General features: G+C 42.0%; 1 protein-coding gene and 1 long non-coding RNA gene across 3 annotated transcripts in view; one reads left to right on the top strand and one right to left on the bottom strand.

The window, feature by feature from the left end:
* Positions 1 to 20613: 20613 nt before the first annotated feature.
* LOC117522551 lies at positions 20614 to 52223 on the bottom strand. The gene is made up of 2 exons (XR_004564241.1): positions 52184 to 52223; positions 20614 to 20837 (listed from the first exon to the last, which is right to left on the bottom strand). It is a non-coding gene; the product is annotated as an uncharacterized LOC117522551 (long non-coding RNA).
* Positions 52224 to 65179: 12956 nt separating this feature from the next.
* The window catches only part of LOC117522500 (gastrula zinc finger protein XlCGF57.1-like), a 20087-nt gene continuing 13177 nt past the window's right edge, over positions 65180 to 72089 (top strand). For both annotated transcript variants that reach the window (XM_034183930.1, XM_034183929.1), the window contains exons 1-2: positions 65180 to 65216; positions 68096 to 68182. The gene's annotated coding sequence lies outside the window, so the exon portion shown is untranslated. The remainder of the gene's footprint in view (positions 65217 to 68095; positions 68183 to 72089) is intronic.

Below are 72089 nucleotides of genomic sequence, written 5' to 3'. Positions count from 1 at the left end.
GTTCAACACGCTTACTGGTCTAAAATTACCACAATATCTGTACTGTAAGGTCTAGGGTTGGGTATCAAGAACCGGTTCTTTTCGGGTATTGTTAAGAAATGATTCAATCCACCGATATCAATTGTCTTTTTGCTTAACGAGTCCCTTATTGGTCCTTCAGAGCGGCCGTTGTTTTTAAGGGTGTTTGTTGGGAAAATGATCATTTCTCTACGTTGACTGCAGACCCTGCAGCAGCTCTGTAATCAACCGCTTCTGCAGAGCAACTCCACTTTGAAGCATGAACCAATGAAGCAGTGCTTCGATCCGCTGACTCGTTGGTTCTTTGTTTTACAACCCCAATTCCAATGAAGTTGGGTCGTTGTGTAAAATGTAAATAAAAACAGAATACAATGATTTGCAAATCCTTTTCAACCTATACGAGGGCTGTTAGAAAAGTGTCCGACCTTTATATTTTTTTCAAAAACCTGATGGATTTTAATCACCTTTTGGAAGATTCAGACAGCTTTCGGTGGCTTTTCAGTCGTGTGACTATCCGACAAATTGCGGAAGAGGTGAGCATGTCACAACATGTCCTGTAAGGCTTCAACACAGTGGCGCTTTTGCTGCGCCATCAGCTTCGTGCCAAAGCCATCGGCATGAATTTCGCTGCAACTCTTTTCATGCCAAAATCTTCTGTCACAGTGGAATGTGCCAAAAAAGTGCTGATGTCCACCTCTTCAACAATTTCTCGGATAGTCACACGATGGTCCTGCATCACCAGAGAGTTCACTTTGGAAATGATCTGGTCATTTCAGCATGTTGATGGCCGCCCGGAGCGTGGCTCGCTCTCCACCGCTGTGCGGCTGTCTTTAAACCGGTTGTACCGCTCCTTAATCTGTGTGATGCCCATAGGATCGTCACCGAAAGCCGTCTGAATAATCCGAATGGTTTCCACCTGGCTGTCGCCCAGTTTCTGGCAAAATTTGATGCAGTCGCGCCGCTCCAGTCGTTCCGCCATTTCCTTGCAAAGAAAAAACAACGAGAGACTCCACCCATCCTCACACAAAGGCTGCTTACCAGTAAATGACGCAATCAACAGGTGTGAAAAAACTCATGCATGCGCACAAAGGTTCAAGGTTGGCTCATGCAAGCACACGTGATTCAAATCCATCAGGTTTTGAAAAAAATCATTCTCTCTCTTTGCTCAGAGCTCCAGGGTCTTCTTAGGTTTGGCGTACACAGAGGCAGTAGACATGGGTCACTGGGTGTGACCATGGCCCAGCTGGCTGTGGGAGAACCTCTGTATCCAGGAGATCATCCGTACGATGTGGTAAGTCTTTTGTGTCCAGAATGTAAATGTCCTGGATTTGTCATTAATCCTGAGCACTTAAAAACATAAACATCTCCTCCTGAACCACAAAGCAATTTTGGAAAGAAAATTCAATGTTTGCATCATGTAATTTGATTTGATGTCTTTTTATGTGTCCAGGTGAAGTTCATTGTTGAAACACAGGGTCTGCCCCCAGACTGCCTCCTTTGGTTGGGACCAAACACCAACCGCTATTTTAACAGGAGAGAGATAGACGGCCAGGACACCTGGACATTGAAGGTACCATCACCTACTTACATTCCTATACACATACATCCACCCATTTCTTCTGAGCACTAACTCAAACACTGACTGTTTGCAGACTCCTGAACTGATTAAAAGGCAGTATGGGCACGAGTTCCAGGAATCCAGAGAAGTGATTTTAAGCTCTCTGGATGACATCATGGAGGTAGGTGCTTCCTTATGATCTCTCAGTTATTCCTTCAGCAACCATCAACAGATTCATGCCTTAAATGTCTAATTGACTGACTGTATCACTACTTGCCATCTGAATTTTGTGACATGTTTTTGTGACTTCTCTCACCAGAAGATGGACATAAGTAAGTCAAAGAAGGAGGGTTCTGACTTTGTGGACCTTGTGAAGCGCATGATGTGTCTCCACATGGATGAGCGAATCAGACCTGCTGATACTCAATCATCCTTTCCTGGTGGACTACAAACCTCATGACGTGGCAGATGACCTTCCAGTCTTAGAAGAAAACTCTGACTCGGCTGAGGATGACATCGCCACGAGCCAGGAAGATGCTGAAACAACAGCTGTCCTTCCTGGTCAGTCCGATGTTCTATAGTGTTGACAGTTTAAATGACTTCATCATTTGATTCAAACTAACACAAATATTTCTGTGATGACCTTTCAGTCATTGCTGATGAAAATCCAGACTTGGCTGAGGAACTCATCTCCATGAACCAGGAAGATGTTCAAACAGCAGCCATCCATCCTGGTCAGTCAGATGTTCAACAGTGCTGACAGATTACATGACTATCATTTGATTCAAACTAACAAAAATGTTTCTGTGTGATTTACAGAGGTGCCAACAGAGGAGAACCTGGAAGAATCATCTGATACGGTTCTTCCAGAGGGTCTTCGGCCTGTGTTGTTCCAGAGTCTGCGTGCCCCAGCTGTTGTTGTTTTTAAGTTATTTTCAAAATTTACATTTTATTGTCATTTACAAATAAATAGTTTAGAAATAGTTTTGCGGATGATGTGCTTCTGTTAGCTTCATCAGACATTGACCTCTGATACACACTGGGCAGGTTTGAGGCAGAGTGTGAAGCGACTTGGATGCAAACCAGCATCTCCAAGTCTGAGACTATGATCCTCTGTTGGAAAAAGGTGAATTGTCCCCCTCTGGGTCAGGGGAGCGTTATTGCCCCAACTGGAGGAGTTAAGTATCTCTGGGTCTTGATCCCCTGTGAGAGTAAGCCGGAGCATGAGACCATTAGACTGATTGGGGTTGGATCTGATGTTTTACAGACACTCTACCGGATCATCATGGTGAAGAAAGTACAGAGCATGAAGGCGAGATTCTCGATTTACCAGTTGATTTGCTGCTCTCCTCCCTATAGTCATGAATTTTGGGTAATGACCGAAAGTACAAGGTCGTGGATACAAGTAGAGGAAATTATATTCCTCCATGGATATCTGGTTTTACACTCCGGGACATGGTGAGGAATTTGTCTTTCTGTGAGAGGCTCAGAGTACAGCCCTGCTTCTTTGCAACAGGAGCTAGTTGAAGTGGTTTGGACATCTGATGAGGATGGCCCTGGTTTTCTCCCCAGGGAGGTCTTCCAACTGGACGGAGGCCGTGGAGAAGACCCAGGACACACTGGACTATATTTCCCAGATGTATTGGTTAATGCTCAGGAGCTCCCAAGAGGAGTCTGAGGACTTGACCAAGGAACAGAGAATTGTGGAATGAGCTGCTTAGTTCTTGAAACTGCCACTACAGAAATGAATTAATTGTAAGCCTTTATTTTTAAAAAGGCAGGCAGGTCCCTCTCACCGATCTTCACAAAACTTTCTTAAAATAATCAGTCTAATCAAGAGAAAGAACTCAGTCACTTTATGTGTTGATCAGAATCCAGATACGGAGCCTCAAACTTTCTTTTATGTAGAGAGAAGGTATTTTCACCATTTCAGTTTCTCAAACCTGATTCACTGAACCTTATGAAGCATGTCAATCAAACATGCTGTATTGACAGACAAACATCAGGCAAAGCTGCCAACTAAGTTGCAGTGAAGTACACAAATACAAAACTGATATGACACAATTATGCTGAAAATCCAAACAGCCTCGGTGGACTCCTCATCTGTGGTCAGGGGAGCAGAAAGAGGCCGACCTGAAGTGTTAATCATGGTGCAGCTCATGATTGATGTGATTGTCAGGTCTGGAGTAAACACTGGTTGATTCACAGCATTGTGAATGACACCAGAAATTTTATTCAATGAAACCTCTTGGTAACATAATGATGTTGTTTATTAATGGATAAGTCCACCTTTTCAACAATAATACCAGCCGAAACCACCGAAACAATAACAGATTACATTAAATTTTGTGTAGACAGTGTTATGAGCAAGAAAGAAGTTACAGTGTATCCAAATAATAAGCCGTATATAACTAAACAGGTGAAAGAGTGTATCAACAGGAAAAAAATAGCATTTAAGAACAAAGACAGAATGAGTGTGAAAGCGGTACAAAGAGAACTTAATACATTGCTGGAAAGGCCAGGATACACAGGGAAACTATTGAGAAGAACTTTAGCGAATCAGACACTAAAGGCTGTAGACAATAGCAAACATGAACCCAGCTAAAAAGGACACTTGGAACAAATGATGACCAAGGAAAAGCAAATGAGCTAAATGACTTTTTTGAGGTTTGAAATACAAGATTTTTCGGATGATTGTAAGAATACTTTGGAAAACCTTCCTGCTGACCAAAATACCAGGATTGTAATTGACCCATGGAGAGTCCGATCAATCTTTAAGAAGGTGTCCACAAAAAAAATCCACCAGTCCAGACGGTATCTCTGCAATGCTCATAAAAGCATGTGCAGAAGAACTGGCCCCTGCTTGGTGTCCTGTCTTCCAGCAGTCTGTAGACCTTCATACTGTACCAACTCTCTGGAAAGATCCATTATTGTTCCAACTGCCAAAAAATCATGTTCATCTGAAAACAACAACTATAGGCCAATAGCTTTAACATCTGTTGTAAGCAAGTGCTTCGAAAAGATTATGCTATCTTTTCTCAAGACGGACGTCAATCCTGTACTCGACCCATTCCAATTTGCTTATAGGCAGGGTAGAGGCACTGACGATGCCATCAACAGCTTAACCCACCTTTCACTTAAGCACTTGGAAGATCCTACTGCATATGCACGGATTTTACTGGTTGATTTCAGTTCAGCCTTTGTTACATTACAACCATACCTGTTGCTGTCTAAGCTAAAAGAAATGAATGTCAACCCATTTTTAATTAGATGGTACCATTCTTTTTTAACTAATAGACTACAACAAGTCAGAGTTAACCGAGGTCTTTCAGTACTCATCAAGCACAGGTGTACCACAAGGCTGTGTTAGTTCTCCTGTCCTCTTCACTCTCTATACCAATAACTGTACAAATAACTACTGTAATAACTTGTTTTTAAATTTTCTGATTGACACAGCCATTTTGAGCCTACTGCACAAAGACTCAAGTCCAACAAAGTATTTCTCTGAAGTGAAACACTTTGTGCAGTGGTGTGATGACAACCACTTGGTTTTAAATGCTAACAAACCAAGGAAATGGTTCTGGATCCAAGGACTGTTGGGGACCATACTCCTGTGGTCATACATTGTACTCCTATTGACCAGGTTAGCTCATACAAGTACTTGGGGCTGCACATAGACAACACTCTCAGCTGGACTGTACATGTGGACAGTCTGTGTTCTCGACTCCATCAGAGACTCTACTTCCTCCGCAGACTTCGTTTGTATGGAGTCAATCAAAAAATAATGTTGTTTTACCAGGCAGTTCTAGAGAGCCTAGTCAGATATGGCATGACTGCCTGGTACGGCAACATCTCTGTACAACTTAAACAAAACTTAACAGACAAATTGACAATGCAATGAAGATAATTGTAAAGAAACAATATCAGTCCCTCAGTTCACTCTATGAAGAGTCTGTCCTGAAAGCAGCTCAGAGGATACTGACGGATACAGCTCATGTCCTCCAGACAGAGTACACTCTCCTTCCCTCTGGGAGAAGGTATAGAGTCCCTCGGAGCAGACTGAATAGACTCAAAAACTCATTCATCCCCATGTCTATCAAATTGCTAAACAATAATGTCTAAAACCGGAATTGTGCAACACTTATGGTGTTTCTCTTGATTTCCTGTCATGTTTATTTGTTATAGATGTGGCTGTGTTTCTACTTGTACAACCCCTGGCAAAAATTATGGAATCACCGGCCTCAGATGATGTTCATCAGTTGTTTAATTTTGTAGAAAAAAAAGCAGATCACAGACATGACACAAAACTAATGTCATTTCAAATGGCAACTTTCTGGCTTTAAGAAACACTGTAAGAAATCAAGAAAAAAAGATTTGTGGCAGTCAGTAACGGTTACTTTTTTAGACCAAGCAGAGGAAAAAAATATGAAATCACTCAATTCTGAGGAATAAATTATGGAATCACCCTGTAAATTTTCATCCCCAAAACTAACACCTGCATCAAATCAGATCTGCTCGTTAGTCTGCATCTAAAAAGGAGTGATCACACCTTGGAGAGCTGTTGCACCAAGTGGACTGACATGAATCATGGCTCCAACACGAGAGATGTCAATTGAAACAAAGGAGAGGATTATCAAACTCTTAAAAGAGGGTAAATCATCACGCAATGTTGCAAAAGATGTTGGTTGTTCAGTCAGCTGTGTCTAAACTCTGGACCAAATACAAACAACATGGGAAGGTTGTTAAAGGCAAACATACTGGTAGACCAAGGAAGACATCAAAGCATCAAGACAGAAAACTTAAAGCAGTATGTCTCAAAAATCGAAAAATGCACAACAAAACAAATGAGGAACGAATGGGAGGAAACTGGAGTCAACGTCTGTGACCGAACTGTAAGAAACTGCCTAAAGGAAATGGGATTTACATACAGAAAAGCCTAAACGAAAGCCATCATTAACACCTAAACAGAAAAAAACAAGGTTACAATGGGCTAAGGAAAAGCAATCGTGGACTGTGGATGACTGGATGAAAGTCATATTCAGTGATGAATCTCGAATCTGCATTGGGCAAGGTGATGATGCTGGAACTTTTGTTTGGTGCCGTTCCAATGGGATTTATAAAGATGACTGCCTGAAGAGAAACATGTAAATTTCCACAGTCATTGATGATATGGGGCTGCATGTCAGGTAAAGGCACTGGGGAGATGGCTGTCATTACATCATCAATAAATGCACAAGATTACGTTGATATTTTGGACACTTTTCTTATCCCATCAATTGAAAGGATGTTTTGGGGGATGATGAAATCATTTTTCAAGATGATAATGCATCTTGCCATAGAGCAAAAACTGTGAAAACATTCCTTGCAAAAAGACACATAGGGTCAATGTCATGGCATAGGGTCAATGTCAACGAGCAGATGTGATTTGATGCAGGTGTTAGTTTTGGGGATGAAAATTTACAGGGTGATTCCATAATTTTTCCTCAGAATTGAGTGATTCCATATTTCTTTCCTCTGCTTGGTCTAAAAAGTAACTGTTACTGACTGCCACAATCTTTTTTTCTTGATTTCTTATAGTGTTTCTTAAAGCCAGAAAGTTGCCATTTGAAATGACTTTAGTTTTGTGTCATGTCTGTGATCTGCTTTTTTTCTACAAAATTAAACAACTGATGAACATCCTCCGAGGCCGGTGATTCCATAATTTTTGCCAGGGTTGTATTTCTTTGTTTCCTTTTGTAAAGGCACTTAGCATGAGTCCAAGACAATTTCACAAAGGGGATAATAAAGTGTATCGTATTTTACAACATTGTTCATCTTAAAACATTGTTAGCAACATAGAGCTTAAAAACATTAGAGTAGCCATCAAGCTCCTTTCCACATTATTTTCATGCACCTTCTTGGGAGAGGGACCGTTACGGTTTTGTGGCCCACATTACTACTGACAGCAATATCAACATCCACAAAAAACCTGCCATCTGGTGGCAGTGTCAAATACTACAAATATTCAACCACAACTTCCATCAAGATGTTTTATAGTAATTCAAGAACAAACATACTCTGGTAGTTCACCAATAGTGTAATTATTTTCCACTAGTGAGATGGCATGTAAGAGTAGATAGAAGGTTTAAAGACCATAGCTTTTCAAGATGCAATGAATTAAAAATATGAACTGTCATACATTCACCTTATTCAGGAAGTCAGGGTGGGCGGCTCCATTTTGTCAAGCAACTTCCAGTTTGCCAACGCGTCGATGATTAGCTACGTGGGAACACAGCATGCTGGAAGTGTCCAGAGATCAGAGTGCTGTGGACCAGCATTTAACTTGTTCCCTCCTCCATCAAAAGATGTGGATCTCCAGTGCTGCGAAAGGCACTAATTTTGAAAAATCCACCCAAACGTCCCTATGTCTGTTCTTTTAATTTTATGGAGAAAAAACCCACACCACTGGATCCTTACCCAGAGAAATGGTTGGGCTACAACGCTCCGTTGAAGAAGTCACGGTGCATGCTAGTGAGACAACAGGTGAGCTGTGTTTGTAGTGTTAGCTGCTATCTAATTTACTCATTTTCTGGTGTTTGATAGAACCAACCACTACATGAATAACACCATACGTATATTAACGTTAGGTAATCTTGGCATTACGATGGTACTACTTGTCGGGTAGTATTTTAACTTGATTGTGCTTTTATACGAGCTATGAAGCGCATAGTTCCTCATAGCCAAACCGCCCACGCCGAGTGACAACACAGTTAAAAATAATCAAGGGCCACTTTTTCATGCCATGTTGTCTTCCCACTCTGTGGGTGAGCCAGTCGTTCCCTTTGAGCTTTTAAAGAAGGTTTTTGTTTCTACCCATGGACTTCTATTGTTCTATACTGAAACAAGTCCTAACAGTGGGGCTGTTAAGCTCTGATTATCATAAGAATTGTGCACAAAATGAAAGAAGCATGAAACTTCAGGGTTTGCTCTTGATGACATAAACTTTCATTTAATGTGGAGGTGTTCCCAGTTTGACCCCTGGGCCCTGTAGGATATGAAATTTCTATGTATTAAATTAGAAATTGATGTGTCTTAGGATCTAAATGTGATGGAAATGTGAACAAAATGTGTATTTCCATGTTTCTGAGCGTGGGAAACCCAATGAGTCCAATTGCCACAGAGGTCAAAAACTGTCACTCTTAGGGGTCAAAGGTCAAGGCTGCTTGAAAAGATCCAGTCTAACAAACAGTCATCAAACAGTCATGAGGGCGAACTTGTAGAACTAGTGAACAATGTTTTAGTCACTGCAGTCACCAGAACATATGCACAGTGCTGTGCATTTTAATGCTGCCTTTTTACATTTACAGTACCCAACACAGCCCTTTTTGCAACCACAGTGCACAAGTTCATAGCAAGCATGTGATGCCTCAGGGAGGGTTGTCCAAAGTGGCTGCCAACCAACATCGGTGTCAATCCATCCCCAGGACTGGGGATGGATCCAATGTGATGGAAATGTAAACTAAATGTGTATTTCCATGTTTCTGAGCATGAAAACACATTTCTGATATGTCCAATAATCTCAGAGGTCAATAACAGTCACTCTCAGAGGTCAAGGTCAATGTTGCTTGAAAAGATGCCACATTTTGGTCAATCTAAACATAAATGTACAGCTCCTTTGTGATTTATCAAACAATTACATGTAAATATGAACGAGGCAAAACAACAGACCGATGAACATGGATACAACAAAAATGTACAAAATATAGGCCTAACCTCAATACGTCAGAACAACAGACTGGAATTCATAAGAAGGGTTTACAACGTGGTGTGTCCACAACATGTCATCATAAATGTTGTTTTCTAAACATAGTTCAGGAGGAGCCTGTGGGATGATTGACAGCCATCAACTCACCTGTCTCCCACCTTCCAGGAGATATAAACCCGCCAGCTCATTCACCTCATTTTCACAGTGTCAGAATAGCTGAAGCCTTGGGCAAGGAGCAGTATGAGAAATTCATGGAGGGGCGCCTGATTAAATGTACAATGCCCATTACAGACACAGTTCCAAAGAACAAGCTGCCATTATTTAGGTCTCCACCTGTGAAGACACAGTCTAAGCTCAAGGCACAGCTTTCTGCACTGAAGAGTGATTGTAACCTGTTTTTCTCATCTGTACATAGCATGTCAAACAAGGGAGGATGATCTTGATCAGTTTTTTAGCCATGAGAACCAGCCAGCACCACCATCTTTATCACAAGGTTTTTGGAAACATTTCTATTGAGCTTAATAACACGTGCAAACTGTAGCCTACTATCTTCTACTATCTAAAAATTTTCAGTCAGAGACCACTTTAGAACTACTCACTTTAGATGAATGAACTCTTCTGGGATTCTTCTATGGTATTAGTACTCTTTACCTTAAACTTAACAGGTCCTATGAAGAATATTTTTAAATGACAATGTCCTAAATTTCAGATGAAAATATTTCTTTTGTGTTTTGCAGCAACTTTGACTCTCTTTATCTCTGTAATGAAGTATGTCAGATCTTTCAAATGTTCAGATAGTAGTCATATCATACTTCTTATTCAGAAACTAGAAATGTGAGAAATAAATTTTTATGATTTTTAAAAATTAAAAATAATTTATATGGATTTTCAAATACATATTGAACAGCTATGACAAAGTGTACCATCAAAAGAGCATGTCTTTATTAATAAAAACACAAAAAATCAAGTTGGTACATTCAATCAAACTAGTTTTAAGGTATCAAACCACCATGTTTTACTGCAACAGAAATGCTTTTTTTCCCCTTTTTTTTTTAAACGTAGACACTGTATAGGGATAATTGCCATCAATTTACATAACTACAGAGGTTTCAAACACAAAAAACTATTTTAGCCAACTTTAGGAAACTGAACTGAGAAATATTCTGCATAGGGCCACTTATTTTCAGTTTTAAGGGGGCTAATACCGAAGAATTCCTAAACATTTCATTAATTTACATTGAGTAGCTCAAAAGTTCACTGATCGAACACGAACATTGCAAGAATTTTACAAGTTCTCAATTTTGATGAAAAACTGGGGCCACACCAACTTCTTAGAGCCTCCATATCTCATAAACAAATAAAGACAGAAGCATAAAATGTTGCATGCTATTGGGCCCAATGACAATATTTCCAGAAAGTATGAAACAAACACACACACACACAGAGAGAGAGAGAGTACGTTCTAATAGTGGAGGTCAAATTGTGTTATTTCAGTCTGGATATTATCCTTTTAAGGGATCACAGTTGTTTCTTTGAAAAGAAAACATGCTGTGACGGTTTTGTGCACACGGGAACACAGCAGCTGCCCAATGTGGTTACACATTGGGCATCTGCTGAAAAAACAAACAAAAAAAACAAAAATTACATGCCACTCGAACCCGTGCCTGATTGTCAGTCAGAAACTTTACCACTGAGTTATGATCGCTGTCCTGTGAAAGCTGCGGGAACCTGCCTGATAAGAGAAAGGAGATGCACGTATTTAAAATGAAATAAACCCACACACCATATAAAAACACTGCATTTATCAAGCGGGCAACACAAATATGATCCGTCTGTTCCTCTGTAGCTGACCCCATGGTCACAAACATACAGTCATGAAGGGGCCGTAAATAACCCTGGTTAAATAAAAAGAAGAAAACACCACAGAATTTGAACTCACCACATGTTCTGATTACCAGACGGAAACTTTACCACTGTGCTACTATCACTGTCTTGTAACAGGAGTGTGAAATAGGTTAAATGAACAAGCAGATAAATGTATTTTCTTAAAAAAAAAAAGGTATAGTTTGGACTATCTGTGAATGAATGTTCTGGAGTTATGGGGTAAAAACAGCAAGAATGGTGACTAAGGTCAATTTCAATTTGTACAGGGGTCAAAAGTTAAAGTTGCTCCAATTTTTGATAAAAAAGTGATGCAAATTATTAGTTGAGTGAATATGGTTTTAAAAAGTAATAGTTTGCATAATGTATCATGCTTAGTTATCATGTTACAGGGTAGCATATGTACATGTCATAGAATCCAATGGATGCCGACTGTTATGTGTCGGACGCAGCCCGGAGAACCGACCAGCGTTGAAGGACCCAGTAATAAATAAGCAGAGCACGGTACAAAGGATAACAGAGTTTAATGAACATAACAGTGCTGTGAAAAAATATAAAAGTGCGCGGTTCTGGCGTGGTTGGTTTTGCGCGGTCTGGCGTGGTGGTTTTGCGGTGCGCTCCCAGCAGCGCCAACGGTCCGGAGCCAGAGCCAACCCGGACCCAAGGACCCCGCCGACACCCCCCAGGTGGCCGCGACCAAACCGAGTCTGTGAAAGAAGGAATCATATTTGAGTCCACACTCAACACACAGAGAGAACGCTCAAAGGTGCACAAACAGCTTCCCACCCTGCAGGCATGGAACACCCAGTTCACAAAACTCCACTGCAGAGGAAGCTGATTACACGACCAACATACAGCTCAATATAATAAGGTGTGAGGGACACCACATTTACTGACTGTATAAATGTTAGTCACAAAATCTAACGTACCTCAGGAAGTGTGCTGACGAGCATGAGACCTCACCCCCTCCTCTTTCCACAGACCATGCATCAAACCTGGACGTTCTCTGCATCCACTGATGATGAGATGGCTCCCGAGACGACGATCTCACAAGGTCGGGTCTCTGGCAAATACACACTGTGTACTCCAGTCTTAAATGCCACCATGTTCCAATCCATGTAGATGCACCACAGCTGTGTCCTGACGAGCCGCAGGTGATCAGGGTGAGGTCCTGATAAACTCAGCTACACAGCCACTCAGTCCAAATGCGCACCACCTGGAAGGAAACCAAAAGACAGAAAACAAAAGACACACAAAAACCAGCCAGGCACGCCAGCCACAACAGCGACATTGTTTAGCCTTTACTTACAAGCACGCAACAGTCAAAACTATTCCATTTACTAATCCTATTAGCTCAACCAGTAATGTGCACCACTTTTTACCAAAATTGGAGCAAATTTAACTTTTGACCCCTGTACAAACTGAAATTGACCTTTCTCAGTGTCTGCTGTTTTAACCTCAAAACTCCATAACATTCATTCACAGATAGTCCAAACTATGCCTTTTTGAATCTTTATGATCGGACAAATAATATGGAATACCTTTCAATATGATTGGGGCATTTTTTAAATTTTGATGCCTGTGGTAATTCTTCAATTGACCCCTTCTTGGCCACCTATTGAAAGTTCATGTGGCCACTCAGCATTTTTAAAAGAGTAATGTCTAAGGAGTATGTGTGCCAAATTTGGTTCTTGCATCACCATTTGAAGGATCCCTCAGTAAATATTTACTTATCTGCTGCACTAACGCCGCTCACAGCCCAACATGCGTGTCCTGTTGGATGTGACATTCAGATCGCCTACTGCGTGTCCAAACAGACTGACGGCCCATTTCTCCTCCCATCGCAAAAGCCGTATATGTTTTATGCATTTCCAAACAAACACACACGAGTGTCTTTCAAAACACGGGACATGTGCTGCAGCTGTGATGTCCAGAGCTGCATATGTCCCAACCAGGGGGCGTAGCACCAAATTCTGGGCCCTAGGTACTAGCCATATTGAGCCCCCCCCACACACACACACTGTTCTTTTTTATTAACGGAAACACCAAATTTCTAATGCGTAGTCAAACCAGGTCTAAATCATGTATACTTTAGATCACACCTGGGAGTCAGAACCCTTCTTAAAGTGGGGGAACAATATTGAGTTGGGGGGTCTGGGGGGACCAAGTTGCAGCATTTTCAAGAAAAATGCTGCAATTTGGTGCATCCCTGTGCATTTTAATAGAGAGATACCCCAATGTTAACTTGACTACAAATTAGGGTTTGGGATATAAAATCTACAGTCACAGCAAAATATTTAATTTAACACAATTTTCCAAATAAGTAATTAAATAAAAGTAAGTGTAATTCGTTCGCTAAACAGTGTGTAATTCTCTTTGTGAAGAAAAAAATACATAATACAATATTCTACAATCAAAACATTAAGAACAGATTACCCATCTTATAGTCAATGTCATTCACTAAACAGTCCATCTGAATAACAAACAGACTTTCAGAATATTACTCCCTTAACCTACAACTTGTAGGTTAAGGAGAGTACTGTACTGTCTTATGAAGTAATATAATGTCATAATAAAAATGACATATTTTATAACCCTGTATTTGAAAAAAATAAGGTAATTCCTGTTATTTCTTAACAATATTAGACTGAATAAATCAATGCAGTATATTTGGTTTGTTAAAAAAAAAGGAAAAAGGTTAATTCATATTATATAGTCTCTAGATTCATACCATAATAGCCATATTCCTTTTCTGTATACTTTGGTAATTCTCTGTAATATTAATATAGTTTGTATAGTCATCTTCTATCTGTCCCTCGGTTCCTGGGACTACAAAGACACACCATTTATTAGGTAATCCTAAAAAGCAAATAGACAAAACAGGAAAAAAAAAAAATGTAAAGGATACTAAAATTTAATTACATTTTAGTTAAATCATTTGCTTGTAAGTGGCTCCATAAGCTCACCTTCACTAACATCCTCATTGCTTGTGTCTTTTATGTTTTGTCTTTTATTGTGTTTTTAAAATTTTAATTTCGATTTCTCTGTTTTATTATGCTGTGTGAAGCACCTTGAGGCAGTCTCATTGTGAATTGGCGCTATATAAATTAATAATTTGATTTAACAAGATGAGGGACCATAACCGGACCAGCACCTCCTGCTTTGTCTGAAACTAAAGGCCATGGGGTTCATAATGATAATATTACATTCTGATAATACTTTTTTATTGTAAAAAGTTTAACCAATTTGTGTGTGTGCATGTATTTTTGTAAGCAGGTGAGTGTGCAACTGGACTGTGGTCATATTATATCCCACAGCAGGCTAATGCATGTTTTTTTCTGTCATTGTAATAAAACAGGCTTTTCCAAATCTGCACATATATAATGAAAGGGACAGCACTAAATGCACAGTTATTTTTAGCATTTGGGTAATTAATTTGCCACAAATGCGCTAACAACCAGTGGAAAGTCAGGGGAGACTGGGTCAAGACATTTTCTTGCAGCAGAAGTAAGCTGTCCTGCTCCTGTCCAGCAGCCAGGCACTGCTTCGTGTCCCCCTCCCTCCCTCCCACGTGGACTGTGTGTCCTGTGGGGGGAGAAGAGCAGAGCTGCGGCTGCTTGTTTAGTTACTTTGCCACCAAAGCCGGCGTGGGTTTATCGTGTCTTTCCCTGTTAAACTGTGAATTTATATGTCCTCAGTGCTGATATTAGCAAGTTTCCTGCCTGCACGTTAAGATAGTTTTCGAGCTCACCTCTCTTCTCAAAGAATTTTTAGTAAAGACATGTCTTATTTCAGCCTAAAAACCTCTCCTGATGCTGTCAGATCCCGTTTGGGATGTGTGTGTGTGTGTGTCAGCGTGCCGCCTGTGCTAAACCATTGTAAAACTGTGCAGGGGTGGAAGGGCCCTCAGAGATCTTTCAATATTATTGTTACAGCAGAATTATGTTCGCAACATTTCTACATTATTCTCATTATATTCTTTTACAACATGAATTGAATGGACATTAAAACATGCAACACAAAAAAGCATTTAATGCCAGTTTTTTTGTGGGCCCCCTTCCATGCTCTGGGCCCTGGGTACATAGTACCCTTTACCCCCCCATTCCGACCGCCCCTGGTCTCAACAGCTGGGGGGCAGCCAGCCACACCCCTGTCCTGTCAGCGCACAGATGTCACTCTGTGATCAGATGAGAGATGCCTCACCTGCCAAGGGGGGAACCATACACACAGATGGGGGGGGGGGGGGGGGGGTGGGGTTGGGTGAGCAAACGAAACAGAGCCGACACTCGGCAACTTCACACTCATGGGGCACTTGGACAATTTCACATCCAGCTCAACAGAGATCTTCTGACTGTTGTCGTGTTATTTGTACGAATGGCCACAGACATTCTAAGTGCCATGCAAGCGGTGTTAGATGTTTGTGCGTGTCAGCTGGAATTTGGCCGACCCCTGCCGCGAGAGGGTTCAATGGGCTCGCACAGCGCACTCTCTTTCAGCAGCAGGTTGTGCGCAAATAGTTGTAGCAACAGGTGTACAAGCGTTGGAGGCAGGTACGAATTTACCCGTTTTGCACACGATTCCTGTTTCATGCGCACTTTCTGCGCAAAATCGACCAAATTCGCACTGTGTGAAGGGGCCCTTAGTTTTATATTGTACTGTAAAACACATTGTGACTGTCTTGTGATAGGTTGCTATATAAATACATTTTACGCACTAATTAATATATCCCCAATATATTAATGAGGCATAAATACATTGCAATACAACACTGCCTTTTTTTGTGTGGGTACTACTGCATTTTAATTTGGTAGGAAAATTGTCTACATCAGGGCTGTGCAAAATTCAGAAATGTAGATTTTACATGTTTGCTACCTCAATTCAAGTTCAACTCAAATTCAATAAGTGAAATTCAGGAGTCAGTCTCAATTCAGTTCTGAATTTTGCACAGCCCTGGCCTGTATTCACAAAGCACCTAAGGATAAAGTAGAATGACATCACTAAGAGCTAAGAAAATCTTTACAATTCCTCAAATTCTAAGATATTTCTTCTCTTTCTCTTGTTGTGACAACTAACCACAGCTTTTAGAAGACTGCATCATACTAGCAACAGGGTCAACCACATCTCCTCACAAAGATAAAAATTTCTGTCCCCTCCCTCACTTAGAGTTGCTCTCAGAAACTTCCTGGATCATTCTTAAGATAAGATTCCTTGCTATGAATCTTTAGGCTAAGTTGGGAGCTCTCTGAGATGACTGAAAGTCTTTGTGAATATGGGCACTGGTATTTGTGGTTGGTGGATGTTTTACATAAAGCCACACAATTATAACATTTATTAATTATAACACAATTATACAAAACATCAACAAATGTCTGTGTAGCACATTATTATTTTACTTAAACAATGTCCATCTTATGTCCATTTGTGATTCCCGCAGTCTCAGTCTGTGCGCTAGTTTTTTCATTAAGAATACATCCTCTATTGTCATTATCCATTGGTCCTTTGATGGCACATCCGTCTTCCTCGTTATACATTTTTAGTTGCTATTAACATTATCTTTGCCAAATATTCATCACATTTGTAAATAGTGTCATCTCGAAAATTATTCAAATAAAGGAGATGGGTTTCAATGGAATTACATATCCCAAACCTGGTACAGGACATTACAAATAGTTTTCCAAAAATCTTAAGTGTTTTGGACATTTCCAGAAATATGTAAATGGTCAACATCCATCATCTCGCATTTTCTCCAGTATTTCTGATACATCTGTAATGGTTTACTAGTTGCTCCCGGTGTGTAGTGAGTACCCTGTATGGCTAGCACCATCACACCAGGGTGAATGTGAGGCATTACTTGTAAAGTGCTTTGAGTGTCTGATGAACGCTATATACAACCCCCGGCAAAAATTATGGAATCACCGGCCTCGGAGGATGTTCATTCAGTTGTTTAATTTTGTAGAAAAAAAGCAGATCACAGACATGACACAAAACTAACGTCTTCAAATGGCAACTTTCTGGCTTTAAGAAACACTATAAGAAATCAAGAAAAAGATTGTGACAGTCAGTAATGGTTACTTTTTTAGACCAAGCAGAGGAAAAAAATATGGAATCACTCAATTCTGAGGAAAAAAATATGGAATCACCCTGTAAATTTTCATCCCCAAAACTAACACCTGCATCATATCAGATCTGCTCATTAGTCTGCATCTAAAAAGGATGTGAACACACCTTGGAGAGCTGTTGCACCAAGTGGACTGACATGAATCATGTCTCCAACACGAGAGATGTCAATTGAAACAAAGGAGAGGATTATCAAACTCTTAAAAGAGAGTAAATCATCACGCAATGCTGCAAAAGACGTTGGTTGTTCACAGTCAGCTGTGTCTAAACTTCTGGACCAAATACAAACAACATGGGAAGGTTGTTAAAGGCAAACATACTGGTAGACCAAGGAAGACATCAAAGCATCAAGACAGAAAACTTAAAGCAATATGTCTCAAAAATCGAAAAATGTACAACAAAACAAATGAGGAACCGAATGGGAGGAGATGGAGTCAACGTCTGTGACCGAACTGTAAGAAACCGCCTAAAGGAAATGGGATTTACATACAGAAAAGCTAAACGAAAGGCATCATTAACACCTAAACAGAAAAAAACAAGGTTACAATGGGCTAAGGAAAAGCAATTGTGGACTGTGGATGACTGGATGAAAGTCATATTCAGTGATGAATCTCGAATCTGCACTGGGCAAGGTGATGATGCTGGAACTTTTGTTTGGTGCCTTTCCAAGGAGATTTATAAAGATGACTGCCTGAAGAGAACATGTAAATTTCCACAGTCATTGACGATATGGCGCTGAATGTCAGGTAAAGGAACTGGGGAGATGGCTGTCATTACATCATCAATAAATGCACAAGTTTATGTTGATATTTTGGACAATTGAAAGGATGTTTGGGGATGATGAAATCATTTTTCAAGATGACAATGCATCTTGCCATAGAGCAAAACTGCAAAAACATTCCTTGCAAAAAGACACATAGGGTCAATGTCATGGCATAGGGTCAATGTCAATGAGCAGATCTGATTTGATGCAGGTGTTAATTTGGGGGATGAAAATTTACAGGGTGATTCCATAATTTTTTCTCAGAATTGAGTGATTCCATATTTTTTTCCTCTGCTTGGTCTAAAAAAGTAACTGTTACTGACTGCCACAATCTTTTTTCTTTATTTGTTATAGTGTTTCTTAAAGCCAGAAAGTTGCCATTTGAAATGACTTTAGTTTTGTGTCATGTCTGTGATCTGCTTTTTTTCTACAAAATTAAACAACTGAATGAACATCCTCTGAGGCAGGTGATTCCATAATTTTTGCCAGGGGTTGTAAATGCAGTCCATTTACCATTTAATATTTTTGTGTCAGACTTTGAAACTCTCCAGCTTGTTTTTGAATTTTATTGAGTCGACTGTTCAGAGTGTTCCAATTTCAATATTTTCCACGTTACATCAGTCCTATGTATATTTTAATTGTGCAGCATAATAATATTCTTTGAGCTTTGGTAACGTCACCCCTCCTTATTCTCTGGGTAGCTGGAGAGTTCCATATTCACTCTAGGTCTCTTGCTCTCCCAAATAAACCTGGATATTATTCTATCCCATGTTGTAAATTGATTTCAGTGATCTCTACTGGTAGGGCTTGAATAAATACATAAATTTAAGCAAGATGGTTAGTTTAACTATTTCAATCCTGGAACTCAAATCTAAAGGCTAAGTGGTGCACCTTTCTTTATCTTTTTGTATATCTTTTTGAAGAGGTAAGTTATTTGTATTATTGATATCTAGAACATATGGGTTACTACCACTCCCAGGTATTTGATTAATTCCATTTTCCAATTGTAACATTTTAAAATACTGCAAGATTGAATTTTTGACAGCCTCCCTCCCCAACAATATATGGACTTTTACATTCATTCATAATAGCAGAATTCTCTCTCTTCACAGACACAAGGTGACTGACAGAACTGACATAAACATAATGCCAACTGCTTTGCTGATGACAGTACACAAGTCATGTTTTAACCACAAAAAAAAAAAAAAAAGGACAAGTGGTCAAGTTGCATTTGCATGTCTAATTCTCATGTGTGTGTTTAGATGGCTTTTTATCCCATATCTTTTACCACACTCAGAACAGACAAATGACTTCTCTCCTGTATGACTTCTCATGTGTGTGTTTAAATTTCCTTTCTCTCCAAATGTTTTACCACACTCGGAACAGCCAATGGTTTCTTGCCTGTATGAATTACAATGTGTTTCTTCAGGTTGCTCCTTTGTCCAAATCTTCTACCACACTCAGAAACAGCTAAATGGTTTCTCTCCTGTATGAATTCTCATGTGTATGTTCAGAAGGCTCCTTTCACTAAACCTTTTACAACACTCAGAACAGGCAAATGGTTTCTCTCCTAAATGACTTTTCATGTGTCTATTCAGAAGGCTCCTTTCTCCAAATCTTTTACAACACTCAGAACAGCCAAATGGCTTCTCTCCCGTATGAATTCTCATGTGTATGTTCAGATGGCTTTTTATCCCAAATTGTTACCACACTCAGAACAGCCAAATGGTTTTCTCACCTGTATGACTTCTCATGTGTATATTCAGATGACCTTTTTCTACAAATCTTTTACCACACACAGAACAGCCAAATGGTTTGTTGCCAGTATGAACTGCAAGGTGCTTGTTGAGATTGCCTTTTTCTCCGAACCGTTTTCCACATTCAGAACAAGTAAATGGTTTCTGGCCGGTATGAATTGCAATGTGTCTCTTCAGATTGCCCTTTTCCCCAAATCTTTTGCCACATACGGAGCAGCCAAACGGTTTTTCTCCTGTATGAATTCTCATGTGTGCACTCAGACTGCTTCTGAGCCCAAATGTTTTGTGAAATTCAGAATGGTAACATTTTTTCTCCTGTGCAACTTATAAGGTGCATGTTCAGATTGCCCTTTTGGCTCCACTGATTATCACACTCAGTACAGCAAAGAAGTTCTCACTTGCTTGAATTCTCTTGTATTGCTCTAAACAGTTCATGTGACTCAATTGTTTTCCACATTCAGAGCAATTAAACTGTTTCCTAGCAATGTTACACATGTCATCAGCAACAGAGGTGTCACTGTTTTTAGAATTTAAGGAATTTAAACCTGAGCAAAGTTCCCTTGTTTGCTCCCATTCGTGACTGTCGTCAGTCTCAGTTCCAGAACTGTTTGAATTCCAGTCCTTAGTATCTGGCTGTAAACAATTGTATTGTTGCAGGTTCCTGCCTGGTTGTGTTCCTCCATAGTCACCATCAGTTTGTGCCATCAGTGTTTTGTGATAAGTTGAGCTGCTGGCTAAAGGGCTCTGCCTCTGTGCTCCCCTCAGTTTGTCTTTGTTGAACCTGTGATGACTGTAGCATTTCATCATCATTTTCACTCTTCAACGGGACACAGTGAAAGGTAACTTAGTTATATCAGCTTCCTCCAGCCGTGAAGCGGCCGTCCCTGCTGACTTATCCAGTGTTTCTCTTCTTCTTTAATGTCCTTCTGAACAACAGGTAGAGCCAATAATGCTGTTCAGGCAACATTTGTGTTTTCCTCCCCAACTGCTGCAACATGTCTGCAAGGAAGAAATTAACCATAACATTAAGAACAAATAAATAAATAAATAAAAAATAATAATAAAATCACAACAATGATAAACAGCATAGAGGTGGATGTTACCTGGTCTAATATGGCTGGAGCGATGAGCCGACATAACAGAGTATGTCGATTACATAGAGTAAATATGTTGATTTCTGTAATATGTGTTGCAAGGAGGGACTAACATGTCTGCCCACTCAGAGAAAGAACTCCACATAAGGCGAGCTGAGTGAAAGCTATATTCCCTGCATTATCTAAAGTGTGGAAGGGATAGATGCTGAAACGCAGTATTCAATGGGCACGGTGCTAAATTATTATTTTTATTATTATTACTATTACAGTAAAACTCACATATAATGGATTCAGGGGGACCAGCGAATTTTGTCCGTATAATCGAAATCCCACTACATGTATAAAACAGACAAAATCTGTTTAGTATGTAATGGATTAGGTTAAGCCCCCATCACACATATCAAGAATTTGCCAGAAGCATGCACGACACAGCAAAAATTGCAATAATCCAATGTAGTCAGGAGGAAAAGAGGCGGGCCAGCAGTGATGGCATGCAGACAGACTGCCCCGTCCACATCCACAGTGTATGTTGACGACACAGACTGCTGGTCAGATGGCCATAAAAGGCACTGCAGACTGCCCGATTTCCAACTGACTGCATGGCAAACATGGGACCTGAGCATTGTGTTCCTCATGCGCACACGCGGGAGTTGCAATTGTCACTCAGCCGTGTGTGTGTATGTATAACACTGCATTGGCCACAAAGCCCTCGCGGGGGGTGCACGTGCCACTACACAGCTTCACTCAAAGTGTGCTGGCATTGGGCCATGAAGTCCCCTGCTTCAGACAGAGCCTTTCCAGGGAACCTTTCTTTTTGCACCTTTGCACACTTCAGGAGCACAACGCAACTCTGGACACCGCAATGGTTTGGATTATCACATGAGATTAATATTTTATTTGGGTGAGAGGATTTTAAATCACAGGTTGCTGTCCCGGCTTCATGTCCACATCAGGCCGTGAAACACTCCTGACCACTGTTAGAGGTGAGATGCATGTTTATTAATGGTGTAACAGCCTGGTACAAGTTCCATGTCATATCTCCTACAGAGCTAGAAGGTGATCAATTATTACAGCGCGAGATCCGTCCAGCTCCAAGCCTGATGTGTGCAATGTGTTACTGCGCACCACGGAGAGGCTTAGCTGCCTGTGTTATGATGGAGACAATAGTTCACATGATTTAAGTCACCCATGGGAATGAATGGATCTGTACTGTATTTTTTTTTCTTTTTTTAGTCATCTGTAATTGTATCACTGCAGCCTACAGTAAAATGTCCTAGACTTTGTAAGGAGTACAAAAACAAGTAGAGGTCCATTAGGCCTTCACACATCTAGTAATATGTACCTATAACCATTTTTTAACATAATAACAAAAATATTTATAAACAACAAACAATGTCTAAAATGTTGGGGTAAACCACAATGACACATAAAGCCCTCTACAGGGAGATATAAAATAAAACAGAAAAAGGATCCAAAGATCCACTTTAAACAAATGATGGTCGTATTGGCAGACATACATTATCCACCTTTCCCATCTTTTCCAAAAGGTTAAGCAAAGGTAATCCTCTCAATCTTAAACATATCATAGGTTATGTCGATCCATTCCTCTACAGTAGTATTTCAGGTTTTAACCACCTTCTGGTAAGAGCTTTTCTGCTAGCAGCACTTAGGATCCGAAATAAGTATTTGACATTAGAGGAAGCATATTCTGTTGTAATGGCCTCCAAATAAATGACTCAAATTTAAATTGGATGTCCAATTGAAATCACTTTGCAAATCTTTATATACTTCCCACCAAAATTGAACCAATGAGCAAAGGATCAAAATATGTGAAAATGGTTTGCTTCAGACATCCACACTGTTGCCAGCATGCAGAAGAATTGTGTAGTGCCTCTTTTGAGCAGGGGTGTAAAAAAAAAAAAAAAAACCTTATAAGGGTCTTCCAATAAAACTCTCACCCTACAGTTGAGCTTGAAGATTTCCATTGTATCTCACATAAATTCTCCCAATCTTCTTCCTTTAAAACAAGGTTATCTTCCTGGTCCTACTTTTGTTTATATATAGTGAACTGTGCTTTATTTTTTGTAACCCCTTGTAAATTTCTGAAATGAGTTTCTGGTTAGATGCGAACACAATAAGTATCCATAAACACCTTAAACATAAACAGAATATTGTCCCAACCTGTTTGTGTACATCCATTCCTTATTTGACTGATGTAATGCTGGAGTTGAAGGTATCTGTAAAAGCCGTCCTTATCCAAGCCAAACTCCCTCTTCAGATTTGAAAGCTCTTTAATGTTCCTTTTACGCAATATGCTGTTAAACCTTGTGCACCCCATCTGTCAAATCTTATGTCCCCAATTTTTAGGCAAGAAATCTGGGTCAAATGCACACCATCTCAAGACCTTCACCTCCTCTTTCAGATGATTCTGAGCTACTACTTTGTTCACCCCCTAAGTGACAAACATATCCATGGATTACTCAATGCCTTTAAATTATTGCTCAAGCCCTAAGCCCTTATCCCCAATTACAGCTTGTATTGGAAATTTGTCTGATAAAGCACTTTCAATCTCCTTCCATCTAGCATCGTATTCTGGGGTTACACCAGCATATCAATAGCCTCAACTGAGCAGCAACATAATAATATTGAAGCATGGAAGAGGAATCCCGCCCTTGTTTTTTTTCCAATTGTAAACTCTTGTCTCTGATTCTTGGCCTCCGTCCCTGCCAAAGGAACCTCAAATGTGCCTATCCCACTCTTGGAATAGTTTATCAGATATAGCTAGTGGAAGGGATTGAAAGAGACATAGCAATTTCGGTAATATAACCATCTTGACCAATTCCACACGTGATCAAAACTGAGAAAAGGTATAAGATTCCATCTCTCTATGTCTTCTCTAATCTTTTTGTTCAGGGGGAGGTAGTTAAGTGAGAACAACTTTGTCGAATCTAGTGGAACGCTTACCCCCAAATAACTCATTGATTCTGAATCCCATTTCAAATTGTATTTATTTCTTACATTTACAGAGGGGGAGTAATTAAAACAAAAAATTTGTGTTTTGGGAACATTTAGCTTATATTCAGAGAAGGATCCATATTGCTCCAAGAGTACAAATAAGCGTGCCAAAGACTGTTAGGGATTAGATAAATACACCAATGCATCATCAGCAAACAGCGAAATAGTTTGTTCTCCCCCTTCATTGTTATCCTTTAATATTGTTGCCCTGAATGATCCATTGGCTCAAGGGCTCAATAAAAATTGCAAACAAGAGAGGGCTGAGAGGACAGCCCTGTCTTGTTCCTCGTTGTAATGACAAGGGATTAGATACAGCCCCATTAATTTTAATTCATTGCCATTAGATTATCAGAGAGAGCTTGTATTATTTTAATAAAGTTGCTATCAAATCCGAATTTGTCCAAACCTTTGTACAAAAAGGACCAATTTACACAATCAGGGATTGAATTAGTACATGCGTGTGCTAGTTTATACATGTATCATTTGAGCAGTGCATGTAATTTTATACTGCAATAGCACTGGTGCAAGTGTGTTGTCTTCGTCTTCTCTGCGTTTTATGACTCTCACACATGGAGTGAGTTGCTGTGCTCTATTTGTTGTGGAAAGCTGACAAATGTCCCCAGCGGCGCCGTCCCTGGGTTCACAACATCCTCATGAGACGTTCCCAATTCGGGGAGTTTCATTATTTGCTGCAGGAGCTGCAGCAAATAACTGGAGCTTCTATACATTTGCATAGTATATGTATGGGTAAAGATTTTGTAATCCTGGTTCAACACGCTTACTGGTCTAAAATTACCACAATATCTGTACTGTAAGGTCTAGGGTTGGGTATCAAGAACCGGTTCTTTTCGGGTATTGTTAAGAAATGATTCAATCCACCGATATCAATTGTCTTTTTGCTTAACGAGTCCCTTATTGGTCCTTCAGAGCGGCCGTTGTTTTTAAGGGTGTTTGTTGGGAAAATGATCATTTCTCTACGTGACTGCAGACCCTGCAAGCAGCTCTGTAATCAACCGCTTCTGCAGAGCAACTCCACTTGAAGCATGAACCAATGAAGCAGTGCTTCGATCCGCTGACTCGTTGGTTCTTTGTTTTACAACCCCAATTCCAATGAAGTTGGGTCGTTGTGTAAAATGTAAATAAAAACAGAATACAATGATTTGCAAATCCTTTTCAACCTATACGAGGGCTGTTAGAAAAGTGTCCGACCTTTATATTTTTTTCAAAAACCTGATGGATTTTAATCACCTTTTGGAAGATTCAGACAGCTTTCGGTGGCTTTTCAGTCGTGTGACTATCCGACAAATTGCGGAAGAGGTGAGCATGTCACAACATGTCCTGTAAGGCTTCAACACAGTGGCGCTTTTGCTGCGCCATCAGCTTCGTGCCAAAGCCATCGGCATGAATTTCGCTGCAACTCTTTTCATGCCAAAATCTTCTGTCACAGTGGAATGTGCCAAAAAAAGTGCTGATGTCCACCTCTTCAACAATTTCTCGGATAGTCACACGATGGTCCTGCATCACCAGAGAGTTCACTTTGGAAATGATCTGGTCATTTCAGCATGTTGATGGCCGCCCGGAGCGTGGCTCGCTCTCCACCGCTGTGCGGCTGTCTTTAAACCGGTTGTACCGCTCCTTAATCTGTGTGATGCCCATAGGATCGTCACCGAAAGCCGTCTGAATAATCCGAATGGTTTCACCTGGCTGTCGCCCAGTTTCTGGCAAATTTGATGCAGTCGCGCCGCTCCAGTCGTTCCGCCATTTCCTTGCAAAGAAAAAACAACGAGAGACTCCACCCATCCTCACACAAGGCTGCTACCAGTAAATGACGCAATCAACAGGTGTGAAAAAACTCATGCATGCGCACAAAGGTTCAAGGTTGGCTCATGCAAGCACACGTGATTCAAATCCATCAGGTTTTGAAAAAAATAAAAAAGGTCGGATACTTTTCTAACAGACCTCGTATTCAATTGAATACACCACAAAGACAAGATATTTAATGTTCAACTGATAAACTTTATTGTTTTTGTGCAAATATTTGCTCATACTGAAATGGCTGCTGCAACATGTTTCAAAAAAGCTGGCACAGTGGTATTTTTACCACTGTGTTACATCACCTTTTCTTCTAACAACTCTCAATAAGCATAGGAACTGAGGGCACTAGTTGTTGAAACTTTGTAGGTAGAATTCTTTCCCATTCTTGCTTGATGTACAACTTCAGTTGTTCAACAGTCCAGGGTCTCCGTTGTCGTTTTTGTGCTTCATAGTGCCACACATTTCCAATGGGCAACAGGTCTGGACTGCAGGAGGCCAGTCTAGTACTCGCACTCTTTTACCACGAAGCCACACTGTCGTAACTCATGCATAACGTGGCTTGGCATTGTCTTGCTGAAATAAGCAGGGATGTCCCTGAAAAAGACGTTGCTTGGATGGCAGCATGTCTTGCTCCAAAACCTGGATGTACCTTTCAGCATTGATGGTGCCATCACAGATGTGTAAGTTGCCCATGCCATGGGCACTAACACACCCCCATACCATCACAGATGCTGTTGAACTTTGCACTGGTAACAATCTGGGCGGTCTTTTCCCTCTTTTGTCCAGAGGACACAACATCCATGATTTCCAAAAACAATTTGAAATGTGGACTCATCAGACCACAGCACACTTTTCCACTTTCCGTTTGTCTATTTCAAATGACTTCGGGCCAGAGAAGGCGGCGGTGTTTCTGGATGTTGTTGATGTTTGGCTTTCACTTGGCTTTTGAACTTTGTGCTGGTAACAACCTGGGTGGTCCTTTTCCTCTTTCATCCTGAGGACACGACGCCCATGAGTTCCAAAAACAATGTGAAATGTGGACTCATCAGACCACAGCACACATTTTCACTATATGTCTGTCCATTTCAAATGAGCTCGGACCCAGAGAAGGCGGCGGTGTTTCTGGATGTTGATGTATGGCTTTCACTTTGCATGGTAGAGTTTTAACTTGCACTTGTAGATGTAGTGACGAACCGTGTTAACTGACAATGGTTTTCTGAAGTGTTCCTGAGCCCATGCGGTAAAATCCTTTACACAATGATGTTGGTTTTTAATGCAGTGCCGCTTGAGGGATCGAACGTCACAGGCATTCAATGTTGGTTTTCGGCCTTGCCGCTTACGTGTAGAAAGATCTCAAGATTCGTTGAATCTTCTGATTATATTATGGACTGTAGATGACGGAATCCCAAAATTTCTTGCAATTGAACGTTGAGGAACATTGTTCTTAAACTGTTGGACTATTTTTTCATGCAGTTGTTCACAAAGTGGTGATCCTCACCCCCATCTTTGCTTGTGAAGGGCTGAGCCTTTTGGGATGCTCCTTTTATACCCAATCATGACAGTCACAATTAGTGTCCTCAGTCCCAAACGCTTATGGAGTGTTGTTAGAAGGAAAGGTGATGTAACACAGTGGTACGCATACCACTGTCCCAGCTTTTTGGAAACGTTGTTGCAGGCATCCATTTCAAAATTGAGCAAATATTTGCACAAAAAAAAAAATAAAGTTGATAAGTTTGAACATTAAATAGCTTGTCTTTGTGGTGTATTCAACTGAATATAGGTTGAAGAGGATTTGCAAATCATTGTATTCTGTTTTTATTTACATTTCACACAACGTCCCAACTTCATTGGAATTGGGGTTGTATTTCGCTTTATTTTAATTTGTCACTGCTAAAACCCTAAACCCTAAGAGCATATAGCTGTTCGCATCGCAGCACATGTGTGCATTTGTTTTCTGTATAATAATGGCTCAGCGTTGTTGTCATAAGAGTCAAATGTATTAATATATTAATATTTTTTTAATTGATTTTTACTTATTATTAATAATAATAATAATAATAGCAACAACAACAGCAATAATAGTAATAATAACTCTTCAGAAGTGACAAATCCGCTTCTTAAACCCCTCTCAAAAGCCATTAAAATATGTCAATCGTGAGTTACTTTTGTGTGGCTTAAAGTCACTAACTGGGACTCTTGTCTTGTTGCAGTCAAGAAACAAGAATCGTCCTCCGTTCCGTTGGCACAGGTCCAGACACTGTGGCTCTCTGCCAAGACAGAGTCCAGTGAGAATTAATAACTTCAAAAGCGAACGCCGCTTTAAATAAAATGACACCTCTTTCCAAACAACAGACAATAAACTACAATCAATTTCAATTTAATTTTTTTTCAATTTCAATTTATTTTCCTTTATATAACGCCAAATCACAACAGAGTTGCCTCAAGGTGCTTCACACAGGTAAGGTCTAATCTTACCAACCCCCAGAGCAACAGCGGTAAGGAAAAACTCCCTTTGAGGAAGAAACCTCAAGCAGACCAGACTCAAAGGGGTGACCCTCTGCTTGGGCCATGCTACAAACATAAATTACAGAAATAATTTACAGAACAATTCACGGACGATTATACAAGAACTGCTGTTGGTGCACAGGATAGGAGTATCGCCAACACAAACACAACTCCCATCTCTGGATGGAGCTGCACCTTAAACAGAGAAAAAACAGAATCAGGCATCAGAAAGACAAAAATACTGTATAATTTGCCATCATTAATCAATAAGAAAAACAGAAGAAATACTAAGGTGATCGCCGGCCGCTAGCCCTAAGCTTCACTAAAAGACCCAGAATTTAGGTAAAGTTGAGGCCGCGGCCCGCTCCAATTACTAATAACATGAATTAAAAGAGTAAAAAGCGTAAAACAAAACTGTACCAGTATGCTAGCCATATGAAAGGGAAAAGAATTGCGTCTTAAGTCTGGACTTGAAAGTCTCCACAGAATCTGATTGTTTTATTGACGCAGGGAGACCATTCCACAGAACAGGGGTATGATAAGAGAAAGCTCTGTGACCCACAGACTTCTTATTCACCTTAGGGACACAAGTAGTCCTGCACCCTGAGAACGTAAAGCCCGGGCCGGTACGTAAGGTTTAATTAAGTCAGCTAGGTAGGAGGTGCCAGTCCAGAATAATTTTATAGGTTAGAAGCAGAACCTTAAAATCTGATCTCACTGGGACAGGAAGCCAGTGAAGAGACGCCAAAATGGGTGTAATGTGGTCGAACTAACTGCTTTGTGTCAAAAGTCTGGCTGCAGCATTTTGAACCAATTGGAGAGCCCTAATGCTGGACTGCGGTAAACCAGAAAATAGAACATTGTAGTAGTCTAATCTAGAAGAGATGAACGCATGGATCAGGGTCTCAGCATCAGCTATACACAGAATGGGACAAATCTTCGCTATATTTCGCAGGTGGAAGAAAGCAGTCCTAGTAATATTTCTAATATGGAGGCCAAAGGACAATGAAGGATCAAAAATTACCCCAAGATTCCTCACTTTCTCAGTGTGATGTATGACACACGAGCCTAGGCTGAGTGTTAACTGGTCAAATTGATGCCGATGTCTCACTGGACCAACAACCATCATTTCAGTCTTTTCAGAGTTTAAAAGTAGGAAGTTTCTAGACATCCAACTTCTCACTGCTGCAAGGCAATCTTCTAAGGATTTTATGTGAACAAGATTACCAGCAGTTATCGGCATATATAACTGAGTATCATCTGCAAAGCAGTGAAAGGTAATCCCAAAACGCCGCAATATGTGCCCAAGGGGTGCTATATAAAGGGAGAAAAGCAGGGGGCCTAAGACAGAACCCCAAATTTCATGTCACTAAGGTTAGAGGTAGTGCTACTGTACAAAACACAGTGAGAACGACTGGTCAAGTATGACGTCAGCCATGCAAGGGCACTCCCAGTAATCCCAAAATGATTTTCCAGCCTATCAAGTAGAATATGATGATCCACTGTATCAAATGCAGCACTGAGATCTGACAGCAACAGAACCGTAGTGGTGTCCGAATCCATTGTAAGCAGAAGATCATTCACCACTTTAGTGAGAGCCGTCTCTGTGGAATGATATTTTCTAAAAGCAGACTGCAGTGGCTCAAAGAGATTATTCTCAGTAAGATAGTCTATGAGCTGCCGTGACACCACTTTTTCCAGAATTTTAGAGCAAAATGATAGATTTGATATCGGCCGATAGATTTCAATATACTATGGTCAAGATTAGGTTTCTTAAGTAATGGTTTAATCACTGCAGATTTGAAACATTTAGGAACAGATCCAGAAGTTAAAGATTAATAATTTCCAGCACAATCGGCCCAAGAGTGGGCCACAAGCTTGTCAACCTGTTTACAATCGACTAAAATGTTTTTTTTTCCTCCCAAAATGAGATGTCCTGCATTCTTTATTAATTACATCCTGGCGTGCAGCACAGCCAGCTGCAAGAGCTCAGCTCAGATCTATATAAAGACATTCATGCCAATAATGTTATGTGTCTGACGCAGCTCGGAGAACCGACCAGCGTTTGAAGGACCCAGTATGAAATAAGCAGAGCACGGTACAAAGGCTAACTGAATTTAATACATAACAGTGATACAAAATAACAGAAAGTGCGGTCTGGCGTGGTGCGCTCCCAGCAGCGCTAACGGTCCGGAGCCAGAAGCTGTTCGGACCCAAGGACCCCGCCGACACCCCCCAGGTGGCCGCAACAAACCGAGTCTGTGAAAGAAGGAACCATTATGTGAGTCCACACTCTACACACAGAGAGAACACTTAAAGGTGTACAAACAGCAAACACTTCCTGGCTTGATTACTAATCAGCTTCCCAACCTGCAGGCATGGAACATCCAGTTCACATAACTCCACTGCAGTGGAAGCCGATGCATGACTAACATACAGCTCAATATAAAAAGGTGTGAGGGACACCACATTTACTGACTGTATAAATGTTAGTCACAAAATCTAACGTACCTCAGGAAGTGTGCTGACGAGCGTGAGACCTCACCCCCTCCTCTTTCACAGACTGTGCATCAAACCCTGGACGTTCTCTGCATCCACTGATGATGAGATGGCTCCCGAGACGACGATCTCACCCGTCTGGTCACAAGGTCGAGTCTCTGGCAAATACACACTGTATACTCCAGTCTTAAATGCCACCATGTTCCAATCCATATAGATGCACCTCAGCTGTGAGTCCTGACGAGCCGCAGGTGATCAGGGTGAGGTCCTGATAACCTCAGCAACACAGCCACTCAGTCCCAAATGCAAGCCACCTGGAAGGAAAAACAAAACAGAAACAAAAAGGCAGCCAGGCCCCCCAGCCATACAACAGTACCCCACCCTCACGGGAAGCCTCCCGGCGACCACACAAACCTGGCCCAGGAGAAACACCCCCCTCCAGGGACCATGGCTGGAAACCGCATCTGCATTCGTCTTCCAATAGAATGGTTGATGTCCTCTCCTCTGGCTGCATCCTTGCCTTTGTTTCAGTCAGTCACTTAGCACAGGTGTGGCCAGGAGTTCTTAAACCTGTGCGGTCAGCCTTTATCCAACCATGTGCGGTCATTAGTCATAAAACAAAAAAGACAAACACAAACAACCAAACCACCCCCCTCCCCTCCCCAGGGGACCGTCCTATCAAACCCCGGGATGAGGAGAAAAGAAAAACCCCAAACTTAAGCTTACAAATAAAAGCGCTAAAACACCCCCCCCCCCCCCAAACGACATGTAGGGACCAACACCCCCCAGAGGACTTCCCGCCAGCTCCAGGAGTAATAACCACAGCCGAGGTCCCTCTGGGATCCAACGTCACCCACGGGGACTCCCAGCGCCTCCCAGAGGACCACTCGTCAACCCCAGGAGACGCCTCCCCTCACGACCAACGGACCCAGCCCCGGCCGTCTATGGCTAGATGGACCCACAGCCCTTTCCCCCCGAGGACACCACAGTCAAACCCTGAGGGCGGAAACTGGGGGGAAACACCCCCCCCCCCCAGGTGCAGAGGTTACCTGGGAAACGCCCAGCATAACCACACTGCACCACCCCAGCAACGCCGACACTACGGCTCACACGGCTGGAGCCAGAGGAGAAGAGAGGGAACAAAAAGAAAATACCCCAAACCCCCCCCCCCCTCCCAGGTGCAGAGGTTACCTGGGAAACGCCCAGCACAACCTAACTGCACCACTCCAGCAACGCCGACACTACGGCTCACACTGCTGGAGTCAGAGGAGAAGAGAGGGCATAACAAAAAACAACAACCCAAATACCCCCCCCTGACCCCCCAGGGGACCGTCCCATCAAACCCTGGGAGGTGAAACTGAAAAAAAAAAAATAAAAAGAAAGACTAACAGACTGACATAAGGTTGCTCGGGTCCTTTTTTTTTTTTTTTGGCAGAACTGCAGGGTCAGACTTGCTGCTTGCTCTCCCTCCCCTCCCCACCAGCAGCGAGCCGAGCAGAGCCCACATCATTGTGTGGCTGCAGCTCAGTGGAGAGTAGAGCTCAGCGCCTCAGTGAAAGAAAAAAAAAATGCCATCAAAATCTGTAGTAGTATCTTTATTGTCATTGTTACTTTTTACAAAGTCACAACGAAATTAAGAGTGCTTCGGCTCGTGAGTTAAGAGCAATAAATAGTTTAAAAACATATAAAAGAATAAAACATATTGCACTGGCTATGAACAGGAATAAAACATCTAAAAGAATAAAACATATATCACACTGTTTATGGTCAGGAATAGTACGATCACACATTGCACTGGGTGAACAAGACTGCCACCAGATGTATTGCATACTGAACATACTATTTCACCTTGAAGAGTTAAGTGCCATGATTGCCTTTGGATAGAAACTATTTTTTAGACGATTTGTTCTGGTTTATAATGTTCCGTATCTCCTGCCTGATGGCATGAGCTGAAACTGACAATGTCCAGGGTGTGAGACATCCTTTGAAATATCTATTGCCTTCTTGCGGCATCTGGATGTAGAAATGTCTTCCAGTGTGGGGAGGGAGCAGCCTATGGTCTTCTCTGCTGCCCTAACGACCCTATGTAGTGCCTTCTTCTCTGAGGATGTGCAGCTGCCGTACCAAACACACAGTCCATATGTGAGCACACTCTCTATGGAGCAGTGATACAAGGCGAGAAGCAGATTCTGAGGAAGACTATTCCTCCTGAGGATTCTCAGAAAGTACAGTCTCTGCTGCACCTTCTTCAACAGCTCCTTGGTGTTGGCGCGCCATGTCAGGTTGTTCTCCAGCTCAATGCCGAGAAACCTGAACACCGGCAACCGCTCCACACAGACCCCCTCGATGAAGAGTGGTTGGATGTCAGACTTGTTCCTTCTGAAGTCAAAAATAAGCTCCTTTGTTTTTGCAGTGTTAAGGAGCAGGTTGTTGACTGAACACCACTCTGCCAGCTCCACCTCGTCCCTGTAGGCTAGCTCACCTATGTCGTCTGAGATGAGTCCGACTACTGTCGTGTCATCTGTGAACTTTATTATCTTATTACCAGGGTGGGTAGGGACACAGTCATAGGTGTAAAGAGTGTAGAGGAGCGGGCTAAGCACACAGCCCTGTGGTGAACCGGTGCTGAGACTGAGAGCAGTGAAGATGTTGGAACCCAGCCTGACCCTCTGGGAGCGGTCTGTCAAAAAGTCCAATATCCAGCTGCAGGTGAGTGCAGGGAGTCCAAGATCTGCCAGCTTGGACACCAGACGTCGTGGAAGGATGGTGTTAAATGCCGAGGTGAAATCCACAAAGAGCATTCTTGCGTAGCTCCCTCGTTGTTCCAAGTGGGTCAGTGTGGCGTTAAGTGCTGTGGAGACAGCATCCTCCGTAGATCTCTTTGCTTTGTAAGCAAATTGAAAAGGGTCCAGATCAGCTGGCAGGCAGGAGATAATGACTCGCACCAGTTTCTCAAAGCACTTCATGATGACTGGTGTTAGTGCCACTGGGCGGTAGTCATTCAGGGTGGTAATGCAAGGTTTCTTTGGTAGTGGGACAATGATAGAGGACTTTAAACAGGAGGGACAGTGGCCTGTGACAGGGACTGATTGAAAATCCTGGTAAAGATTCCAGCCAGTTGGTCCGCACAATCTTTCAGCACCTGACCCGCCACTCCGTCAGGTCCTGCAGCTTTCCTCGGGTTCACCTTCTCATCACCCCTCACCTCACACTCTTCTACCATGAGTGTGTGGCTACTGTGAGCAGGCGGCTGAGATGGCTGATGTAGGTATCACCTCAAAGCGGGCAAAGAAGATGTTGAGCTCCTCTGCCAGAGAAGATTCACCCCGGTGGCCATGGAGTTGCTAGGTTTGTAGCTGGTGATGTGTGGACACCCCGCCACACCTGTCTGGTATCGTTGCTCCTGATATAGTCCTCCATCTTCCTTCTATACTGCTGCCTTGGCCTTGCAGATACCTCTTTTCAGATTAGCTCTGGCGGTGCTGTAGAGTGCCACGTCCCCAGACCTAAAGGCTGTGTTCCTGGCTGTCAACAGGCTCTGCACCTCCTTCGTCATCCAGGGCTTTCTGTTGGGATAAATCCTTATACGTCTGTCCTGGTGACGCTGTCGTGCAGAACCTGATGTAGTCCAGAACCGCTGTAGTGTGGTTCTCCAGGTCCTGGTGGTTGAAAACCTCCCAGTCAGTTCTCTGGAAGCAATCTTGCAGCTGGTAGGAGGCATCCTCAGGCCAAGTTGTAATAGTCCGGGTCGTGGGCAGAGCTTGTTTCCGTAGGGTGTGTATGCAGGGATAAGTAGCAGGGATGCATGATCAGATTGCCCAAGATGGGCTAGTGATTTAGCCCTGTAAGACTGTCTGATGTTTGTATACAGTTTGTCCAATATATTTTCTCCTCTGGTTTACACTTAATGTGCTGATGGAATTTGGGGAGAACTGCTGAAGATCTGCATGATTAAAGTCCCCAGAAATGATATGAGCAGCCTCAGGGTATCTATTCTGTTTGTCGCTAATGCTGTCGTGCAAATGCCCCAGAGCCGAGTTAGCATTAGCGTCAGGTGCTATATACACGGCAGTGAGCAGCACGGCATTCAACTCCCGCGGGAGGCAGAAGGGTCTACATTTAATTGTCAGTTCATGACTCTTATTTATTAAAAATCTTTTAATAAATAAGAGCTCCTTCTGCCTGTATAGCTACTGATACATACATTCTGAAATTAATGCTTTATTTTACAGCTGAAAGTCTTAATTTTTCAAAAAAAGCTCCCACGTTTGCTGAAATAAGCCGCAAAGACAGTGTCAGTGATGAGGGAAAGAAAGAGAGAGGAGGACGGAGGAGCTGATCAGTGTGAACAGTGGACCCATGTGCTACACGTTAAAAAGCTCAAAACTATTTTAATAAGTGATAATCTTCACCACACAGCCTTAGTAAAGTGGGACGGTAAAAAACAGTAAAGTGTGAAAGTTTTTCATCCAGGTTTCATCTTTTAAAAGAGCAGATTAACTTCTTTACTTCTACCAAGTACTTCTTACAGAAGTATTTTTTTTCCCTTGTCAACCGTGATTCACTTTTGTGTGGATTAAAGTCACTAACTGGGACTCTTGTCTTCTTGCAGTCAAGAAACGAGAATCGTCCTCCGTTCCGTTGGCACAGGTGCAAATGCTGAGCGGCTCTCTGCCGAGACAGAGTCCGGTTGGAGTTAATAACTTCAAAACGAATCGCCGCTTTAAACAAAATGACACCTCTTTCCAAATGCTTAATACAGACAATAAACTACAATAGACTAAAATGTTTTTTCCTCCCAATGAGACGTCCTGCATCTTTATGAATTACATCCTGACGTGCAGCACAGCCAGCAGCAAGAGCTCAGCTCAGATGTATGGAAAGACATTCATGCCAATAATGTCTGAAAGGAAATGCTTTTGACAAAAAACTAGAGATTTTGTTTATTTCTATTTATGTTCAGAGATCAAGGATCCACCATGTAGAGTTTATTTATGTCCAGAGTTTCAGGATCCAGTGACCAATTTCATATTTATTTACTTTAAGACTCAATAAAATGTTGTTGACATTGAAACCTGTAAAACCTACTTTAGAACACAGAAAATTCACAAGCGGTGTCGATAAGGGGAATCGATAAGGAATCGGATCGGTAAGTGGAATCGATAATGGTATCGATATCGATAAATCTTGTAGAGCACAGAAATTCACAAGCGGCATCGATAAGGGAATCGATAAGAATCGGATCGATAATGGTATCGATATCGATAAAATCTTATCAATACCCATCCTACCCTTAAATAACAATTAATTAATCAGTTAATATCTAAGCTACTACAATGACCTGCCCATACCATTTCCCCATTGTATTCCAAGTCTCATTCTATTATCTCGAGAAATAAGGAGGATATGGTAATATTCCTGTCTCAGCTTATATGGGATCACACTTTGATTTTTTTTTTTTTGGTCACATTCCTACTCTTTGCACCACCGAGTTGAAAGAATCACAGCACCCTCAATCATTAACATCTCAGTTTACCAAGCATCAGCGATTCTGTCTGCACAAAATGAAATGATCCCATGATCCGCAAAGAAAAAAAATTAAGTAATGTAAAAATTACTCAGTTTTGCCTCCGTGTGGAGTGGAGACACCGCGCACACCATGTTCACGCTTGATGCCATGCTCATCAATATTTAAGTGTTCCACCTGCTAAACAAAAGCGTTCTGCCTGCGGTGGCAACGCAAACCAAGCCAGACTTAACCGTTTCCGACACGTATAATACCATGCAGCACCAACCAAACCACTTGGTGGAAACGGGGCTGTCACTACATTGGTTAAGTCGTTAAGGTGTGACAGCTGCATTAATTTATTACATGTACGTCCACATTTTAATACGGTTGGCATATGCGGGCTAAATTGTCAAGGTGTGACAACTGTTCACGGTCTTGGTCTGGACATCCCAAAGTCAATAACCAGCTCCTTGACTTCAAGGTGTTGAGCTGCAGATTGTTTGTGTGGCACCAGGCAGCAAAGTTCTTCACTAGGCTCCTCAATCTTCACACTCCACACTCCTTACTTTGCATAAGCAAATGTTTTTGCCACTGCAGTATTGCTGCCACTATTTCAGTGGTACTGTTATGTGTCGACGCGGGTTGAGGAGCGGACCTGCGTCTGATGGAACCCAGCGCTAAAACACCAGAAAGCGGTTCCAATAACAAAACAATTTATTTTCCCCCTTTGGTGCATAACAAAGTGTACAAACAAAAACTGCGTCGGTCTGGCGGAGTGAAGGACGCACGCTCTCCAGCGCCCAAAAGGATCGAAGCCCGGCGCTTCTGGACCCACGTTCACCGCCAAACACCCCCCAGGTGGACACGACAAACCGACCTCTGCGAAGGATAGAAAAGGTGAGGTAAGTCAGCAGCTACAACTAATATCCTTCAAAAGGCACACACTATCAGCAACACATTCAGGTCCGAATTAAAGCTTTATGTAAATGAGCAGCTTCTCACAACAGGTGGAGGATCATCAGTCCGCATGCCACGGCAGTGAGAAGCGAGCTGTACAACTCTCATCAAAGTTCAAATATACTGCGTAACAAATACCAAGTTACTGTTAACAATTATTCAGATAATTAATCACCTCTGATGTGTGCTGACAGCATGTGTCCCTCACCCTTCCTCCTTCACAGGCACGATGTGTCAAACCCAGGCGCGGTCCTCAGCGTCTCACAAACGAACATCACAAGGTCGAGTTCCCGGCAATTCTGCTTGAATCACACATGACTTAAATGCAGAACGCCATCTCATTATCTGCTTCAGCTGAAAGTCTTTAAGGTTGCACGTGAGCACCATCCACAGGTGCTGCACATCATGTTGATGAGGGTGAAGGGACTCTTCTGCCAGCACCCTTCTCCACAGACAATAAATCAGTTTGCATACCACCTGGAGAGCAAAGAAAAGAAAGGAACACCAAAATGTCCAGCCACACCCCCCCAACACACAACAGTACCCCCCCTTTAACGGGAAGCCTCCCGGCGACCGAACAGACCAGGTCCGAGAACAGCACCTCCCTCCGGGGTCCTCGTCAGGAAGCAGACAGCGTAACGCTCCCAAGGTCCACCACAGACAACAGGACAGGGCACCGCAGCTGGAAGGCCGGCTGGCATCAACAAAAAACCCAAAACAGTCCCTAATACAATTCAACATACAAGAAAAAACAGAAAACCCACCCAAAACCTCCCCAGGGGACCGTCCCATCCAACCCCGGGAAGAAAGAAAAACTCCCAAATACAAAACCCAACACAGCCCCACAAACACAATACAAACATAAATGCACAAAGAAAAATAACAAACAACCCCCCCAGAACGACCTGCAGAGCCCAACACCCCCCAGAAGGCCTTTACCGCCAGTTCCAGGAGAAATAGTCAAAGCCGGAATCCCACAGAGGTCCCCAGATACACATGGAGCAAACGGCGCCCCCCAGAGGACCGTACCATCAAACCCCAGGAGGCACCCTCCCTACAACCCAGGAACCCCAGACCCGGCCACACTTGGCTAGGCGGCCCCACAAGCCAATTCCCCCACAGAGGACCGTCCCATCAACCCTGGAGGTGGAACCTGGAAGGAAACAAAAAACATCAAAGTCCAACCCCCGGAGGACTACCTTAAACAACCCCGGGGGCAAATAAAACAACCGATAAACCCTGTTACCTTCCCCGGCACCCCGAAAGACCCCAGGTCCCTCCCATAGCCCCTCTGCGGCTCAATTTTGGCGAACGGCACAAAATATCAAGCCGGGGAAGGGAACAGGAAAAACTGGAAAACCGGAAATACGTCCGGTGTCTCAACCCGACCATACCCCAGCCTATCGGGAGGGGTGGAACTACCGAAATGGCGAACGGCAACAGATCGGCCCACCCCTCCGACTGAGGTATGTTCCCGCTGCACCACACCCCGGCAACACCAATGATGAACGGTACAAAGGCCCACCGAGGCTGGAGTGAAACCGGGCCCTAACTAAACCAGAAAAAACGCCCCTAACAACCCCCCCCCTAGGTGCAGAGGTCTTCTGAGAACGCTCAGCGTGACCAACCTGCACCACCCCACAACCCATAAGACGAACGGTCTTGGGGCGAGTGAGGTTGGGGTTAGGGAAGTAGGGAAACAATAAAAACAACAAAACAAAACGACCCAGACCCAAACAAAAAATACCTAAAGACACATAAAAAAACCAACGATCAAGTGAGTCCAGACGGGCTTCGAACCGCCTGTCGTTCACTCCACCAGACACGCCTCCGACTCCCCAAACATGTTCTAACCCCTTTCAAAAAAAAAAAACAAAAAAAAAAAAAAAAACATTAGCCCATACAATTTTTTTTTTTTTTTTTTGTGTATTATTTCGCCTGTCCCAGAACACCTGGAGAGACGTCACCACTATTTTTCTTGACGCTTCTATGACGGTGCAATATAGCGGCTTCAGCTCGTCCGAGCTGCATGGCTCATCTGCAAGAGGAGCCAGAGGTCCCGTCGGAGGAGTCTCAGTGGGGCGAAGAAGAGGCAGCCAGATCTGTGTCGGGGAAAGCCCCGAGCGAAATAAACCCGTTCTGATGGCCGCCCTCTCTCGCGTCCACGCTCCTTCATCCGATCATCTAGACGAATCACCAACGATATTAGCTCATCTAAATCATTTGGCTCGTCACGGACTACTAGCTCGTCTTTTAATGGATCATTTAAACCAACCACAAACACTCCGCTTAATGCTGCGGCATTCCAACCGGACTGAGCAGGAAAAATTCGGAAATCCACAGAATAATCCACCGCACTCCGCCTCCCCTGCCTGAGATTCAGCAACCGCTGGGCAACGGTATGAGCAAAAGCCAGAGAACACTGCATCAAAAACGGAGCACAAGCTTCAACGTTTCCCGCATAAGGCTCCGGACGACAAATAATCAATTCGGAAGCCGAAACTCTGGGTGACGGAGTTATCTGCACCGGTATCGATGGTGCCGCAGCGGAGCAGCAGGAAGCGAAATGGCTTGCGCTGCAAGCTCCATAACGTGGACATCCGTTTGTTTAATTTGGTTTGTGAGATGCTGTAATTGCTCCCATATTTCTCCAAGTGTTCTTGAACTCTTGCGGCGAATGGAACCGCCTCTGCCGCTGGGTCCATTATGGAATGGCCGGGAACTACTGTTATGTGTCGACGCGGGTTGAGGAGCGGACCTGCGTCTGACGGAACCCAGCGCTAAAACAACTAGAAAGCGGTCCAATAACAAAACAATTTATTTTCCCCCTTTGGTGCATAACAAAGTGTACAAACAAAAACTGCGTCGGTCTGGCGGAGTGAAGGACGGCACGCTCTCCAGCGCCCAAAAGGATCGAAGCCCGGCGCTTCTGGACCCACGTTCACCGCCAAACACCCCCCAGGTGGACCGACAAACCGACTCTGCGAAGGATAGAAAGGTGAGGTAAGTCAGCAGCTACAACTAATATCCTTCAAAAGGCACACACTATCAGCAACACATTCAGGTCCGAATTCAAGCTTTATGTAAATGAGCAGCTTCTCACAACAGGTGGAGGATCATCAGTCCACATGCCACAGCAGTTGAAGCGAGCTGCACAACTCTCATAAAAGTTCAAATATACTGCGTAACAAAATACCAAGTTACTGTTAACAATTATTCAGATAATCAATCACCTCTGATGTGTGCTGACAGCGGGTTGAGGAGCGGACCTGCGTCTGATGGAACCCAGCGCTAAAACAACCAGAAAGCGGTTCCAATAACAAAACAATTTATTTTCCCCCTTTGGTGCATAACAAAGTGTACAAACAAAAACTGCGTCGGTCTGGCGGAGTGAAGGACGGCACGCTCTCCAGCGCCCAAAAGGATCGAAGCCCGGCGCTTCTGGACCCACGTTCACCGCCAAACACCCCCCAGGTGGACACGACAAACCGACTCTGCGAAGGATAGAAAAGGTGAGGTAAGTCAGCAGCTACAACTAATATCCTTCAAAAGGCACACACTATCAGCAACACATTCAGGTCCGAATTAAAGCTTTATGTAAATGAGCAGCTTCTCACAACAGGTGGAGGATCATCAGTCCGCATGCCACGGCAGTGAGAAGCGAGCTGTACAACTCTCATCAAAGTTCAAATATACTGCGTAACAAAATACCAAGTTACTGTTAACAATTATTCAGATAATCAATCACCTCTGATGTGTGCTGACAGCGGGTTGAGGAGCGGACCTGCGTCTGATGGAACCCAGCGCTAAAACAACCAGAAAGCGGTTCCAATAACAAAACAATTTATTTTCCCCCTTTGGTGCATAACAAAGTGTACAAACAAAAACTGCGTCGGTCTGGCGGAGTGAAGGACGGCACGCTCTCCAGCGCCCAAAAGGATCGAAGCCCGGCGCTTCTGGACCCACGTTCACCGCCAAACACCCCCCAGGTGGACACGACAAACCGACTCTGCGAAGGATAGAAAAGGTGAGGTAAGTCAGCAGCTACAACTAATATCCTTCAAAAGGCACACACTATCAGCAAACACATTCAGGTCCGAATTAAAGCTTTATGTAAATGAGCAGCTTCTCACAACAGGTGGAGGATCATCAGTCCGCATGCCACGGCAGTGAGAAGCGAGCTGTACAACTCTCATCAAAGTTCAAATATACTGCGTAACAAAATACCAAGTTACTGTTAACAATTATTCAGATAATCAATCACCTCTGATGTGTGCTGACAGCATGTGTCCCTCACCCTTCCTCCTTCACAGGCACGATGTGTCAAACCCAGGCGCGGTCCTCAGCGTCTCACAAACGAACATCACAAGGTCGAGTTCCCGGCAATTCTGCTTGAATCACACATGACTTAAATGCAGAACGCCATCTCATTATCTGCTTCAGCTGAAAGTCTTTAAGGTTGCACGTGAGCACCATCCACAGGTGCTGCACATCATGTTGATGAGGGTGAAGGACTCTTCTGCCAGCACCTTCTCCACAGACAATAAATCAGTTTGCATACCACCTGGAGAGCAAAGAAAAGAAAGGAACACCAAAATGTCCAGCCACACCCCCCCAAACACACCCCCCTTTAACGGGAAGCCTCCCGGCGACCGAACAGACCAGGTCCGAGAACAGCACCTCCCTCCGGGGTCCTCGTCAGGAAGCAGACAGCGTAACGCTCCCAAGGTCCACCACAGACAACAGGACAGGGCACCGCAGCTGGAAGGCCGGCTGGCATCAACAAAAACCCCAAAACAGTCCCTAATACAATTCAACATACAAGAAAAACAGAAAACCCACCCAAAACCTCCCCAGGGGACCGTCCCATCCAACCCCGGGAAGAAAAGAAAAACTCCCAAATACAAAAACCCACACAGCCCCACAAACACAATACAAACATAAATGCACAAAGAAAAATAACAAACAACCCCCCCAGAACGACCTGCAGAGCCCAACACCCCCCAGAAGGCCTTTACCCGCCAGTTCCAGGAGAAATAGTCAAAGCCGGAATCCCACAGAGGTCCCCAGATACACATGGAGCAAACGGCGCCCCCCAGAGGACCGTACCATCAAACCCCAGGAGGCACCCTCCCTACAACCCAGGAACCCCAGACCCGGCCACACTTGGCTAGGCGGCCCCACAAGCCAATTCCCCCACAGAGGACCGTCCCATCAACCCTGGAGGTGGAACCTGAAGGAAACAAAAAACATCAAAGTCCAACCCCCGGAGGACTACCTTAAACAACCCCGGGGGCAAATAAAACAACCGATAAACCCTGTTACCTTCCCCGGCACCCCAAAAGACCCCAGGTCCCTCCCATAGCCCCTCTGCGGCTCAATTTTGGCGAACGGCACAAAATATCAAGCCGGGGAAGGGAACAGGAAAAACTGGAAAACCGGAAATACGTCCGGTGTCTCAACCCGACCATACCCCAGCCTATCGGGAGGGGTGGAACTACCGAAATGGCGAACGGCAACAGATCGGCCCACCCCTCCGACTGAGGTATGTTCCCGCTGCACCACACCCCGGCAACACCAATGACGAACGGTACAAAGGCCCAACGAGGCTGGAGTGAAACCGGGCCCTAACTAAACCAGAAAAAACGCCCCTAACAACCTCCCCCTAGGTGCAGAGGTCTTCTGAGAACGCTCAGTGTGACCAACCTGCACCACCCCACAACCCACAAGACGAACGGTCTTGGGGCGAGTGAGGTTGGGGTTAGGGAAGTAGGGAAACAATAAAAACAACAAAACAAAACGACCCAGACCCAAACAAAAATACCTAAAGACACATAAAAAACCAACGATCAAGTGAGTCCAGACGGGCTTCGAACCGCCTGTCGTTCACATCCACCAGACACGCCTCCGACTCCCCAAACATGTTCTAACCCCTTTCAAAAAAAACAAAACAAACAAAAAAAAACATTAGCCCATACAATTTTTTTTTTTGTGTATTATTTCGCCTGTCCCAGAACACCTGGAGAGACGTCACCACTATTTTTCTTGACGCTTCTATGACGGGGCAATATAGCGGCTTCAGCTCGTCCGAGCTGCATGGGCTCATCTGCAAGAGGAGCCAGAGGTCCCGTCGGAGGAGTCTCAGTGGGGCGAAGAAGAGGCAGCCCAGATCTGTGTCGGGGAAAGCCCCGAGACGAATAAACCCGTTCTGATGGCCGCCCTCTCTCGCGTCCACGCTCCTTCATCCGATCATCTAGACGAATCACCAACGATATTAGCTCATCTAAATCATTTGGCTCGTCACGGACTACTAGCTCGTCTTTTAATGGATCATTTAAACCAACCACAAACACTCCGCTTAATGCTGCGGCATTCCAACCGGACTGAGCAGGAAAAATTCAGAAATCCACAGAATAATCCACCGCACTCCGCCTCCCCTGCCTGAGATTCAGCAACCGCTGGGCAACGGTATGAGCAAAAGCCAGAGAACACTGCATCAAAAACGGAGCACAAGCTTCAACGTTTCCCGCATAAGGCTCCGGACGACAAATAATCAATTCGGAAGCCGAAACTCTGGGTGACGGAGTTATCTGCACCGGTATCGATGGTGCCAGCAGCTGGAGCAGCAGGAAGCGAAATGGCTTGCGCTGCAAGCTCCATAACGTGGACATCCGTTTGTTTAATTTGGTTTGTGAGATGCTGTAATTGCTCCCATATTTTCTCCAAGTGTTCTTGAACTCTTTCGGCGAATGGAACCGCCTCTGCCGCTGGGTCCATTATGGAATGGCCGGGAACTACTGTTATGTGTCGACGCGGGTTGAGGAGCGGACCTGCGTCTGACGGAACCCAGCGCTAAAACAACTAGAAAGCGGTTTCCAATAACAAAACAATTATTTTCCCCCTTTGGTGCATAACAAAGTGTACAAACAAAAACTGCGTCGGTCTGGCGGAGTGAAGGACGGCACGCTCTCCAGCGCCCAAAAGGATCGAAGCCCGGCGCTTCTGGACCCACGTTCACCGCCAAACACCCCCCAGGTGGACACGACAAACCGACTCTGCGAAGGATAGAAAAGGTGAGGTAAGTCAGCAGCTACAACTAATATCCTTCAAAAGGAACACACTATCAGCAACACATTCAGGTCCGAATTCAAGCTTTATGTAAATGAGCAGCTTCTCACAACAGGTGGAGGATCATCAGTCCACATGCCACAGCAGTTGAAGCGAGCTGCACAACTCTCATAAAAGTTCAAATATACTGCGTAACAAAATACCAAGTTACTGTTAACAATTATTCAGATAATCAATCACCTCTGATGTGTGCTGACAGCATGTGTCCCTCACCCTTCCTCCTTCACAGGCACGATGTGTCAAACCCAGGCGCGGTCCTCAGCGTCTCACAAACAAACATCACAAGGTCGAGTTCCCGGCAATTCTGCTTGAATCACACATGACTTAAATGCAGAACGCCATCTCATTATCTGCTTCAGCTGAAAGTCTTTAAGGTTGCACGTGAGCACCATCCACAGGTGCTGCACATCATGTTGATGAGGGTGAAGGACTCTTCTGCCAGCACCTTCTCCACAGACAATAAATCAGTTTGCATACCACCTGGAGAGCAAAGAAAAGAAAAGAACACAAAAATGTCCAGCCACACCCCCCCAACACACAACAGGTATGTCCCAGTCAGCACAATTTAGCTCGCCAGCCCCGGTCGTTGGGGCCCAGCCCGCCAGTCCCCGATGTGTCAGACTAGATGCTACCGCCCATGGCTAACTGATAGCTTGGCCTTCTGGTTAAGTATTGTGCTGTCTGTCTAGCTGCTAGCTGGTGCTCTGGCTTATCAGAGGAAGATTCTGTGGAGACTAGAGTCAGTTTTACATAATGGCAAGCAGTGCAGGAATTTTGATATCGCTTGGGTCACTTTTAAGTTACATAATGGCAAGCAGTGCAGGAACTTTGAAATCGCTTGTGTTTTATGGTATCCTGTTGAACTTAGACGCTCAATCAGACCAATGTGGAGAATGTATTAAATATTTAAAGGGTAGAGAACATCTAATTAGGAGGAATCTGGGCACATTGATTGCTTCCAGATGTCATGGTATACAAAGCACAAGCTACTGAATCTCGTAACCAGTCGTGCTCATAAAAAAAATGAAAGGACAAGGACACAGCCATCAGAAAGGGCAAACCAACCCTGCAATGTGTTAATGCCTGCCTACGCCTCACTATTTTGGTGGGACTACTGGCCGGGGTTCTCATCCGAAGCCTGGTCCCATTTATTACAAATGCAGTGAAGTGGTAAACCGATCAAGTCTAACCAGCAAGGGGTGTTTCATGATTACTAGGGCTGCAACAAACGATTATTTGGATAATCGATGAATCTGATGGGGTTTCGACACGATTAATCGATTAATCAGATTAGCGGGGAATTTTTTTAAAATGTGCCAGGGAAACAATTTTTATCTCCTTCCATCACTTTATTTAACAACAGAACATTATTTGAAAACTTAAATACTTGAAAATCAACAAATTGTCAAATGTCCCTTGGCTGTTTGAAATATAAAATAATAAATAAAACAAAAACAGTTTATAATAAAGAACAAAATTAATTATTTTCAAATGGCATTGCTTTATCAAAGTGCTGAGTTGCCATAAAACAACACTGAAACATATAAATGTTATAAAATATATTGTGAAAAAAGAGGTATTTTGTTGCTCGCAAATAGCAATTAGCATAACCAGTTAACCATAAAACCTAAATCAAAAACTGTAGCCTGACTCATTATATGTGCAACATTCTCTTTATAACTTATAAACTATGTGGTAATTCACATTGACACATGAGACTCATGTCTCTTTCTCTAAAACTGTATGTAGCAGTATTAGTTATTATTACTATTATTTGTTGCTATTATTATTAATATATAAATAAAAATACATTTAAAATATAATAATTTGTAATACATTTGACTCTTTTACAACAACAACGCTGAGCCATGAATATATACAGAAACAAATGCACAAACATGCTGAAATGCCAGCATCTTAATGCTAACTTTAACACTGAAAATGCCATAGACATGCTAACGGTTAGCATCTGCGTTAGCATAAAATACATCTATCAACTGTTTCAGAAAACCATAACAGGTCAGTTTAACATAAAAAAGATAAATATTCCTCACAGACATATGCTCTTTAGGGTTTTGGTGGGGAAAATTAAGATAAAGCGAAATAAAACAAATGGAAACCAACAAAGCAGCAGGCTCGAAGCACTCCATTGCTTCAAGATTCAAAGCAAAACTCGGTTGATTATAGGAAGAAACGAAACATTTGCGGTAAAACAAAGTTATTTAGCAACTAATCGCTGACTGAATTAGTTGACAACTATTTTAATAATCGATTTTAATAGATTAACTCGATTAGTTGTTTCAGCTCTAATGATTACTATAACTTGTAGGCGCAAATGTATAAGACATGGACTTACAGTGCATCCAGAAAGTATTCACGGTGCTTCACTTTTTCCACATTTTGTTTATGTTACAGTCTTATTCCAAAGGGGAGTAAATACATTTTTTTCTCTCAAAATTCTACTCACAACAGCGAATAAGGACAACATGAAGAAAGTTTTTTTTTTATTTCTGCAAATTTATTAACTCAGAAATAACTACACCCTTTGATCAATACTTTGTTGATGCACCTTTAGCAGCAATTACAGCTTCAAATCGTCTTGAATATGATATCACAATACCCTAGCATACAGTGTATTCACAGCGCTTCACTTTTTCCACATTTTGTTGTGTTTACAGCCTTATTCCACAATGGAATTAATTTTCTTTCCTTCAAAATTATGCTCACAGAAAACCCATAATGACAACATGAATTTTTTTTTTTTTTTGCAAATTTATAAAATAAACAACTAAGAAATCACATGTACATAATTCACACCCTTTGCTCAATACTGTGTTGATGTACCTTTGCCAGCAATTACAGCCTCAAATCTTCCTGAATATGATACCACAAGCTTGGTGCACCTATCTTTGGGCAGTTTTTGCCAATTTATCTTTGCAGCACCTCTCAAGCTCCAACAGATGGGATGGGGAGTGTTTGGTGCACAGCCATTTTCAGATCTCTCCAGAGATATTCAATCAGAGTTCAGGTCTGGGCTCTGGCTGGTCCACTCAAGTTGTTTCTGAAGCTACTCCTTTGATATCTTGGCTGTGTGCTTAGGGACATTGTCCTGCTGAAAAGTGAAACCATGCCCACAGATCAAGAATGCTCTGGAGCAGGTTTTCATCCGGATGTCTCTGTACATTGCCTTATCCATCGTTCCCTCAGTCCTGACTAAGCTCCCTGTCCTTCCTAGGGATGGGTATGAGAACCGGCTCTTTTCGGGTATTGTTAAGAAATTATTCAATCCACCTACATCAATAGACTTCCTTGCTTAACAATTCCCTTATCGGTCCTTCAGAGCGGCCGTTGTTTTTTGAGTGTGTTTGTCGGGAAAATGACATTTCTCTACATTGATTACAGACCCTGCAGCGGGTCTCATTAGTATTAGTAATAGTATTCTGCAGCGAGGCTCTGCTTTGAACCTTGAACCAATGAAGCACTCCGATCCACTGCTTTCGTTGGATCTTTGCTTCGCTCCTCTTCAAAAGCGCAACTCTGCTTCTTATCTCCTCTCAAACCCATTAAAATATGTCAATCGTGAGTCACTTGTGCGGATTAAGTGACTAACTGGGACTCCTGTCTTGTTGCAAGAAAGAAACAAGAATTGTCCTCCTTCCATTACTCCAAATGCTGCGCCGCTCGGAATTAATAACTTCAAAGTGATTCACCATTTAAATCAAATGACACCTCTTTCCAAACATTGTAATACAACCAATAAACTGCAATCAATCAAAATGTTATTTTTTTTCCTCCCATAATGAGACATCCTGCACTGATGTGCAGCAGCCCAAGAATGTATTGCTGCAGACCTGCAGACTCCAGCAGCCTTCTGAGTTCAGCTCGATGTATGGAGAGACTTTCATGCCAATAATGTCTGAAAGGAACTGCTTTTGACAAAAACTACAGATTTTGTTATTTCTATTTATGTCCAGAGATCAAGGATCCACCATGTAGAGTTTATTTATGTCCAGATTTTAAGGATCTAGTGACCAATTTCATATTTATTTACTTTAAGACTCAATAAAATGTTGCTGACATAGAAAACCTGTAAAGCCTACTTTTAGTACACAGAAAATTCACATGAAATATCGATAAGTATATCGATCAGTATCAGTATAATGGTACTGATAGATAAAATCTTATCAATACCGATCCCTATTCCTGCCGCTGAAACACATCCCCACAGCATGAGCTACCACCATCATGCTTCACTGTAGGGATGGTGCCTAGTTTCCTCCTCTACTTAGGAACTCTGTCCAGACTAAGAAAGTTTAAGCCAAGTCAAGCTTCATTTTGAACAAACTTGAATAGAATAAAAGACATCCTAAAAAATCACTCATTATGCCCTCAAAATACGAAGATAATAAACAGCAATATCGGACTTAAAACTGATAACCAAATCTGTTTTGATAAGCCCAAGGTCGCGGAAATTTTTAATCACTATTTCCCCTTGTATTTGCTCTTTCTCTGCTTGTAAACCAGAATATGTAAAATATTTCTATAGTCACTTTAATGTTTTAAATTTATTATTCAATTTCAGAAAGGAACTGAGGAAGATAGACTTAAACTGCTTTTTTCTCTAAATCCAAACAAAGCTACTGGTTTCAACCAGTTACCTGTTCATTTTTTTGACCAGTTACCTGCTATTTTTTAAAGGATGGTGCTGGTTATACACTCACCAGCCACTGTTTTAGGTATGCCTGTTCAATTGCTTGTTAACACAAATAGCTAATCAGCCAATCATATACACAATCAATGCATTTAGGCTTCTAGGCATCATGAAGATGACTTGCTGAAGTTCAAACCGCACAACAGAATAAAGAAGAATGGGGATTTAAGTGACTTTGAATGTGGCATGGTTGTCGGTGCCAGACGAGCTTGTCTGAGTTTTTCAGAAACTGTTGATCTACTTGGATTTTCACGCACAACCATCTCTAGGGTTTACAAGGAATGGTCCAAAAAAGAGAAGATATCCAGTGAGTGGCGGTTTTGTGGTCAAAAATGCCTTGTTATTTTCAGAGGACAATGGACAGACTGGTTAAATAGGTGTGATGCTATCAAGTCAATATGTACCAACATCTCTGAGGAATGCTTCCAACACCTTGTTGAATATATGCCACCAAGAATTAAAGGCGGTTTTAAGGAAAAAGGGGGTCCAAACCAGTACTAGCAAGGTGTAGCTAATAAAGTGCCCAGTGAGTGTATAACACTTCCACTTGCATATATTATCTTTGGTCCCTATCCTCTGGTGTAATCCCTTTAAGACTCAAATTTGCAAAGACTATTCTGATTCATAAGAAAACAGATAGCAATTGGTAACAATCACCCTGTGTCCAAACGCATTACTGTAAGCAAGCTGATTGAGAGGGGCGTTCATGATCATGTCAATCAGTATCTCCTTGACCATAATTTTCTGTATGAGCTTCAGTGAGGTTTCCAGTCCTCATACTCCACTGATACTTGTTTAATTCACTCAAATAATTATGTAAAGCCTGAACAGGACAAAGGCAATTACATAAGGATGGTTTTTTTGACCTCCAAAAAGCCTTTAACACTGTGGATCACAAGGATTCTTCTTAAGAACCTGGGAGCCAATGGACTTTCAAAATCTGGTATTGCCATTACCTGGTTCCAGGACTACCTTAGCAATAGGCAGCAGTGTGTGGACATTGGTGGCATATTGTCTACTCCAGTAAGAGTGATCTGTGGTCCCCTTAGTCTTGCTGTCTTTTTGTTAAACCTTTCAGTCAGCCCTCTTTTTCTTTTACTGGTGCCAGATTGTGGAATAGCTTGCCAGGGCACATTAAAACTCAATCCGATGAGGTCTGTTTTAAACGTCAGGTTGAATTTTTTTACGAGGTTGGCTTCTGAAAGAGAAACTTAAGCCTTTTATTACTTATTAATGAAATGTTAAGCACTGTTTTATGTTTAAATAGTTTTTTACAGTTTTATACCATTTTCTGGTGTTATATGAGGTCTGTTGGAAATTTATCCGACCTTTTTTTTTTTAAAAAAACTATATGGATTTGAATCATGTGCGCACGTCTTTCATTAAAAAATCTCCTTTAACAGTGGAATATCCGGATAAAATGCTGAAACCGACTTCTTCTGAAACTTCTCTGTTCTCTCACGACGTCCTGGATCAATAGAACCTGAAATGTGGAGGTTTTCAGCTTGAACAGGCTGCCGACGGCGCCTGAGAGCACTGCGCGACGTCTCGCACCGTGGGAAGTCCTTTAAAGCGACAGAATCACCTCAAAATCTCTCATCAGCCATTAAAATTTCACTGAAAACCAGCTTAATTTTTCGAACCGTGTCCACTTCGATGTGTCTCACAGGTTTAGAAAAAATTTTGATCAAACAAAGCGCCAGTCTCTCAGCAACTACTCAGACAAAGGAATTCCGATGAGGGGCTGGACGACTCCTCCCACAAGGAGTGCTCACAGGCGAATGACGTCACCGACAGGCATGGAAAAACTCACGCATGCGCACGAGGGTTCAAGCATGTCTGACGTAAAAACATATGAATGAAATCCATATAGTTTTTGAAAAAAATAAAAAGGACCGTTACTTTATTGACAGCCCTCGTATACAGAAACTGTTCTGTAAGAAAGAAGGACAGTATGGATTGAGGGGATGTGGTAACTTTATAGTAAATTATGTAAGAACTACTCTGAAAAGTTGGTGTGTGTTGGTATGTGGAGTTAAATTATGGAATCATTTGGACAACCACATTAAATTGTGTGGAAACACTTATAAGTTCAAAAAGAAATATAAAGAAATTATGTTAGCACAGTACATAAATTAGTAAAAATGTTTATAGAGTTAGTAAGAAGTGTAGACTATTGTATAGACATTGAACAGTATTTGGTGTATGACATTATGCCAGTAATGATCAGGGTGCAAGACTATTTGTAATTGCTTAGAAGGTAAAAATGTGTTAAACTTTAAATGAATTGAAAATAATGGAATGCCATTGATGCAATTGTTAGTACCTAACTATATTCTAATGTAGATATAAAATGTAAATGTAAAATGTAGAAATGAAATTGTTCTATTCTGTTTAGTTATGTTATTTTCTGATTTCTATCATATTTGAGTGTATTTAACTGTGGATAGTAACGGATGTACGGGGTGGGCATTTATAAGCTTTTGCTTCAGCCCATGCCCTTTCGGCCGCACCTAATTTGAGAAACTGAGTTATTGTTGTATTTTTCTTTTGTTTGTTTTTTTTATTTATGTTAGTAAGAGTTTATGTTGGTATTTTGTTTTGTTTATGTGCGTGCTGAATAAACTCATTCATTCATTCATTCATTCAATGGAAATACGTGGTTTCACTTTATTGTGTTATCGATTAATTATCTGGTACACATACTATATGTGTACTGAACTGTACTAAACAAATAAGACGGCATTTATGTGCTAATTTTTTATCATCCACCAGACGTCGCTGTTTATGTTTTGTGACACCGATACTTTACTAGATAGAAGTGAAAAACCTCATATACTTCACCAGTCCGTCACAGCGGTAATAACTGACAACAAAGCATGAATATGTTACTGTGCGCACGCGTGTAGTTTTCCGAGTTGATCAAATGAAAGTATTCTGCGCAAATAGCTGGACGTGGCTGAGAAAAAAAACACGTCCACATTGAAATAAACATCACAGCAATAAGGAATAACGTGCCACATGTAGAAAGTAGGTGTTACTTAGTACTAAGCCTTAGTTTAGCGTTTCCCTCACATTTTAAAACTATTACTGGCAATAATACGAGTCTTACCTGTCCTCGAACAAGGCCGCATCCTTTGTCTTCTTCTTCTCGTTAAAAGGCAGATTACAAATGACATTAGATGCATTCCGCCACCTACTGTACAGGAATAGTAGTAGTGCATTTCACTGTGATTACACCCACCGCATCACTATCCTGAATTGGCCATAAAATTAGGCCATTCTGATGTATGATGGTGCAAGAGGGTGATTTATCATACATTTGCTTTAACAGACACAATGTCAGGGACTGGGCCCGGTCAGGGCACTAAGCCCTTGATTTTCCTCTTTTCATGGTTTCCCGTCTGCTGCAGCTTTGATTTATTACTATTTATTTTCATCATGATTTATTCTGTCAAGTTTTTCTTATCACTTTGTTCTTGTTACTATTCACTAGTCATATTATTTTCATCATATGGTTATTCTCAGTTCTGTTTTTGTTACTTTCATCATGTGTTTATTCTACGTTCTAATTTTGCTTTGTCACTTTCCTTGTTACATTTATATTCAGATCATGTCTCAATTCCTTTCTATTAATCTGTGTTTTCATAGTTGATCATTTAGTTATCATTTGCTCATTATGCTGTTCTCATTTCTGTTTGCACTTTGTCTGGTTTTGTTTCTTTTCTACTTAGAGTTTGTCTGCCTGTTTCAGTATTAGTTCTGTCATGGTGTTTAATTTCTTATTATTCTCTGAGCAGTTTTATCTAGTTTATCTCTGGTCTGCTTTTCTGTCTTGATTAAGTCTGTCTCACCAGTTCATGTTTAGTCTAGTCTCTTTTTTCATGTCTGATTCCTGTTCACGGAAATATGATTCAGTTTTGTTTTTGCCTCTTGTTCACACTTCACATCCTGCACCTGCTTTCATGTCCTTGTCTCACGCCCAGTTATTTATGTTCACTTAACATCCTGCACCTGTCATGTTTTTCTCTCACTTTAACTCTGTCTGCTTTGTCTTCTTTCACTCACTCCCGCTCTTGCACCTGCTCACACATCTTTGTCTGTTTCATCACCCCACTCTGTCTTCCTGCCTTCACTATCTTGTCTCATGCTATCTCTGTTCACTAGCCACGCCCCCTTCTTGATTGTTCCTTCACGTGTACCTAGTTAACTCCTGTCTTATTTAATCTCCACCCAGCCGCCACACCCTTGCTCGTTTGTTGTCTTTATACACTCACCAGCGCTTTGTCTAGTCCTGTTTTTGCTGCGTGTCCAGATCTTGCTTTGTGTTTTTTGACTGCACTTTTTGCCTTGCCCATGATGTCTGTGTCTGCTCGTGCCTTTGAACCCTGCTTGCCCATGACTGCGTTTTTGCCTGACCCTGTCTGCGCTTCTGCCTCGCCGACTGATCACCTGTGTACCGAACCAGAGCCTGGATTAAAGACCATGAGTACTTCTACATCCAGTAGTCCGAGAGTTTGCATTTTGGGTCCAAACACTTCGGGTGCCTGGCACCCGCCGGGCGTGACATTACAAATGAGCCAGAAAATGGACCCAGCGAACTCCACACTGGTTGCCACAGCCAACGACCTTGCCTTAATCAAGGACATTTTTTCTGAAATAGAATTCTGTTTTGACTGCTTTAGAACCTGTTTCACACCAAAGAAGAGGTCTGATTATCTCAACCAAGCCCTGGATCTTATTGAGGCCAATTCTTGGCTGTATGATTGATTTTTTTTTTTTTTTTTTTCCCCCAGACCTGGAGAATCTTGACGAATTTTTTGCCATGGAAAAACTCCCCGCCTGGATCGGACAACCTGAAGACCATCTGGCATTCAGCCTCCCACTCACTGACAGCAAGTCGGAGTGGGAGGACATTGATGACGATGCATCATCAGAGGCTGAAGGTCAGGCACTGCAGGACATGGCTAATACACTATTCAGGATTCAAGACTTATTTTTCGAATATCAGGACCGCCGCAGTCAGCAGAACCAACAGCGAATTTTCTCAGCTCTTGATCTGATCTTTTCAGCCGAACCAGAGCTGGTAAACAATTTTCCAGAGCTTAAGAACACTAAATTGCAGTTTGAGCAGGGTTGGGTCCCTCCCTGTATTCAGGACCCCATGGACTTTTTGTTTGAGGCCGAGCTCACTTCCACCTGTTGTGAGGAGCCGCGCGTCATAACACTCTCAGACGCCGCTCTCGCTCCACCCTGGTACGATGCAACACCGAAGCCAGCCGCTTACCTCATGTCTCCTGGTCCAGAAATACAGCCACTGAGGTCGGTCCCGCTCCAGACTCCTCCCATACCTGCTCCAAGATGGAATAAAGTAATGCCCAGTAATCCGGATCCAGCTGAACCACTCGTCGCGGGCGCAAACACTTCAGCGCGCCCACTCCTGGTGGCCCCAATCCCGACTCCCAGGTCAGTCCGAGTGCCCGTGCCAACTCCACCGACACCTGCTTCCGAGATGGCAGCCAAATCCACCTGTTCCTCTGGGCAGTCACTGTCAGCGCTGCTGCCAGTAGAACCTTCGGCGTCATGCTCATCACCACCAGTAATCTCGTCCGGGAAAGCCTCAGCGCACACAGCGGTCGCCACGCAGATGGAGCTGCCCGGACCCTCAGCATCGTTCAGCACGAATCTCTCAGCGGCTCCACTTGATTCCGTTTCTGCACTCCCCACGTCGGCCTCGTCTTCATTATCGTCAGAAACTTTCACAGCTCGCTCAGTCTCTCTTCCCCCCAGCAGCTGGCTCTGCGTCCGCGTGCAACGTGGTCACTCCGCTGGGGACGCCGTGCATAGCTGCTCTTTCTGTGACGTCAGCTGAGGGTTTACCAGGACATCCTGTTTCATCATCGCTGGCTGTCAACTCAGCCTCCACATGTTTCGCTGCAGATTTACCCTCAGCAGCAGCTGAACAGATCTTGTCACGCTCGGCGGTGGACACCAGCGGCGGCTCCAGAGGGGGGTCGCCACCCGCACAGTGCTGCAGCTCCGGAGCTTCGGCTGCCTTCACCAACATACGTCCCTGAGCAGCTGCAGCCATCCACGGCACCTGTTCATGGAACAAACTTGAAGAACATTAACTGTTGGACGGTTAGTGATTTTTCTTTTTTCGCCTGGTTTATGATTTGTTTTCATGCCTCTCATTCCATGAGAAATCTGTTTAAACTTGAAATGGCTTTCTCACGAGCCTGTTACAGATCTGTTCAAAGCACAACTTCTGATCCTGAAACGGCGTTCTTGTAAATTTGTTGGGAATCTATTTAAAATGGCACTATTGAATCTAAGGCTCTCTGATACATGTCTTAAGAAATTGATCATTCCTGTGTGCTTCCTGTTGTGCTTCAGAATTGTATCATTTGGTAGATCTCCCTCAGGAATTAGATACTTTTAATGTCCCCATGGGGAAATTTGTCTTGGACTTCTCAAAAATCATGACCCATACAAAGATACAGAACAAGACATAAACAGTTCATAACAATAAAGAATAATAAAAAAAATACAAATACTAAAACCTCCTAATGTGCCTGATTGTTAGCGGTGTTTATTATATTTAAGGGCTATGATTGATATAGGAACAAAAGAGTTCCTATATCCAGTCTGCAATGGGGGACTCTGAAACGCCGGCCTGATGGTAGCAACTCGTATTGCGTGTGCAGAACATGGGAGGAGTCAGAAAGAACTCAGTCCACTTGCTTCATCACGCACTGATCAAAAATTGACTGAGGATTGTTATACTGTTTCAAACCAATGATTTTCATTGCTGTGAGAACAAGGTAGTTTAATTTTGATCTTAGGGACACAGGAAGGTTCCCAAACCAAGTGGTTATGCCATATCTTAGAATGCTTTCAAGAACTGCCTGATAAAACAGTAACACAATTTTTTGGTCGACTCCATGAAAACGCAAACGCCGTAGAAAATAGTCGTTGATTCAAGCGGGAACATAACCAGTCAACATGAGTATTCCATGTAAGGGAACTGTCTATAGACACCAAGATATTTGTACGATTGCACCTGTGATTGGTTGCTGGTGTATAATTACAGGGTTGTGATTGCCAACTAACTTTGGATCAAAAATGACTTCCTCTGTCTTTAACATTTAAAGTAAGGTAACTGGAATCACACCACTCAACAAACTGCCTCGCCTCTGAATGATAGATATTCAAATCATCATTCTGTTGAAGCAAGCACAGAAGTGCTGAGTCGTCTGAATATTTAAAAATATAGTTCCCAGGTTGCTTGGCTGAGCACTCATTAGTATATAAAGTAAAAAGGACAGGTGAGCTCACACATCCCTGTGGTGCTCCAGTACTGATGTCTTTGATTTGGGACAGGCTAGAATTTACCTTAACCTGCTGTGTTCTGTTTGTCAAAAGAGTGAAACCACCGTATAAGTGACAGGTTGACATCCAACGCTTTAAGTTTCTGAATTAGTAAGTATGGCTGAAGCGTATTAAAGGCGGAGCTGAAGTCAATAAAAAGTAATCGGGCATATGATGACTTGTCATCAAGATGTTTTAAAACAAGATGCATGATGGTGGAAATCGCATCATCTGTGCATCGCCCTCGCCTGTAAGCAAACTGAAATGGATCTAATTTGCCATCTACATCTATTTTCAGCCTGCTCGCAATGTATTTCTTGAAACATTTCATCACAACTGATGTCAATGCTATAGGCCTAAAATCATTGTCTTCGCTGGGGTTTGCCTTCTTGGGCACCGGGATGATCATAGAATGTTTCCACAGGGCAGGGACTGTATGGGTGTCTATAGACTGTTGAAAAACAGGACACCAAGCTGCAGTAAGCTCCTGTGCAAATGTTTTTAACAAAAATGATGAAATCCCATCTGGCCCTGCAGCCTTTTTTAACGGAGCACGCTGAAAGAGACGTTCGACCTGTTGTGGATCAATCCACAGTCTGTGACGCATTATCAGAGGGGGGTAGGGAGTCCAGCTCCTTGTTACACTTTTCAGAGAAATCATGTCTCAAATGTCAAATAAAAATCATTTAACTCATTGGCCATTTTGGAGTCAAGTGATATAAAATGCTTTTTATAAGGGTTCATGTTTGTGATAGCTTTCATAGAATCCCAGACTCTCTTGGTGTCTGAAATATTAAGTTCTAAAAGCTCTTTCTGTTTTCTCCTTGCTACACGCAATTGCTGATTAAGTTCTTTTCGTGCTGATATCAGTGCAGCCTTATCATGAGTTTTAAAAGCAATTTTCTTTAATAGTCTTTGATTTGCTTAGTAATGAAGGGTTTGTTATTTGGATATATAACATCCTTTTTTATGACACTTTCAATACAGAAGTGAATATAGTCTTTAATTGCCTCTGTAGCAGAATCAAGGTCCTGGCTGTGAAATATGTTCCAGTCTGTACTGAGAAAACAACCAATTAGTTGTCATTTAAGCAGTTTTAATGATACCCAGGCTATGTCAAGACTTTCATACTGGTTTCAAGATTGGTTAGTCCACTTTAATGTTGCTCATAACACGTTAGGGCAAATCCTTCCATGTTTGCAATCTGTGTGGCATGAAACTGTCCAAAAGATCTTTTTATTTGCTGAAGTCTCTTCCGAATGGCCAGGTAGCAACTCACAAGAGGGGCTAAATTATTTGTGGATTTGGAGTTTGCACAGGTGTGCTTCATTTCATCTGCCTTTCAGTTATTTCAGTGGGTCTCTATGTGAGTCAGTAAAGCCTCTGTTGAATTCCTTAATTCATTGTTTCCTGTATTTGTTGGCATGAGTTGCTAGCTGGGGGTGGGGTTTTAGGATGAGGTTCGGCTATCCTTTTCATTGGGTTTGTGGACTCTTTGGGGCACTGATAATTACTCTGTTTCTATGGGTTCTCCGCTTGGTGTATTTCCCCTTTAAGCAGCTGATTCATTCATCGTTTGGTTCCAGGTGTTTCGGCCCTGTCAAGCCGGTTTTGTACCCCTAACTCCGCCTCTGTGCCCAGTATTCCCCATGGTCGGGTCATTGACACTAGCAGGTACTGTGAAAAGCCTCATGGCCGGCCTCCTGACCCAATCTCAGGCCGATCATCCGTCTCGGCCATGCACCAGGTAACGCCATGTGGCCGGCCTCCTGCTTATGGTTGTCGCCCTGTTTTCTTCCCGTTTGTGCCATGGCCCGTTTTTGGTCGGGTTGCCGGTGTCCGTGGGGTCTCATGTTATGTGGCCCTCCTGGTTGTCACCCGGGTCCCTGTGTGCCCGCCTCCTTGGTGTTTCCCCCGCCGCCCTCCCAGTGTTGGTTTCTTTTGCGTTGGCGGTCCGGTGACCTCCTCTTGGGGGAGGGTACTGTCGGGGACTGGGCCCGGTCAGGGCGCTAAGCCCTTGATTTTCCTCTTTTCATGGTTTCCCGTCTGCTGCAGCTTTGATTTATTACTATTTTCATCATGATTTATTCTGTCAAGTTTTCTTGTCACTTTGTTCTTGTTACTATTCACTAGTCATATTTTCATCATATGGTTATTCTCAGTTCTGTTTTTACTTTCATCATTTATTCTACGTTCTAATTTTGCTTTCCTTGTCTAAGCAGCGTCTTGATATCCCATACTTTTGAGGTGGCATGGATTATTGCAGCAAAGAAGTGCTCACTAACAGACAGATTTGTCAACAATATTTGAGAAAAATAGGTGTTTTGTGTATATAGAAAATGTTATGTTTTTGAGTTCAGCTCGTGAAAAATGGGAGCAAAAACAAGTGTTGCATTTATATTTTTGTTACACACACATAATATATACAGTGAGGCAAATAGGTATTTGATCCACTGTCGATTTTGCAAGTTTTCCCGCCTATAAAGAATGGAGAGGTCTGTAATTTTTAGGTACCCTCCAACTGCGAGAATATAAAAAATCTGAAAAACATTGTTTTTTTTTAAATTTATTTCCATGTTTGGTTTTTTTGCATGAAATAAGTATTTGATCACCTACCAACTAGCAAGAATTCTGGCTCCCACAGACCTGGTCATTTTTCTTTAAGAAGCCCTCCTATTCTGCACTCTTTACCTGTATTCATTGCACCTGCTTGTACTTTTTACTTGTATAAAAGACACCTGTCCACACTCCAACCTATCCACCATGGCCAAGACAACAGAGGTGTGTGTTTACAAGTGCATCTAAAAAATAAAAATACAATGAAAGTTTAATATTTTGTCAGGTATTTCAGAGGGTGAAAAGTTTACATATTTTAGTTTTAATACATAGAAATGTTTGTCATTCTTTTAAATTTTAATTTTGATAATTGCATCCGAGAGCTCCGAGCAGGGGTGGTGCCCAAGTGGTTAATGCGCTTGGTTTCAGTGCGGAAGGTCTCTTCCACTGGCGCCTTTCAAACTCAAGCTGTTTCCCTTCCTCCAGCAACTGGTGTTTTATTGCTTCTTTTTGGGCTCTCCTGTATGAATTCTCATATGTTTGCCCAGATTGTATTTTTCGACAAATCTTTTACCACACTCAGAACAGCCAAATTTCTCTCCTGAATGCATTCTCATGTGTTTGTACAGATTGCTTATTTGTGCAAATCTATTACAACACTCAGAACAGACAAATGGTTTGTTTTTTTTTCATTTATCTTTGTCTTTTTAATAGAATGCAGTGGGCCCCAAACCTGGGGTCTAAAGTTGCACCCTAGGCTCTATAGTTATCCTAACCAGAGCTGGCATTGTATTCGAGGGCTCTCTTCAAGATGGTGATCGTTCCCTTAATTGCAGACATCTGCACATCATGTGCGCTTGGGTGACTAGGGATTGCCACAAGGAATTTCTTCAGGTTCATCTTCATCAGGCCTGTTGCCCCCCCCCCCCCAAACTGGGATGATATCAATGTCTTTCAATGACCATGTCGTTCGTAGGTTTTACTTTTGGTTCTACTTGGAAATGCATTCATGTCTACCATAACTCGTAGTCCACTTGATGTGGATGCTAGTTGTTGTGGAGAGCTGTGTCTGCTTTGTTTGGAGTACTTAATTGCAAGCACCTGGAATAATGGCTTGTGGTAAAATGTCAGATCTTTAAGACAGTGAAATTATCATGGCATTTAATATTCTGCACTAATCCACTTAGCACTTTTAGTGACTGTGGGTGGCCTGATCCATTAAGTCCCATTAATGCACAATTACTGAGACAATAAGTGGCTCATAACTTTTAATGTCCACAACAAAGTAAATAGTTATGAGAAGCTCTGTGCAGTTGACAAAAATACAACTTAAACACCCAAACCAAGGTTAGAATGTCAGCTTGGGTGGTTTGGACTCAAAGAAAGGGGCATGTTCAGGCTTCTGTCACCAAACATTGACCTATGCTCCAACACTTTATGCATTAATTGGTTCATCATGAATCAGTACCGCCACTCCTATCAACATGGCAATGCCCAGACATGAGCTTCATATCGACTATTAGAAAACTTCTGTTCTCTGTTGTAGTCAGTGTTTTTGTTGTCTTTCATAATTTTATTTTATTTCAATTTATCTAGACTTTACCAATATTTGCCACCTATTTTGTATTTGTTTTTTGTGTAAAGGACCACAATGGAAACAAGTATTGTGACTTTATTGTTATCCTTGAAATTCCATTATAAATGTATTTTTTTATATATATATGTATGCGTGCGTGCATGCGTATATGTATGCGTGCGTATTTTATTGTACATCTTATGTGGAATTTCTAAATCAATCAAGGGTCCCCAATAAGACGCTCCACAATTAGACTGTCCATTTAATCTGATTAACAATCGCAATTTTGCGTCCGCCATCTTAGGACACGATTTCGTCCATCCTGCTCAGTGCCACTCTCATTGGACCGACATCTCTATTTTAGCATTGTGGGAGAGCTCGCCCACAGATTGAGCTTGGCGGACTACTTTCGAGAAACTGCTTAGCGTGCCGCTTTCGTTGGAGACAACACACAGAATGTGTCTCTTCCCAGTAGAGGTGGGCGATATCAGGAATTTTGGTATTGATCCAATACCAAGTAAATACAGGCCCAGTATCGCCAGTATCGATACTGATACTTTTTCATATTTAAGCTTCATGGATCCAAAAGACCTAGGTTAGAATTTTGCCAAACATTGTACGTGACAACAAAATACTTTATTATTGTCATGCTCGGCCCCGGCTCAGGTTTTAGGTCTTAGCCCTTGGCGTATTTCTTTTGTGATTTTCTGGTTTTACTTTTCATTAGTTCATACTTGATCATGTTAGTCTGTTTGGTTCTGTTTATTGTTTTGCTTTGTTTATTATTTAGTCACTGTTTTTATTCAGCACCTCATCATTTAGTTTGCAGTCATTCAGTTATTCGTTGCTTTTTCTTGTGTTACACTTTCATCACTGGTTCATTCTTTGTTTATCATTTATTGTGTAGTTTATATTTGCTCACTCTGGGTCTTTTAAGTTACTTTAGTCTAGTTCTGTTTATCACATTTGTTGTATAATGTTTATTCACAGGTTTTTATTATTATTTATCTTTGGTGTTGCTCATCAGATTATGTTCCATTTGTTGTTCATTGCATTTTGTGTTTATCAGTTATCTTTTTATTCATTGCATTATTCTGTGTTCACTGGGTTTTGTTTATTTGCGGTTTAACTGATTGTTTTGCCATTTTACTGTATTCACTTTTCTATGGTGTTCAGTTGCAGTTCCATTCTAGTTTTAGTTTTAATCATTAGTTTTCTGGTTTTCCCATTTTTGATTTGTTACAGTAGTTCTTAAGTTTGCCCCTTTTGTTTTTGTTCATTCATTTTTGAGCACGTCATGTTTCTCAGTTAGTTTTCTGTCACTCACTTCTCTTGTTATGCACCGCTTTGTTTTGCCCCCTCACACTTTCTTTCTTCTCTCCTCTTTGTTCACTTCACCACACCTCTTTCCATACACCTGCTTCACATCAACCTGATTAGTTTGCTCCTCTTTAAAACCCTCACAGTTCCACAGCTCACTACCTGATTGTTGATTTTGTTCACTCTCTCGCCTTTAGTTCATGTCCTGTTTGTGTCTTAGTGTTTTGATCTTGCTTTTTGCTCCGACCTCCGTCTTGCTTTAATCCTGAACCCAGCTTGTATTTTGACTCTGCCTCTGTTTTTTCCTGTGATACTCCTCGACGCTGTTGGTATGATCTCAGCTCGTATTTTTGACTACGTCCCACCCTGTACCCTCTCTGATACCTCTGCCTCATTATCTGATTACACGTGTACCGACTCTACTGCCTGGTTACCAGATAAAGCCTTTTATTCATCACAACCAGCATGTCTGAGAGTCTGCATTGGTCTCCACCTGTTTCCTACTTCAGTCCATCACAAGCCCTGACAATTATCACAATCAACATTTTTGTTTAAAAAAAAAAAAAAAAAAAAAAAAAAAATCACTCAACATAACTTAAAACAAAATCTTCTGAGGTAGAGGGCTGTTGTGTGACAGCGAGTAGACTGTGATGAATCTGTGTGCACAGCAGTCAGTGTATGCAGGAGAGAAAAGCTTGAGTATCGATCTTTTTACACAAGGATCGTTCAATATCAATACCAGTGTTGGTACCGATATTATTATTAGGATCGATCGACCCACCTCTACTTCCCAGATAGATCTCTTTCAGTGCAGCTTCTTGTTCCGACTTTAACACGAAGTTAACACCCAAGTCTTTCATCGGCAACTGTAAATGGCAATCAAAACATTCCAATCGTATCTTTCTGAACTCTTCCGCATCAAACTCCATTGTGTCAATGGTGACAATGCTCATATAAGGTGAAGTTACTCAAAGGTTAAGTTTCTTTATTTATTGCGGCAACTCTTAAAACTTCAATTATCTTTATAATTTTATTTCTGGTAAATTTTAGAATTGATTTAGATGATATACTCATTATCTCACTAGAATATATCACAATTATCTGGGAACTACTTTTTGCGCAGGAATTCATCAAGCACATCGGTCGTGGGCGCGTACTAACACAGAATCCCCAAAAACTGTGGAAAGTTGTTTGGCCATAACGAGAGCATCCACGTTTAGCTTGTCATAAGCTAAGCTAGTGATGCTTGTGAGAGTGTGGATTTCGTCGTGACCCACAGCTGTACTGACAGCGACACCAAGATGTGATCCACAGCACCCTTATGTAAATCTGTTATATAAAACCAGCCAGCTGGTAGCTACGGCAAATACTAAAAAAATAAAAAAAAGAAAATAATCCAAACTACAGGTGACATCAATGTTGTCTAATAATTCAAGAACAAACTGCACCAGGAGGCAAAACCATCTTCCACAGCTATGGTAACATTTAACTATAATCAAGTTTAAATGACTTTTTAGTTTAGTTGCAATCACTGGGCCTGTTTTGTAACCTGTTATGAACTTCAGTATCTCAATGTATCACATGTAAAATGTGTAACCAGCTGTTCAAAAATATATATTTGCGTACACAAGTGAAATATAATATACAAAGCTGATTGCGCATGCATGCATATGTGTGTGTGTGTTCGCTATGCACAGCCACAAGCAATCAACACCAAACTTGGAATGGTGACTGGGAGCACCAAAGGGGAGGTCACTGCTCCTCAGTGTACATATGCAAACACACACACACGGTCAGCCTTATAGATCATGACCTGCTCCGCTATGCACAGCCACAGTAATTAAGCAATCGACACCACACTTGCTATAGTGACTGGGGACACTGGGGGGGGGGGATGTCACTGAGGCCCTTAGGTTGAAAGCATATGTGTGAGAACACAAACACACACGGTCAGCCTTATTACATCATGACCCGTTCACTGGAGCCCTTTTCACAGTTCATGTGGTACTCAGGTCAGGTATCACACTTTGCTTACTACATAGTAGCAACTGGCTACAATCCAAACGGGCCAGCACGCATCATGTGCGAGTTAAGGCATGCATTTTTTTCAATTAAAATGTACCTGCTGTGTACAGCATGCCAGAGCATTGCAGTGACATGTATGCCTTATCACATGTGTGTTTGTGTCACGCCGAAGGACGAAGGCCGATACAGATACATCGGGGCATGATACAGGGCTCCTCATTCAACACTTGTGCTAATAATAGTAGGTCTGATCTATATAATCATTAAAATTAAAGAATCATACACATTATTCATGTAGAACGAATAAGGCAGGTAAATCATGTAGATATGTACATTATGGATTGTTCTTATGTCTCTCTATAAAGTCATGAGTGTCTTCTTCACTAATTTCTTGACGTCTCACAACTTCAGTATGAGGCTCAGGTTGTAGAATTCTCCCTGCTCGGGAGGCTAAAAATCTGACCTTGATCAGATATCTTGGCTGAATGAAATGATCTGGATCCTCTATCAGGATCCTGCACTTGTCTCCAGGGTAACACAAAATGGGGGTGGGGCTGAGAAATGGGGACCCCTGATTGGATGAAAAGCGGGGCAATACAAAGCCTGGTATTTTCATTGCCTTTTTTGTATCGCCCTATTTTATTGCCACAGTTTCCAGGCCTGTAAAATTGATAGGACAAGTCTTATCAGCCCTATTTTTCTTGTATCTCATGAGAGCTGGTTTACGAGTATAGGGTAGATTTTTGTTGTAAGTGATATAACATGTTATCACCTTGTTTTTTCATCGTTCACTTGGGTCTCATATGTCACAAATTTCTCTATGAAAATTAATGAACATGCACACAATGCAACTCACTACAACTTAACTAGACATGAAATATACAATGACATGGCTACAATTCTTCTTTATTATCCGTGCGTCGAACCGGTAACTCAGCTAGTTATATACGTGTGTGTGTGTGTGTGTGAGAGAGAGAGACAGACAGCACAATTTCTACTATTACTTCAATCTCACATCTCCTGTTTACACATGTATTTACTGTAGAATATTAACTACATGTACATCTTCTTAATTTTAAATTTTTGCTTAACACTTGCTTTTAACAACGTAAAACGCGTTTCCCTGGTCAATAATGCTCCATTAAAATTGAATTGAGAGAGAGATGCGTGCGTCTCTATTTTGCTTTATGTTGGTGAGCTTTTATTTTGTTAATTTTGCTGCTGTTGCGTGACCTTTGACCTTGTGGTGATGTCACTTCCTCCGTGCTCAGTTAGCTCCGGGCGCTGTCGAGCTGAGGTAAGACTGTAGTTATATTGTTGTCAGTTGTGTGTTACAACGTAGGGAAACCACTAAAAAGAGGCGCAAAGCTTACTTTGTAGAAGTCACAAATTTTGGTCTTTGTTGTTATGACGTTGATTTCACTGTGTATATTTTTTTGTTGTTTTTGTTTCCTCATGCGAGGCGGTCAGTTTCTGTCCTTTTCTTCGAGTCTGCATGTAAAGACCAATTTTTTTTTTTTTTTTAATTAAATACAAATATTTCCGCTGCTGGATGTGGAAATAGTTTCTAAAGCCTCATTGTAATTATACCTATGCGATCAGAATCATTGATGTAAATGAAGACTAAATGTGCAAATATAAACAGTGGAGATGCGGTGATAAGAGCTGCAGCTATTATTATCATCATTGATTAATTGGTTGATTATATTCTCCATTAGCCAATTAGGTGTTGGGTCCATTTAAAAAAAAAAATGTTGATCAGTGTTACCAGAGCCAAAGATGACACCTTCAAATCTCTAATTGTTTTGTCCAGTCCGCAGTCCAGAAATATTCAGTTTGTTGCCCGATAGGAGTAAATCAACTAGGAAAATAAAACAGAAAAAATATTCACCTTTAAGAAGCTGAAATCAAGGAATGATAAATGATTACTTGGTTATCAAAATAGCAGTTGATAAATAGTTACTAAACATTGCAGGGCTATTGCTGAAATTGTTTTACATGTTTTAAAAATGCTTTTCTCAGTGTGACTTAGTTCCTAGTAATAGAATGTCCAGTAAAAGGTGTTATATTGTGTAAACATATAACACTTATATTTTATAAGTGTTTATATATATATATATATATATTTTTTTTTTTAAGAGCTGACGTAACGTGTGAATTTCTCCTCTGCGATCAATAAAGTTTATCTTTATATAGGCTGAGTGGATCCTTGTCATTTGATTGGTGCTTTGTATGTCACATGACATGGATTATTTGTCTCTTTTGTGTTGCATTGCATTTAGAGTGCGATTTGGTTACTTTTAGAGTGCAAATTTGGTTCCATACATTTGGTAACATTGCACTCTGCACGCACACACAACGAGCGCGCACACACAGAGAACAAATACACTGTACTGTCAGCCGTGTGGAGGCTGTTAGCAGGACGTTAGAATGAAAAGCTGGACTAATTTCTCTGTTTTTTTTTTTCGCTGCATTGAGGAAATACACAGTCCTTTTGTTGGTAGTACACGTGCACAATCGCGTCCCTTTTGTGTGCGCAGTGAGGAAAAGAAGTATTTGAACACCCTGCGATCTTGCAAGTTCTTCCACTTAGAAATCATGGGGGGGGGGGGTCTAAAATTTTCATCTTAGGTGCATGTCCTCTGTGAGAGACATAATCTAAGAAAAAAAAAAATCCGGAAATCACAATGTATGTTTTTTTAAATAATTTATTTGTATGTTACTGCTGCAAATAAGTATTTGAACACCTGTGAAAATCAATGTTAATATTTGGTACAGTAGCCTTTGTTTGCAATTACAGAGGTCGAACATTTCCTGTAGTTTTTCACCATGTTTGCACACACTGTAGCAGGGGATTTTGCTCCACTCCTCCATACAGATCTTCTCTAGATCTTTCACATTTCCTATTGAGTTCCAGTCTGGAGACTGGCCAGGCCACTCCAGGTCCTTGAAATGCTTCTTACGGAGCCCCTCCTTAGTTGCCCTGGCTGTGTGTTTGGGGCCATTGTCATGCTGGAAGAACCAGCCATGACTCATCTTCAGTGCTCTTACTGAGGGAAGGAGGTTGTCTTCCAAAATCTTGCAATACATGACCCCATCCATCCTCCCTTCAATACGGTGCAGTTGTCCTGTCTCCTTTGCAGAAGAGCACCCCCAAAGTATGTTTCCACCCCCATGCTTCAAGGTTGGGATGGTTTTCTTGGGGTTGTTCTCGTCCTCCAACATGGTAAGTGGAGTTGATTCCAAAAAGCTCTATTCTGGTCTCATCTGACCACATGACCTTCTCCCATGCCTCCTCTGGATCATCCAGATGGTCACTGTTGAACTTCAAACGGGCCTGGACATGTGCTGGCTTGAGCAGGGGGACCTTGCTGCCCTGCAGAATTTTAAACCATGACAGCATCATGTGTTACTAATGTCATCTTTGTGACTGTGATCCCAGCTCTCTTTAGGTCATTGATCAGGTCCTCCTGTGTAGTTCTGAGCTTTCTCAGAATCATCCTTACTCCTCAAAGTGAGATCTTGCATGGAATCCCAGACTGAGGGAGACTGACAGTCATCTTGTGTTTCTTCCACTTTCTAATAAATAATCATAACAGTTGTTGTCTTCTACCAAGCTGCTTGCCTGTTGTCCTGTAGTCCATCCCAGCCTTGTGCAGGTCTACAGTTTTGTCCCTGGTGTCCTTAGACAGCTCTTTGGTCTTGGCTATGGTGGACAGGTTGGCGTGTGATTGAGTGTGTGAACAGGTGTCTTTTATACAAGTAAGAAGTTCAAACAGGTGCCGTTTATACAGGTAAAGAGTGCAGAATAAGAGGGCTTCTTAAAGAAAAATTAACAGGTCTGTGCGAGCCAGAATTCTTGCTGATTGGCTGGTGTTCAAATACTTATTTGCAGCAGTAACATACAAATAAATTATTAAAAAAATCATACATTGTGATTTCCAGATCTTTTTTTTTTTTTTTTTAGATTGTCTCTCACAGTGGACATGCACCTAAGATGAAAATTTCAGACCCCTCCATGATTTCTAAGTGGGAGAACTTGCAAAACCGCAGGGTGTTCAAATACTTATTTTCCTCATTGTAAACTAGGCCAAGCTTTGATTATTTGCTTGCATAGATTTGCACGTATATGTTTTGGGGGTTTTCTTATGACTGTTCTCTTGTTTCTCTTTTCAGATTTTCCATTCTCCAAAGCTGCTGAAGTTGTCTGGAAAGAAGAAATCAGACAGCATGGTTCCTCAGATCAGCTTCTTCTGAATCCAGGTGAGTTCCCCCAGAACATTATGTCCTGTCCACATGAACCACACACTGTGCAGCAACGATGCAGTGTGTGAGTGATGGTGGAATAAAGGCTGGTGTGTAACCATTTGGACCATTTCCTCTTCAAAAGTACAACGTGATTTGAATTTGGAGTGGCTTGCTGCTCACTCTGGTGTGTTGTAGAGTAAAAATAATTCTCTAAACGTGTTGCAGTTCTTTAAGTTTAGAGAAACATTTTGGGTTTGTAGAAGTTTTGTTTGTTAGCCACTGAACCCAACATGAGATGATATCAGGAACAGGTTTAGCCAGGCTTAACATGGACTCGAAGGACAAAAAGCTAGCCCCGTTAAAACAGGAGCTACAGCTGACATAGATTAAGGTGGTGCCTCTTGTGCCTACAGATGAATTAATTTGAGAGAGTGGCAACATGAGTTTAAAAAAAAAAAAAGTCACGGACTTCCGGTTGGGACACCATCGTGATGGCCACACTGTAAGGGCGCTCCCGACAGAACCAAAAGAATTAACAACAAACCCCCTCTAAACCAAAGAAATTCACATCTGCATTCTAATATAACAACGAGGGGAAGAGAAGTACGCCGAATACCAGGTTTGAAAGTGCATTGAAATAGCCAAACAAACTTTGGAAAAGCGCTAACGTGAGCTACCGCTAGCCAATGCGGATACCAGAGCTAACAAGCTAACAGCAACAAGCTAGCGCAGAAACACAAGCCATGGCAGATTCAGCTGCAATTGAAATACTTTTACAAGAGTTGAGAGCATTCCGGCAGGAAACTAATGAGAAACTTGAAAGTCTGAAAGAAGATATTGCTAAAGTTAACAACCGGATGGAGGAAGGAGAGGAGAGAATTGAAAAAGCGGAAGAGAGAAATACAAAACGTGGAAGATGCTATGACCGGACTGTTACAGCTCCACACGGGATTAATTGACAAGCTAACAAATTTAGAAAGCAGAACTAGAAGAGAGAATGTCAGAATTTACAACGTGCCAGAGACTGCGGAACAAGACTACCCTAATATGTGTGCATTTGCTGAAGCGATGTTACGCGAGGGCTTAAAGCTGAGTGCTCAGATGGAGATAAGCATCGAGCGTGCACACCGCTCTCTTGGCCCTGTCCCCCCGAGTGGAGCCCCACCACGCTCCATTATTGTCAGGTTTCTGAGTTTCAAGACGAAGGAGCTCATACTCCTCAAAGCATGGCAACAGAGAGGCTTTACTTGGAAAGGCAAACAAATAACGCTTGACAACGACTACCCTCCTCTCATCATCAAAAAAAAAGAAGAGAATATGCCGAGATGCACAAGATACTAAAAGACAATCAAATCAAGTTCCAAACACTTTTTCCTGCCAGGCTGAAAGTCATATATACAGAGGGGGCCAGAATCTATGACACTGCAAAGGAGGCAAGTGAAGACATGACCAGACAAGGATTTCAAGTTATAATCATCAAGTCACCAGAAACCATCCTGGAGCAACTGAAGCAGCTGACATGGACCAGGGTGCCAGGAAGAACCGGGCACAATACATCTCATCCAGCGCCGGATCCTGGTTACAAAGAGAAGCTGAGAGCCTTCAGGAGGACTGCAGCTACCCCCCTCTGAAGATTGAGGTTTCCTGCACTACTTTTTTTTTTCTGAGAAATTGTTATATTTATCAACAGAAATGTAAGTTCAAGTTATAATAATATATTGGTGTGAAATACAAAACAGTGGTTCTTTAGGGATCACCTCTCTTGCGGCATAGGCCACAGATAATGAAGGCCCCCTCGATAGGGCTGTCACAGTTATTACAATATTCGTCAATCGCGATTATTTTTCATATTCACGATTATTTTTCATATTCGTGATTACCGTGAATTATTTATTTTATCCACAAAGCATAACGACTCAGAATCTGCCGTCATTGTGCTGCAGCCTCGCTCTCGTCTTAAGGTGGGACAATAACATGGAGGCTGAAGAGCGATCCGTCCTGCCGTTTTGATAAGACCGATTAAAACAGTGACCGTCTTCTTCAAAAGCTGTCTAAAATGCGGAGCTGTCAGTGTGTGTGTGCGTGCGTGCGGAGTCAACAGGCTGCAGACTGCGAGGGAGGGGGTGCATGAGGGAGATTCCTGAATGCAGGCGCGACACCTTACAGTCTGAGAACCATCAGTGCGCAGCGAGCGCGGAGCAGAGAGAGGATTTTAACCCGAGTGAACATGTTAACAAAACCAAAACGTGAAGCTGCTTTCACTTCTGTCTGAACTTTCTCTAAAGGTGTGATTCTGCCGTTACCGTCCTGTTCACACCATGTGCGCGTCGTATGCTGAATTTATGCAGTCATGAGATGAAATAAACGGTCAAATAGCTTTAAAAACATATTTTAAAAATGAGAATATATGAACTGAGCCACAAAAAAAAAAACCTGACATGGAGAAGCTGTGGTGATGTTCAGATGCACAGATCACAAAAAGCAGGTGAGAACTCTGAACTTTAACAGCTGTTACTTTCCAAAGGTATTTATTTGTTCAATATGGGCTTAATGCAGTGTTTAAGCACAAAACGTGACTGATGAGGAGAAACAATTTCAGAAATGCAACAGAAACAACCACAATTCAGAAAAAGTTGGGACTGTATGTAAAATGAAGATAAAAATAAAAATGTTGCACCATTCCCAGTTTCTCCACTCACAGAAGCCAAATGTTCTTCCAGAGTTGTGTAATTATACTACAATAGTAGAATATAAAGGGGGGAAAAAAAGAAAAAAAAAATAGACAATATATTTGTCAATCGCAATTATTTGTCTGACAGTTAATCATCTCCAGAAATTCCTAATCATGACAGCCCTACCCCTCGAAGGAACTCATGAGGACACAGCCTTTAGAGGCTCAAAAGGGTCCATCTCATGGACCCCTGCCTTGGAAGTTTACAATGTTTGTTGTTTGTTTTCAGTGTGAATGTTTTACTTATGTTCTGAGTTTGATGTTCATGTGGGGGAGTTATGAAACAAAATGTCATAATGTAAAATTAAGACAAAATGCATAACAAGCATACGAGGGTAGGCTGAAAAGTTCTAAGGTTGACTACGATGCAGTTGTCGAATTGAACAAATTCAAGGTTATTTTTCTACATAGTCTCCCTGTAACTCCACACACTTCTTCCAGCGGTGCTTGAGTGCTTCGATCCCCTTGGCATAGAAGCTTTCATCTTGAGAGTCAAAATACAACCCCTGGCAAAAATTATGGAATCACCGGCCTCGGAGGATGTTCATTCAGTTGTTTAATTTTGTAGAAAAAAAAGCAGATCACAGACATGACACAAAACTAAAGTAATTTCAAATGGCAAATTTCTGGCTTTAAGAAACACTATAAGAAATCAGGAAAAATAATTGTGGCAGTCAGTAACAGTTACTTTTTTAGACCAAGCAGAGGGAAAAAATATGGAATCACTCAATTCTGAGGAAAAAATTATGGAATCATGAAAAACAAAAGAACGCTCCAACACATCACTAGTATTTTGTTGCACCAGCTCTGGCTTTTATAACAGCTTGCAGTCTCTGAGGCATGGACTTAATGTGTGACAAACAGTACTCTTCATCAATCTGGCTCCAACTTTCTCTGATTGCTGTTGCCAGATCAGCTTTGCAGGTTGGAGCCTTGTCATGGACCATTTTCTTCAACTTCCACCAAAGATTTTCAATTGGATTAAGATCCGGACTATTTGCAGGCCATGACATTGACCCTATGTGTCTTTTTGCAAGGAATGTTTTCATTCAAGTTTTTGCTCTATGGCAAGATGCATTATCATCTTGAAAAATGATTTCATCATCCCCAAACATCCTTTCAATTGATGGGATAAGAAAAGTGTCCAAAATATCAACGTAAACTTGTGCATTTATTGATGATGTAATGACA

Source organism: Thalassophryne amazonica, chromosome 12 (genome assembly GCF_902500255.1).
Source record: "Thalassophryne amazonica chromosome 12, fThaAma1.1, whole genome shotgun sequence".
NCBI lineage: Eukaryota > Metazoa > Chordata > Actinopteri > Batrachoidiformes > Batrachoididae > Thalassophryne > Thalassophryne amazonica.
The sequence above is the reverse complement of the archived record's forward strand: the minus strand, read 5'-3'. Positions and strand labels throughout refer to the sequence as shown.